Source organism: Protopterus annectens, chromosome 4.part0 (genome assembly GCF_019279795.1).
Source record: "Protopterus annectens isolate FY-2018-M chromosome 4.part0, PAN1.0, whole genome shotgun sequence".
Lineage (NCBI taxonomy): Eukaryota > Metazoa > Chordata > Ceratodontiformes > Protopteridae > Protopterus > Protopterus annectens.
This window is the reverse complement of record NC_056733.1, coordinates 1,275,988,104-1,276,060,192: the sequence shown is the minus strand read 5'-3', so window position 1 is coordinate 1,276,060,192 and position 72,089 is coordinate 1,275,988,104.

Genomic DNA, 72,089 nt, shown 5'->3' with positions numbered 1-72,089 from the left:
CCATGATGTGAAGATGATAGCATTCTATTTTGTACTCATGAATGGCTCTACACATTGTGTAGAGCTGCCAAACAAATGTAAACAGCACATTATGCTAATGGAAGCAAAAGCAGCTGCATTATGTGCTAATCAAGCAATCCAAGATGGCAGAGCCATTCAGGCAGCTATAAAGTAACCATGTGGAGATGGTGTAGCCCTTTCCTGTGAATATCAAAACCTAGTGGAATACAGCCACCATCACACTTAGGGGAAAAAGCAATGTTAGAGGTTGCTGCTTGCATGTGTATAGGTGGGTCTATATTATATAAATGAAGCATTAAAATGTCGACTCACCTTTGATTAACCCCTATTTCTCAAAGCTGCACAACATCGAATGGCCAAATCATCGATTTCTTTCCAAGGGAAAGAAATCGGTTGGCTGTTCTTTTAAATTTGCCCTTTTCCCAACTGTAGTGAAAGCTCGGCATTAGTATATTTAGTTAGGGGGGTTGTGGGGGGCAAAGTCCCCCACTTTAATAGTGTTTGTTGTAATGCAGTGTTGGAAAGAAACCTGTGGTTTGAGAGTTCGATGTTGTGCAGTTTCGAGAAATAAGGGTCAATCAAAGGTGAGTCGACATTTTAATGCTTCATTTATATAATATAGACCTTATATGCAACAGACTCAAATCCATTCATACCATCTTTAAAATATAATGGACTGCATGATATTGAAGTAGAGTGATACAGGGTTGATAGGGAAACACTACAGGAACTTTGCAACTTCTGCCGCCCTCTTCTCAGGCTCAGGGAAATTGAGGAGAACCTATACCAGTAGAACCTAAGGTATGTGTGGCATTAAGGATATTAGCTACTGGTAAATTCCAGATACCCACATGGGGGATATACTAGGAGTATCAAAGGCCTTAGCTTCCAAAATGTTTCACCAATATCTTAACTCTGTGCTACAATATACAAGGGAGTACATCCATTTTCCATGCACAGCATAAGAGGGAGAAAGAACAACACTGAAATTCTATGCTGTACTACACTTCCCTGAAGTCTTGGGGGCCATATAATTCACTTACATAAAATAAAATCCCCACCTGGTGAACAGGGAAAGACATACATCAAAAGGAAGGGGCTCCACTCAGTCTTCTACCAGGTTGTCTGTAATGCTCAAAGAATCATCTTCAGTACCTGTGCAGGCAGATCAGGCAGTTACCATGACTCACAAACATGCACACCTCACAGCTGTAACACAAGGGGTGCTAGGGGTGATGTTCTATAAAGCCATCTCCTGGTGACACAGGATATGCATTGGAGCCAAGGCTCATGACACCCATCAGAAATGCACACATACCCACAAAGGAGGGGTACAAAAATGCCCACCCTCAAACACAACATCAAAAAGCATGTCTTTGGAAAGCTGAAGCCATGGTTCCACTGTCTAGATGCATCTGGGGCAGGGCCCTGCAGTATGACTCAGGCACCTGTGCAGAAATTTTCACAATCTGTGCCATGTAGCACAGTATCATCTTGAAGAAACAGCTGCAACAGGGATAGCAAGGGTCAGGACCATACATTCCAGGGCCACAAGTAGAGCCAGCACCTCCAGCACATACAGATTAAGATTCAGGGGGAGAACCTTCAGCTGCAGAGGTAGCTAGCACAGGCATACACAATATGCCCTTGCCCTGGCAAAGAGGCAAAGGATAGCATGCACACACTCACCACCTAAGGCTCAAAGGTCAGCACACTCACTCAGCAACTAAGAGGCACATGATAGCACACACCCTCACCAGTGAAAGAATACACACAACAATCTAAGTGCATGTAAATGTTAAAAGTGATGTTATCTGATGTCCACAAACATTGCTTACATATGTAGTGTCTGTGTAAAGATAGCATCAGAAAGGACAGTCCCAAAGCATACAACTCCTAACTGCAGTAATGTCAGGGTAAGTGTGGAACCTGTAGTACATGAATAAATGTGTAAAAAGATACTACCTGCATACTGTTCACATATATATGTAACCCAAAGTCAAACCCAACTGAACAGACCCATGGCACAAACATCATCATCATCATTCTCAAATGGGGGGTTCATTAGGCCAAGGGTTATACCAAAGGCATATGGATGCCAGCTCTACCCCATTAGAAATGCCATCACAGACCCTGCCTGATCCAGTGTGTCACTCATCATATTCAGTGAGTCACACACACAGTTGAGGCAGTCAAGCAATAGCAAGTGATAACACAATACTTTAAAGTAACCATACTAACTTGGACAACACAGCAAGAACTGCCATATGTACAGTATACCAGCAGTGAAATTTTAAGATTGCATACATCGCAAAATCCTTTTTTTCCATTGTATATTAAAATTCATTCAAAATATGAACATGCAAGCAATTTGTGTAGAGGTTGTAACAAACACAGATCTAGGAAACATCACAATTCTGCCTTTTCATTAGTATTGCCCTATATTTGGTAATACTGACAATTTATTTTCTGTATATTCCTCATTTAGGAGGGTTTTGAATAAACTCACTGTTGAATCATAGCATTTTGAAGCAATGAACGAGAGCTCACTGCCCAAGGTACAAACTGAGAAATTTGATTTGGTATGCCATAAGTAATGCAATTTAAAGTGGTGAATGTGTGCTTTGCTGCAGAACAATAAACAATAGTAACACAAAAAATTTTACATCACATCTGAGTATCACTGTAGCACATAGGTTAAATGAAATTGTTTTAAAGAAACAGGAATGATGATATATAAGGTTTAAATCCATCTTTAAGCACCATGCTGCCTGGAATATTTGCAGCAGATGTGCGAATGCAGCTTGCATTTTGTTGTGTGGAATATAAATTGTTATGCATGCTTTTTGTGCCTGTGCAATTTCTGCTCTGCTTAGCAGAGTGCAGACAGGGCTCACAAGTTAATGAAAGAGTGAATAATTTAATTTCTATTACCTCCATTAACACAAAGAGTTTTGACATCAAAGCACAGCACTTCTAATGAGTGAGTGATGTACACATGTTGTAGATCTGTTTTTGTAGCAGAAGCTGTAAATGCAGTGACTTTGGCACCTTAACAGAGTTCCTTTGGGTTTCAAATCTAGACAGTGTGAAAGGAATGTGACTTTCATCAGAGCATCATATACTTTTTTCCCTGTTTCTTGCCTTGTACACATGCTCACTGTTGAAAAGTGTGGAATGAATATTACCTGCCTAAGAGAAAAAGTAAAGTATTTTATTTTGGCAGCCTTCTGTAACACAAATACGCATATCAGCAAGGTGTGCACATCAATATTCTGGACAGTACTGAGTGGAGAACATCCACTTGCTATGCAGCGTTCTTTGTGGTACAAGGGACAAGTACATTGACATTAGAGATAGAACACATCTGATCCATGGTTCAAATCCAAATAACACTTATTTTTTCCAAAGGGTATCAGAATGCAATTTCTAACAGCACTTTGACCAGGGAGGTAATGCTACATACAAATGGCTATCATAATTATGATCATTCCAAGAAATGTCTCATTACTGCTTTGATAAATCCATTTTTATAAGTAGCATATCTCATTAATGATTTATGAAACACAGTTGACTGTGCGTGTAATTGTTGAAGCAGATGACAATGAAATAAACATGCACTTGCATCTATCTGTGATGGTTGGACTACTTTAGTGAACATCATCTTCGCCTGTGTGTTTAGGACTGTATGTGTAGTGAAGTATGTATGTATCATACCCAAACCTGTGTTAATCAGCTCATGAAAGTCCATCTATCTGACATACATTCACAAACAGTAATAATGACTATTTCAGGTGAATGCATTTCACAACACCTTCTGAAGTCACACAAATACAGGCCTATCTGATGAAAATCTCCAATCATACTGAATGCATTTTATCTGTAATGAACATTTGTGAAAGGGTGTTCTGCTGCAGTACCGGCAATAATCACTTTGAAATGTGTTCATCCTTCCTTCCTTCCTCAGGTTGATTCCCACAATTGTCAAATAACTTTTTACAGTGAGTAATTTCAGAACGTTAAGTGTAAAGTTATCCTATTTAACATCCAAAACACCAAGGATAACAATCAAAGCTTTTGAGATTGTCAGTGTTGACCATCTGAAAAAGAATGACTGGGTTGAGCATCACACATGGCAAATCTCATTGCCATGTTTCACACCTTCATTCCTGTTTGCTAAAATACCTTCTTCTTTGTTTGCAAATGCCACACTGTGCTTTCCATCACAGAAATGCAGCTGCCATCATTGTGTGTGTTTGTGCATATAGTAGATGTTAAAGGTGATATTGTAATTTGGTGCTAATTTATACTTAAGAAGAGTTGATGTTTGAGTTCTTTAGGAATAACTGGTATGGAAGATGGTGGTGCTAAATATAGAGCACAGAGGTGGGGTGTTGTGAAGTCCAGGGTATTTGTGGCACTCCTCGTAAAGCACTGCAGCAGTAGGCTACTGCAGAGGGACTATACAGGGTCTCAGTATAAGACTGAGGCTTGGAACATATTAGCCAAGGCTGTCTCTAGTGCAACTGTCAACACTATAATGACCCACAATGGTGCAAGAAGGACCTCCTAAGTTGATGGGAGAAAGAGTCAGAACTGCTGACATCCCTCAATTGTGTAAATATACTGTCCCATCTGTATTAAATGATATATAATACAGTACCCAGCCAAGACTGTTATTTAATATGCTTTTATGCCTCTTTTTCTCTGTTTTACAGCTGCTGATGACACTGCAGTGAGAGAGGTTAACTCACTTCAGAGAGGAAAGGTGCACGTATGCATCAGGTCTTACTGTAAGCATAATAACTATTGTAATTGTATCCAACATGGCAATACTGTAATAAATAGCATTTATGATATCATAGCAGTGCAACTGATTAATGGTCCAGCAGAGTAAGACCTTCCCGTCATACCTGAATGTGGCAAAGATGTATAAACTGGATAACCATAACTGTTTCATTTACAAAATTAAATAGTCATGTGATATCCCATGGATGTAAGTCTTTCTCTTTTTTGTCTCACCCTACCCCTTTCTCTCTCTCAATTTATTTTTTTAGGGCCTAAAATACTCTGTTGTCATACATTTCTGCTTATAAAATTGACATGCAGCACAGAGAGGTATACTGACCACTGCAGATGGCCACAACCATCCCTCCTCAAGTTGCAGCACTGACACCCAGCACTTCATGGTCCCAACTGTCAGCGCTGCCTCCACAACCCCTGCCCTACCTGCCTCATCTGCATCAGGTAATTCTGCCCTGGAAGTTGGTACACCGGTACTCTCTGGGAGAAGTATTGGTAGAGATGATGAGTTTGTCACCTGCCAAGAGTTGACAGGGCTGGTGTAGGATATAATGAGGAGGAGTCTTGGTGCCCACATCGGCAGTATCAAAAAGGTGCTTCGTCATGTTGCCAAGATAATGCCACATCAAGCACTGACACAGGAAACTGAGCTAGAAGACTATGATAACCATTCTGAGGGTTAGGACTAGATTCACATTGTTCTCAGGCTTAATGTGGGTGTGCATCTGATGTTCCCTATCTATGCCCAATAGTAGTGTCCCCTAACCATCTTGTCTGTCCCGTCTGCCTTTGCCTGCTTCCTCATCTAACCTTTCAACCTGACCATCTCATTCCTAAGCAGCTTCCCCAACATTCATTTCTATTTGAAAGTAAATAAAGTAAAAAATAGGCACCTTTCCTACAAAAAAAAAAAGTGAGCCATACATAGCTCTCCACTTCACCTATGTGTATTGCTGACACACTTGAGTTGATACAATTCTCTGTACATCATTCTGTTGTTATCACCTACCCCTGGTGTGGTGACATTCCAAATTCATCAAATTCTTCTACATTTATAGTGTGAAGAAGTGGATAGCTATGGTTTTCTCCTGCTACTTTCCTGCAAATTCTGCTATTCTTTCCCCTGTCTCCGCCCCTCTTCTTGCCCCCATATTTCACCATTTTACTGTTAACCCCATTTTCACATGTTTAATCTGGTCAAAAAAACAGAATCACACACAACATATGTAACCAGAAATGGTCCATAAGAAAGCCTTCAGTTTCTGTCTTCAGCCTTTGCACAGTGTTTGGCATCACACAGTAATGCCAGGTTATGGTGAATGGTTGTTCATGTCATATGGCAAAACTTGGTCAGTGGTTGCCATCACCCATGGTAGTCTGGTTATCCTTGTACAAAAGTGTTTAAACAAGCTCTACAATTGAAATACTGAGTAAAGGAAACCAGTTACTGTAACTGTTGTCTGATTATTGGATGTAGCCAAGTGCAAAATCCTCTGTGGAGTGTTGACTTAAATCAGCTATCTGAAGATTCATTTTTGACCATAGCATCAAGGATTCAATTCCAGATGTATGTAAAGTTTTTCTTACTAAGATGTTGTACTGCTATGACATGTTTTATGACACACCATCTTACTTTTCATCCCATTAAGCATTTGCCAACACATCCATGACCATAAGGAAGATTACCCTTACTCTTAAAATGTCTTCATCAGGTTTTGTTTGTCCTACAGCTTCTTGATCCCCAGAGCCATCACTCACTGATACAAAACATGACTGATGAATACTGAGGACACCCCATAAAGATGTGCATTAATGACCTGTAATATCACTCTTTCTTATATGTTTGTATATCTGTGTCTGCACCCCTTATTTCTCACCACTTTGTACTGTTGACTATTCATTAGCCTGATGTATGTAAATGTCATGCTGTGCCATTGTCTGTCTGCCATTGCATTGCTGAAGAATAAAACCTATATATTCCATTGGCAGAATAAGTCAGAACTGTCCCTTCAAAGGTGTCTTTTTAACATATGTGAAGTAGCATTTCCTTGGTGGGGTGGAGAGATAATGGGCATGTCTGTAAACTTAATGTTTCATCTTGACGATTCAAATCCAACATTAAGTGGAACTCTTACTGCCTGTTTTATAAGTGTCTTTCCTGTGAATGTATTGCCTGTGTATCTATATAACCACCCTTCTGTTTTATCAGTTGTAGTCCTCAGCATTTGCTCAAACTCTGTCAATGAGTAACTGTAGTATGTGATTCTAAAAGGGCATTTCAGGTGTGACTGCAAAATGCTGTGAATGTTAACCTTACATCCCTTTGTACACCCAGTTAACTTGTGATTTCCCTTGAAGCATGTCTCACATGTGCTAGATATTTCAGTAGCTATTACATATGAAATCTGCCCAGGCAACATATTTATAATAGTTATTCCTAGGTATTATTAAAGTCATGATAAAATGTTATTATAAGAATCATAATCTGGCTCTCTTTGGAAAATGATCCACATGATGTAGCTGAATTCTGCTTTAATTCTGCTCTTTAATTTAGCTCAATGAGCTTAAACTTTGTGCCACAAAGAAATCTAGGTTTGCAGGTGGATTTTTTTCCATGATGTACTGTCCAGAATGCTGATGGCTGTGCAGCACCAATAATCTTGCCGGCTCTGTAGAAAACACATGAAATTTAAGTTGTACACTATTTCCTTTAACAGTAACCTTGTTTGCTCACAGTGTATAGTTGAGCAAATGGGGAAGCCAAGCACAACACTTCATTTTTGAATTGATCTTTTAAGCGAACATGGAAAGGTACAATACAACATGCAGAGCATATGTATGCAACATGTTATGATAAAACAGTTGCGCATATAATAGGAATTACAATATTTCCTCTATGATTCATATTTGTGCAAAGTTTGGCAGGAAGCTCCTAGCACTTTGCTAACATCTGCACAAATATGTTTCTTTGCATTGAGCTTTAGAAAGACACTTAGAACAGAAATAAATATTGTTAATGGATTATATTACTTCATTGTATGAAAATTGTTTAATGTACTCCTATGAAATGCAATAATCTGTGTGCTTAACTAAAGACTTTGTTATGGACAGTTGGGACTGCACTACAGCACTGACAGTTTCAAATGATATAAAAACACATACAGCTTTGATACATATAAATCATCATTTTTATCTCAATTGCAATGAATCATTAAGTATTGCTTGGTATTGACAGTCCACCATTCCCATGCATGAGCACATACCACTGCTAATAACAATACCATTCCTTAAGGTTTGCATACCATGATCATAACCTGATGATCCTTGAATGATTCATTGTCCATCCTATCTTTTACATTTGTGTGTCTCATCTAAACAAGACAGTCAGTACGTGCCACTCTTAGTTCTGCAATATACATTAATGAGAGCATAGGTGACATAAGTCAGCAGAACATATGCATTCATGATCATAACATTGCACTTACTCTGTCATATCAACAAATATGTAATTGCATAAAAACTTCAAAATCACAATATTTTCTGTGACACAGACTAAGAAGCTAATACCATCTACACTGCAGTGCCACAGTTTAAAACTCAGGCTTCTGTGATGGTGTTTGCATTAAGTACGGTGTCCTCTAGAGTGTGTCAATAGGTAGGGTGTTCTAAGTTCACAACTGTCAACGTGTGTGTGTGTGTGTGTGTGTGTGTGTGTGTGTGTGTGTGTGTGTGTGTGTGTGTGTGTGTGTGTGTGTGTGTGTGTGTGTGTGTGTGTGTAAATGAAGATGCCTAAATTTCTTAACCTTACCTGCAGGGGTCCCTATAAATCAGTAGCCTGGAATTCCTTTACACTGTAGGGTGAGTCCACATCAGTGTCAGACCCTTCAGCCAACATCATCTTCTCTACAACACCACACTGATGTCATCCACTATAAAGTACACTTTTACAGTATTGATGCCAGAGTTTTGTGATGGTACTTGTGTTAAGTATTGTGTTCTCTAGATTGTGTATCTAAATAGGTAGGGGGGGTTCCAATCTCACAAGAATCAACGTGTTTGTGTATATATTTGTATAGAGATGAGTAAATATGACACTAACTACTGCTAGCCTCAATAAAGCAGTAGCCCGGAATAAATTTTACAATGCAGGGTGAGTTCATATCAATGTCAGACCCTTCTCCGATCATCATTTTTTCTACAACACAACACTGATGTCACCCTCTATAAAGTGTGGTCTCACACTACAAAAGTCAGACTTCTGCTGTGGAGCTTGTAATAAGTACTGTGTTCTCTAGATCATGTAACAAGCTAGAAAGGGGGTTCTAAACTCACAACAATCAACTTGTGTGTGTGATGGTGGTTGCATAGCATAAACAGAAGATCAGTTCAACAGGTGTGCTCATTTGACTCCCACTTGTTAGAAACATTTACATGGTTAGATCAGTCCTACATCCCCTTTTCACTCTGTACACAAACACTACTTTCTGTGATATACTAATGAGGGTTATCATTTTAATAATGTGCTCTCATACCACAAAAGCCAGACCTCTGCTGTGGCATGGGTGTATAATACCTATGTGTAGATTGTGTCAATCAGTAGATAGGGAGTTTGAATACAGAACTGAGATTTTCTGTGCTGTGTTTGCATGAATGTAAATGGATTCAGGAGTGCATTACACATTTTATCTCTCAAAACATTTAGAATTCCACATAGCTATAGAAGTCATTTTTGTACACATGTCTCCTCTGCATGAAACAGCTGAAGTCATCCTTTCAAAGATGCTGTGTGCTTTATATGCAATCAGAGTTCTTTAGTGGTGCATGCGTATAATACACTAGTGTGTAGATTCTGTTAGCTGATAGGTAGGGCATTTGAATACAGGAATGACTGTCATCTGCATTTCTTCCTCTTGCTCTGCAGAACTAGCTGCAAATACATATATGAGGCATATCTGTACAGTGTGCTTGTGCTGTGCAACCACGTTTTATTGGAAGCATGAAAGTAATACAGAGTGGTGATGTCATCCATTGAAATGTGTAGTGTCACAGCTGTCAAATAAATCTATGTTTGGACTTGTGTTTAAGCAAACCTTCACAAGCCTGTAATGTTAGCCATGAAGCTCAAATCCCAATGTCACTGCTTACAGTCAGTGGACATGTTGTTAGCAGTGCTGACATCCACATGTGTTATGTTTATGTGTAGATGTTATTTCCTGTTACAAGTGTTTATTGTACATTTTTGTGGAAAGGCTGTATTGAAGATGAATGCTGTCATTTGAATAGATTGTCGATCCATCACAGTTATAGTGTAGCACCTTCTGAGGACTGATGTCATGAGATGTATGTTGTTGCCTAAGTAATGTATGTATTCCAATGCAGGATTATATCCACATTGGGTATGACTGCTGTTCTACCATGACAGTGACGACAATAAAGGACTGCAGGTGTGCTTGGGTATACCTAGCAATGTTGTCTGGCATGCAGCAAGATTCTTTCTGAATGATTACAGGGACACATATTCTTTGATTCATACACATGATGTAATGCTTTCACATAACCACACATATGACAATTGGCAATGCACTTATACCATGGCACATTTATTGATCCAACTATAGTTTTGATTTTTCAATACTTAGGCAAGTGTTCCAAACCAGATTTGAGTGACTGTCAGTATTTGTGTCCTTAAATGTTCTGCAGGAAGGACAACCTCCACAATTACACTTGACACATATAGAGTGGCAGAGGTCTCCCCATCAATTTTAGAAGATAAAAATTATGGGTAAGCACTGTACAGCTAATTGAATGACTTCACATAGGTGGAGTTCAACAGCTGTGACAAAAAGTTCCATGATAGTGAGTGTGATTAATAGCCATATTGTTATTTGGAGGAGCTGTAAAGCTTGATGTTTAGCTGTAGCATAGGGTTTCATTTTGTGTGAATGTACTGATATCACACAATAACTATTACATCATGTCAGTCTTATCCTTTGATATGCTGCATGAACACATGTGAATGTAGCTTTGGATTTCATGGTAGTAAATATTTGTTCTTCCAATGTCATGGTGAGAGTGCTACTTTGGCACATGCATTGAGCCTGTGTTGTGCATGAGTGTGCTCCAGTTCTTGGGTAATAGTTGTACAGACATACAGACAAATCTTCCTTGACCATGACACATTGATATAGGACTGATCACAAATTGTGTGCACATGAGCATACTAATTTAATTGCCATGAGTCTGACATGCTGATATGACATTCATTCTCAGTGATCCTTTTTTAATCCACACATTAATTTCATTTCATTTTCACAAAACCCATTGCTACCTCCTGTGGCAGATGCAGACAATCCACAGCTCTGGGAAATACATTGCATTATAGTGTGGTGTTTGCATCTCTTCTTATCTGCCAGCACAAAAACTTTGTCAGGCAGGAGTGCCTTATGCAAGGATATTACGTATGTCACATTCAGCTCCCCAATTTGTAACACCACACACACTTACATACATATGGGATGCATAACCATTAGAATATTGAGGTGTGTAATTCACTTCAAGGGTGATCCTTGTAGATGTGTTAGGCCTATTTCTGTAGCATACACAGTTAATACACAGGTCAGTGTTGACATTGATGGGATGGGCTTGATACCTGCAAAAGGAGATTGTGGTTTCTGAGACATTTGTATTTTCCAAAATGTTATATTGATGAAATACATGTTGTGCAAAGATCCCATGACATATGCATCACTTCAGCAGGTGAGTGACATTCATATATCATGTAATTCTCCTCTGTTAAAATGTGAATTAGTGTAACTGTTTCATCCTATAATATCATGTCTGTTTTTATTTACTTTGCTCAGGAAGTGTGACCACTATTAATTATTTTATTATTTCAAATTTGCCTTTGTGAAATAGGTACCTTTACATCAATTTTCTTACTAGAATTTTGAACATTTACCCTCACCCCTTACATATTTCTGTTTACATCTCTTTGATTTCTGTATACATGCTCCTCAGAATACTTTTGCTGACTAGTAACTCATGTACTGTATTTGCCCTTGCCTTTTCAAATCCTCTCTTATGTATTAATGTATTCATATGTTACATTCTTGTGCGCAGCACGCTCAGTGCACTTTCCCTGTCTGTGTACAGAATGCATTATTTGTTTTATGTGGCTCTTTGTGCTGTCCGCACTAGCACACTTAACTGGTTTGCTCTTAGACAAACCTATTTGTTTACTCTGTGTAGTTGTGCTGCTCAACACATTTTCTTGATCTCCAACACTGTTGCTAGCCACAAAATATTGCTGCTACTCATGTAGGTATGATAAACAGCATGCATATGCAATTAGCACTGCTGCTCATTGCTCTAACATGTAAACATTGCTTAGGCTTCACGCTGAGTCTTCATGATTACTCATGAATTCCACAGATTGTTTTTTCAGTGGTATCTAGTCAACTTCAAGAAAAATGTTTTCAAAGATAAAATAATTGCTTTTAATAATTATGTGAGTATCCAGTGTCATTCTTGGATGATTCATTATGATTCACTATGGGTCAGTATGTGACAAGATGGTTGACAGATCCTCCTGCTTTGTCGATAGTGGCCTGTACTTTTCCCATGGAGTCTTTCATAAACTGGTCAAAATTTTTGCTGTCCTTATCCCACTCACTAGGCTGGACAAGCAGAAGGTTACTGTTAGCTGCCTGTTGGGAGCCAGAATCCACCACATAACACAAGCACTCAGGTCACTTCAGAACAAGTACAAATATGACTCTGTCATTGTTTATGTTGGTGTGAATGACCTGAGACATACCTCCCTGGACTACATGAAAAGAGACATGGAAGAGCTCTCTGATCATGTAGCCCAGGCTGGTATGACCCTGACCCTGAGTAGCATCCTGCCCTCACCAAGAATGATACCTCAGTATAAAGAAAAAAATTATCAAATTCAACAATTGGCTAAGTTTTTGGTGTCATTCAAAGGGGATCCAGTGTCTTTCAGCTTGGGACGACATGCTTGACAAGCCACGTTGCTTCGCAAGAGACTGCTTGCACCTGTCACCCCTAGGCTTTCAAATAATGGCCAAGGCTCTTGTTGCCCATATAGTGCCTTTTTTTAGGCAAGGCTCAAAAGTCAAACCCACCTCCGTAAACAGCACAATTAACAAAATACCGAGGGTTATGCTACTCAACGCCAGGAGTTTAAATTTCAAAATGCACGCACTCGAAGCACTCCTCAGTATGGAGAAGGTTGACATCTATGCAGTAACTGAAACCTGGTTCAAGGCTCCAGAAAGCACCCCAGCACTACCGGGCTACAACTCATACCATATGTTTCAGCCACAGAACACGGACCGAAACACAAAAGGAGGGAGGTATATCCATATTCATTAAGGATATCTACACCTCCAGGTTAGTGGGGCAGCATGATACCCCTGAGATCATCCATGTGCAACTAACATTGGCCAAATCTGCAATGAAAATTGTGGCCTGCTACAGATCTCCCTTCATGACCCAGGACCACCACTCCACCTTTCTGGAGACACAGGAAAACATGAAGGTCCTACCAAACACCCTGATATTGGGTGATTTCAGTTACCCTACCATTCACTGGGAAAACTACTCCAGTACAAATTCCCAGGCCCAGTGCCTCCAGGAATTCATCAACTCAAATGCCCTGGATCAGCTGGTAAACTCCCCTACCACAGGAGAAAACATATTGGACCTGGTCATCACCAACATGGGTGACAGGTGTTCCACACCGGAGGTCAACCCGTCATTGGTTAGATCAGACCAAAAATTAATCACTCTAGATGTCCACACCCCACCACCACCCCCAACTAAGGAAACCACAGTAAAAAACTTTTCTAAAGCAAACTTCACCTTACTTAAGACAGAGGTGGTAAGTTTCACAGCCCCCACGCTACAGGATAACGCTGCCCAAGATGCAGAAACCTTTACAAATGCACTCTATGAGCACCTACAAGAATGCATGGATTGTGCTGTACCTAGCAAAACCAAGACTCACTCCTCTAAGAGAAAGAAACAAGTTTGGTGGACCCCTGCAATAAACAGGCTATACAATAGAAAGAGGAAACTAGTTCAGAAAAAAAGCAAATCCCAAGAAGGAAAGACATCCCTGATCAGTATCAGTAAGAAACTAAGATCCTTCATAAAATCATCCAAGGCTAACTTTGAAAGAAAAACAGCCAAGGATTTGAAAGATAACCACAAAGCCTTCTTTAGCTATGTCAAGAATCTAAGTGGCAACTCACAGATATGCTCTGAGATAAAATAGCACAAAATATACTGAACCTACTGATATTGCCAACATCCTGGCAGATAGATTCAGTGCAAACTTCACCCCCCTCTCACCTCCAAAAGGGCTCACAACAATACCGTAAAAGTGTAGTGTCCCAAAAATCATGGATGCACAGGTGAAAACAGCCCTTTCAAAAGCCAAAAACACAGCATCAGTGGGACCAGATGGTGTCCCAGGCTGCATCTTGCACGAACTACAGAACGAACTAACCCCCACCTAAATACGCTTTTCAACCTCAGTCTCTCCACAGGCTACATGCCCATAGAATGGCACACAGCAATGGTTATTACTCTCCACAAAGGAGAGGCCACAACAGACCCTGGTAACTATTGCCCCATAAGCCTGACTAGCCTGGTCTGCAAGGCTATGGAGCACATCATCATGGAACTCATTAACAAAGACATCGGGAAGCTCCAAACACTTGACCCAACCCAGTTCAGCTTTGTTAAGGGCAGATCATGCCTACTAAACCTGGTTGACTTCTTCGAGACAGTCACCAAGGCCATAGATGAGGGAAAGGTGGTTCACACAGCCTACCTTGACCTCGCCAAGGCTTTTCACACCATTCCCCACTCAGGTATTACAGAAAAACTCACCAGCCTGAACATATACCCCTACATCACAAGATGGGTTGCCAACCGGCTTACAGACAGAACTCACACGGTAAGAATAGCGGGCTCCAGAGCTGACTCTAAACCAGCCACAAGTGATGTCCCACAAGGCTTGGTCCTGGGACCCCAACTGTTTGGCATATACTTCTCAGAAGTACAGGCAAACACAGGAGGACTATGGCTAACCAAGTTCACCGATGACTGCAAACTGGGAGTCATAATTGACTCTCCGGCTGACATGGACATCCTCCAAAAGGGCCTTACTGAGATAGTCACCTGGTGTCAAAGTCATGGTCTCAAGCTAAATGCCAAAAAATGCATAGTCATCCCGTTTGGGAAAAACAAAACACCCATGAATTACCACATAGGTGGCAGCCCCCTTAATACAGAAGAGGTAATAAGAGATCTGGGGACCCAGGTAGATAGTAATCTCTCCTTTGACAATCATATTGCCAAAGTAGTTAGGAAATCCTTCTATGTGGCCTATCTAATTACTAAATGGTTTGCAGCTAGAAATAAAGAAGTTATAGGGCCCCTCTACACATCACTCATTAGACCCATCATAGAGTATAATGCCCTATTTGGGATGTACCTCACAAGACACTTCCAACAGCTGGAAAGACCACAAAAGTACCTCACCAAGAGGATTACTGGTCTAAAACATATGTCCTATGCAGCCTGACTGAAAAAACTCCGGCTGTACTCAGTGGCATATCGCTTACTCACAGGTGATCTCTGCCTGACTTACAAAGCCATGTCCAACTCAGAATTGATGGACATACTCCACCTAAAGAAATCCAAGTCACTGCGAGCCGCGCCCTCTAGTGAGCTAAACCTTGCCACAACAATAAATAGAACATGCTGGAGGGATAGATTCCTGTCACAGAGACTCCCCATGCTTTGGAACAAAATTCCAGATTACATCAGGCAGAGCCCCTCACTAAAACTCTTCAAGAGAAACCTTGACGAGTGGATGGCTAACAGAGAATACACCCCTGGGATCACTTCATTGGCTCTGCTTGACAGAGGATCAGTTAATTAATCAATGGGGCGGCGAAAGCCAACACACTCTGGCTAGGCTTATAAATGCCCTCGGGCAGATAGCCTAGTACTTGCCTATGAACCTATGAACATATGTAGTGCCTTCTTTAAACACAGTCTGTCTCCTGGACATCCCAGCATAATATATTCCAATTAAGGGCATATGAACATAACTCTACTTAATAAGAAACTCTTAATTAAAAGATGGCCTCATGGAGATCGAGCAGATCTAAACAGGTTCATAAGTATTTACTTAGGCTGTTTGTCTGTCAAGATCTTAAGAAGCCTAGATTTAAATTTCTGTGGTATTTTTAACCTATATATGTGTAATTGCAAAAACTTGTTTTAAGTTTGGAGAAAGATGATGTTCTTTATCTGGGTTTAGCACCTTTTATGAAATCAGATCCACTAGCAACTATGGGCAAGTATCTGTGTTTATCAGATACATCAATATTTCATGATTGATTCCCTAGGATATTTGACAAGTTACACTAAGATAAGGCTAGCTGTAATTGGAGATTGGCATAATGTTTAAGGTGTTTACCTGTGGTACAGTGTTTGATTCTTATCTTTGACAGAAATATGCAAGGCTTAAAATGGCCTACAAGGGCAACTAATCTAACACTTAACTATAAACCTATGAGCCTGTCACTTACTAAAGGTCACTATCCATGTCCCTTGTTGACCATAATAACTACCTTAATTTGTTAGAAGGAATCTGTACCAATCTCAACACTTCTATCCTAGATAGCTTTAACTATCTAACAATAAACCGGAAAACGAATGCCCTCAATAACATATATTTCCAGTGCTTTCTAGACCTAGTTAATAGTAACTGTCTGGAACAAATTGTCAATCTTCCAACCAGAAGCCTTAATATTCATAACCGTGTCCTCATGAACCTTCTAACATCCCATGCATTTTTTCCACAAAGCATTTTTCTCATTGAATAGTGGTGGAAACCCATGCAAAAACTGATGCATAGTGAACCTAAGTCCTCCTACTGACCAAATGTGTCCATGCTGCTTCCTTCATAGGTTCATAGGTTCATAGGTAGGTACTAGGCTATCTGCCCAAAGGCATTTATAAGCCTAGCCGGAATGTGTTGGCTTTCGCCGCCCCCTTAGATTAGTTCCCTGTGCCTCTGTCCAGCAGAGCAATTGAAGTGATCCCCGGGGTAAACTTTCTATTTCCCATCCACTCGATAAGGTTTCTCTTGAAGAGGGTTAGTGAGGGGCTCTGCCTAATGTAGATTGGAATCTTGTTCCAGAGCATGGGAAGTCTCTGGGACAGGAATCTATCCCTCCAGCACATCCTATTTATTGTTGTGGTGAGGTTTAGATCCCTGGAGCATGTGGCTCGAGAGGATATGATTTCTTTAGGTGGAGCATGTCCATCAATTCTGGGTTGGACATGGCCTTGTATGCCAGGCAGAGATCACCTCTGAGTAGGCGGTATGCAACAGAGTACAGCTGGAGTTTCTTCACTCGAGCTGCATAGGGCATCTGCTTGAGGCCAGTGATCATCTTGGTGAGGAACTTCTGTGGTCTTTTCAGTTGTTGCAGGTGACTTGTAAGGTACATCCCAAATGGGGGCACTGTACTCTATGATGGGTCTGAAGAGTGATGCATAGAGGGGCCCAATGACCTCTTTCGATCTGGATGCAAACCCTTTTGTGATTAGGTGGGCCACATAGAAGGATTTTCTAACCACTTTGGCAATGTGATTATACAAGGAGAGGTTACTATCTACTTGGGTCCCGAGATCCCTTATTACATCTTCTGTATTTAGGGGGCTACCACCTATGTGGTAGTTTGTGGGTACTTTGTTTTTTCCAAAGGGGATGACTATGCACTTTTTGGCATTTAGCTTGAGACCATGGTTTTGACACCAGGTATCTGTCTCAGTGAGACCCTTTTGGAGGATGTCTGTGTCAGCTGAAGAATCAATTATAGCCCCTAGTTTGCAGTCGTCTGTGAACTTGGTGAGCCATAGTCCTCCTGTGCTTGCCTATACCTCTGAGAAGTATATGCCAAACAGGAGGGGTCCTAGGACTGAACCCTGGGAAATGCCACTTGTAACCGGTTTAGAGTCAGACCTAGCTCCTGCAACTCTTACCATGTAGGTTCTGTCCGTGAGCCAGTTGCAACCCATCTCGTGACATAGGGGTTTATGTTCAGGCTGGTGAGCTTTTCTATAATACCTGAGTGGGGAATAGTGTCGAAGGCCTTTGCAAGGTCTAGGTAGGCTGTGTAGGCCAGCTTTCCCTTGTCTATAGCTTTGGTAACTGTCTCAAAGAAGTTCACCAAGTTTAGGAGGCATGATCTGCCCTTAACAAAGCCGAACTGGGTTGGGTCCAGTGTTTGGAGATTTTCAATGTCTCTGTTAATGAGATCCATGATGATGCACCCCATAGCTTTGCAGACCAAGCTAGTCAAGCTTATAGGGCGATGGTTCTCAGGGACTGTTGTGGCTCCACCTTTGTGGAGCGGAATAACCGTTGCTGTGCGCCACTCTGTGGCCCACTCTGTGGGCATGTAGCCTGTGGAGTGGCTGAGTTTAAACAGTGTGTTTAGGTGACGGGTTAGTTCATCTTTGAGCTCATATAGGATGCAGACTGGGACACTGTCTGGTCCCATTGATGCTGTGTTTTTGGCTTTGGAGAGGGCTGTTTTAACCTGAGTGTCTGTGATTTCAGGAGCACTACATTCTTCTGGTATAATTATGGGACATTTTGGGAGTGAGAGGGGGGTGAAGTTTGCACTGAACCTGTCTGCCAGGATGTTGGCTATATCGGTCCGTTCAGTGTATTTTGTGCCATTCTGCACTAACTCTGAGCAGATCTGAGAATTGCCACTTAGATTCTTGACATAGCTAAAGAATGCCTTGTGGTTATCTTTGGAGTCCATGGCAATTTTTCTTTTGAAGCTAGCCTTGGATGTTTTTATGAGGGAACGTAGTTTTTTGCTGATACTGATCAGGGTTGTCTTCCCTTCTTGGGATTTTACTCTTTTCTGTACTAATTTCCTCCTTCTATTGTATAGCTTCTTTATGGCAGGGGTCCACCAGACTGATTTCCTTTTCTTGGAGGAGTGAGTCTTGATTTTGTTTGAGATAGCATGATCCATGCATTCTTGTAGGTGCCCGTAGAGTGCATTAGTAAAGGATTTTGCAGCTTGGACAGTGTTATCCTTTAGCATGGGGGCTTTGAAACTTCACACCTCGGTCTTAAGTAATGTGAAGTTTGCTTTTGAAAAGTTTTTCATGGTGGTTTCTTTGACTAGGGGTGGTGGCGGAATGTGGATATCCAGAGTGATTAGCTTATGGTCAGATCTAACCAGAGGGTTTTACCTCCGGTGTGGAACACCGGTCACCCATGTTGGTGATGACCAGGTCCAATATGTTGTCACCTCTGGCCAGTTGATCCGGGGCATTTGAGTTTATAAATTCTAGGAAATGTTGGGCCAGGGAGTTTGTACTTGAGTAGTTCTCCCAGTTAATGTTTGGATAATTGAATTCACCTAATATCAGGGTTTTTGGTAGGACCTTTATGTTTCCCAGTGTTTCCAGAAATGCGGAGTGGGGGTCCTGGGACATGGTGGATGATCTGTAGCAAGCTATAATTTGAATAGCAGTTTTGCCCGTTGTTAGTTGCATGTGGATGATCTCTGAAGCATCGTGCTGTGCCACTAACCTGGAGGTGTGGGTATCCTTGATGAATATGGATACTCCCCCGCCTTTTGTATTTCTGTCCGTGTTTTGTGGCCGAAATGTATGGTATGAGTTGTAGCCTGGTAGTGCTGGGCTGCTCTCTTGAGCCTTAAACCAGGTTTCTGTTACTGCACATATATCGATTTTCTCCATACTGAGGAGTGCCTCGAATGCATGCATTTTGAGGTTTAGACATCTGGCATTGAGCAGCATTACCCTCAGTTTTTTGTTACTTGTGCTATTTACAGAGGTGGGTTTGTCTTTTGAGCCTTGCCTAAAAAAGGCACTATGGGGATGGCAAGAGCCTTGGCCAGTATTTGAAAGCCTAAGGGTGACAGGTGCAAGCCATCTCTAGTAAAGCAGCATGGCTTGTCAAGCATGTCATCCCAGGCTGACAGACACTAGATCCCGTTTGAATCACACAGAAGCTTAGCCAATTGTTGAAATTGATCATTTTTTTCCTATACCGTGGTATCATTCTTGGTGACAGCAGGATGCTACACAGGGTCGGGGTCATACCAGCCTGGGCTATGTGATCAGAGAGCTCCTCCATGTCTTTTTTCATGTAGTCCAGGGAGGTATGGCTCAGGTCATTCACACCAACATGGACAATGACAGAGTCATATTTGTACTTGTTCTGGAGTGACCTGAGTGCTTGTGTTATGTGGCGGATCCTGGCACCTGACAGGCAACTAACAGTAACCTTCTCCTTGTTCAGCTTAGTGAGTGGGACGTCAGTGTGCCTGACTATAGAGTCACCTATTACTAGTGTGTTGGGTATGTTATTTTGCCTTAAGGGTTGTGATTGTGTGGCACACTGGTTTTGTGAAGTATGTGTTTCATGGTTTGTGTTGGGGGATGGAGGTTGCTTGGATGTCTGCTTTGGAGGTCTCTGTTGCTTTTGCAGATTTTTATTTAGAGCCTCAGAGTATGTTTTTGTGTATTTATGTGTGTGTTTTGCCAGTGCTGGTTTCATAGGTCTATGTGAGACTGGTGATGTGATGCAATTAATTCCCTTCTCCTCTTGACTGCCTGGTCCAGTCTTGGGTTGAGAGAGCTTAGCCTCCAGTTTGGCTGTATAATTGCATCTCTCGCATGTATTAGTGTTTGGTGGAAGGAGGAGAGGGTTGTTTGTGTACATGAGGCAATTGTAACATTGCCTCAAAATACCCAGATTCACCAGTTGGACTAGAGAATACACCTGAAACTGCCCTTTGGACATGCCTGGATAGGTACAGTGAACTGTTTTACTGATTGTCTGGTAAGGTCGAATACAGAGCTTTGTCCATCTCTGCAGTATAGGGGAGTTTAGTACTAAGGTTTATTAGTGCTTGCTATGAGTTTTGGGTAAGTGCAGGGATGAGAAGTGAATGATTTCAGTGCTAAAGTTGAAAGTTTGTCTAGTTCCAAGGGAAAAATTGAAGAGCAGACTTTGTGGAGCCAGGAATAGTTATACTCTAGCTAACCGGCGCTGCCCGGCATGCAAAACCACGCAAATGCGGGTTTTATAGCAGGGAAATGAAAGAGATAGAGATTAGCCGAAAATGGCCAATAAACTAATAATTACTGGGCTGAAACCACTCCTCCAGGGACAGATAGGATGCTCAAAGCTCCCTCTCTCACAGTGAACAGAGAAACTTCCTTCTATCCAAGTAAGGTATGGGCAAACACAGAAACTTGTAACACAGCCCTGAATTCAGCACTAACTGGAAAACTGAACTAAACTTGCTTAGAAAGGTGGGAAAAAAGTATTTTTTTTTTGTTTTTTTTCAGAAAGTAAAACAGATACAATATAAAAAATCACTTTAAATGCACAGAAATGGCTATCACACTTGAGTGTGCAGCCTACAACAGTTTAAACAGGTAATTTAAACACTTTGTTAAAGTGCAGGCAGTAAAATATGTACAATATGCAGCTGAAACTAGCTTTTTAAATCACAGAAACTCAAGAAAATTGACGTTTTAGGTGGAATTAGCTAAAGGGAGCAAGAAAATGCAGAAAAATTATATTTAATCACTCCAAAGTCTCTCTTTTGTCTCTCTGCTGCTGTAGAACTCTGCAGGGCACCAGGCAGGAGCTTGCTGAGCTGTATACTAGCACAAAAACCTTGCAAATGTGGGTTTTATAGCAGGGAAATGAAAGAGATAGAAATTAGCCCAAAATGGCCAAAAAACTACTAATGTCTGGGCTGAAACCACTCCATCAGGGACAGATAGGCTGCTCAAAGCTCCCTCTCTCACAGTGAACAGAGAAACTTCCTTCTAGCCAAGTAAAGTATGGACAAACACAGAAACTTGTAACACAGCCCTGAATTCAGCACTAACCTGAAAATGAACTAAACCAGCTTAGAAAGGCAGGAAAACAATTTTTTTTTGGTTTTTTTTTTCAGAAAATAAAGCAGATACAATAAAAAGAAACACTTTGAATGCACAGAAATGGCGATCACACTTGAGTGTGTGGCCTACAACAGTTAAACAGGTAATTTAAACACAAAAATGACTTTGTTAAAGTGCAGGCAGTAAAATACGTACAATATGTAGCTGAAACAAGCTTTTTAAATTACAGAAACTCTAGAAAATCTGCATTTTAGACGGAATTAGCTAAAGGCAGCAAGAAAATGCAGTAAAATGATACTTAATCACTCCAAAGTCTCTCTTTTGTCTCTCTGCTGCTGTAGAACTCTGCAGGGCACCAGGCAGGAGCTTGCTGAGCTGTATACCAGCACAAAAACCTTGCAAATGTGGGTTTTATAGCAGGGAAATGAAAGAGATAGAAATTAGCCCAAAATGGCCAATAAACTACTAATGTCTGGGCTGAAACCACTCCTCCAGGGACAGATAGGCTGCTCAAAGCTCCCTCTCTCACAGTGAACAGAGAAACTTCCTTCTATCCAAGTAAAGTATGGACAAACACAGAAACTTGTAACACAGCCCTGAATTCAGCACTAATCTGAAAACTGGACTAAACCAGCTTAGAAAGGCAGGAAAACAAGTTTTTTTTTTGTTTGTTTGTTTTTTCCCGGAAAATAAAGCAGATACAATAAAAAGAAACACTTTAAATGCACAGAAATGGCTATCACACTTGAGTGTGTGGCCTACAACAGTTAAACAGGTAATTTAAACACAAAAATGACTTTGTTAAAGTGCAGGCAGTAAAATAAGTACAATATGTAGCTGAAACAAGCTTTTTAAATCACAGAAACTCTAGAAAATCTGCGTTTTAGATGGAATTAGCTAAAGGCAGCAAGAAAATGCAGAAAAATGATACTTAATCACTCCAAAGTCTCTCTTTTGTCTCTCTGCTGCTGTAGAACTCTGCAGGGCACCAGGCAGGAGCTTGCTGAGCTGTATACTAGCACAAAAACCTTGCAAATGTGGGTTTTATAGCAGGGAAATGAAAGAGATAGAAATTAGCCCAAAATGGCCAATAAACTACTAATTTCTGGTGCTGGAACCACTCCTCCAAGGACAGATAGGCTGTTCAAAGCTCCCTCTCTCACAGTGAACAGAAAAACTTCATTCAATCCAAGTAAGGTATGGGTAAACAGAGAAACTTGTAACACAGCCCTGAATTCAGCACTAACCTGAAAACTGGACTAAGCTAGCTTAGAAAGGCGGGAAAACAATTTTTTTTTTCCAGAAAATAAAGCAGATACAATCAAAAAAAACACTTTAAATGCACAGAAATTGCTATTTTTGAATTGTAGTAAGAACTAAATGTTTCATTAGCAAGTCAGTCCTTATCAAACCTAAAACAGAGGAAAGTTGAAGAAAAAATCCTTATTTTGCAATGTGTCCATTGATATGTTATATAAGAAAAGGAATCAAATAATCAACCTATATAAGTGCTTCTTCAGCTATGTCTCGAAACTAAGACATGGCACCCAGCAATACTCTGAGCTTGCCTGCAGCAATACTAACCAGTTGGATCACAAGAAAACAGACGATATCCAAACGGCAGGCATAGTGGCAAGTTTATGCATCAAACCCACATGATTGTTCCTTTTCCCCTGCCCTTTCCAAAATGACTATTGATCAAATCTTCTTGACTTCACTAATTCAAGAGCACAAACTCCATGGGGACTGAAAATATACTGGGTTGCCATATTATCAATAACAAGTGCTACCTGCTTGTGCTTGTCCTTCATCTTTAATATTATGTACCTGATGCATGCAGGGCAATCACTATGGTGCCATTACATAAAGGTGGCCTTAAAATGTCACAGATGCTATAGAAATGGATATGGCAATTCTATGATTACTACCTACCTACCTTTACCTGGCTAATGCCTTTGATATAGTTCTTAACACAGGTACTACTGGTACACTTTTTAAACCTTAATATAAACCCTTATGTTGAGCATTGGATCACTGACTGCCTAACTGATAGAACCAATATAACAAATGGTCCTGGAGCTTCTCCTGTGTATAAAAGCATAACTGGTAGAGTCCCATAGAGGTTTATGTTAGCCCTATGCTCTTTGACATTTATTTTGCTGATATCCAATCTGACATCCCATACTAATTAAAGTAATGATTACAAACTGAGTGCCATTTTTGCTCACCTGATGACACTCAGGTATTCTATCAAGCATTTGACCATGATATGGTGAAATGATAACGATACAAAATTAAATGATAAGAAATACAATTTTCTAGCTCCTATAATATAATTGGCTCACCCTATAAACTGATACATTCATTAATCACCGGTGCACTCATGTTGATAACTCACTGGAATTTGATGAACATGTCTCTGCTATAGCTTGGAAATCTGTGTGGCTCAGTGAATCTCCAAACTCATCTAAAAAATGTATACTTTCCTTAAATTAATCTTTTATTGAGCCAGTCATTAAATATAATACCCTCTTTAGCATTTATCTGTCCAAGCATATTACTCATCCTGTGATTCAAAAAAAAACAGGTTAGAGCAATGGCACTTCTCAAGAAACATAACAAAATAAAATACCAATAAGAAAGTTCCACCATAGCCACTCCAATAGCCCCTCAAATTCCAGAATATAATCAAAGAAGCAGATAAAAAACAAACTTTAACATTGAAATACATTGGCTAAGGGAGTTCATTCCTTTTTAATAAGAACTTCATCAGAGCTAAAAAACAATGCCATCACATGATTTAAATAGTTCATTTAAAATAAGTCACAAGTTACAGCTAACAAAGTGTTGCTTCTTAAAGTGGCATCCTTATAATCAAAAAATATTTAACTAATCAGTGTACTGTTTATAACCTGATAAACTAATGTAGACACATAAAAATAAAACTTTATACACACTCTGTCATTTTAAATGACATAATGTCAGTACTTTCATTTAAACCATGTAGCTTATCTGCCTGCAAATAGATGTACCAATTAAGTTTTTTTTTAAGTCAAGAAAATCGTTGATATTACCACCAAAAGGATTGAATGTGATGAAATTAATCACAAAGAATAAACAATTTTCTGAAGTCAGTACAAACAGATGAATATTTGGCCAAAAAAATTGTAAAATCTTTGTTTTTGATGGCAAACAAATGCTCATATATTCTCTTGGATAATCTTCTGTTTGTTTTACTTACATAAAAACATTCACATGATTCTCAAGTGACCAGATAAATTATAAAGGCAGATTTACATGTAAACCTGTTTTTTTGCCCAAATCTGCTTCTTGTTATGTTTTGAAACTACACTGTACTCCTCATGAATAAAATTACAATATTTAAAATTAAGACAGCAAAACATCACATTCCTACTAGAAACACTGCTATCATGGATGTTTTCAAATAACCTTTTCAATCATAATTTTTCTTATAACTAAACCTTGGTTCAACTCCTAACTCTGAACTTCAGTCTGTGTTTCCCAGAATAATGTTTCAGTTTTTACTAACAGTATTGTCTAATACTGTTAGCATCCATACAATGAGAAGAGGAAAAGTCCTTATCATAGATCTGTTATTAGGCTTCTCTGTTTTGTCTCTTTAAACCTGTAAGGAAAATCGGGGGAAAACTTTATTTCACTCAGATTCCTCACTTCCAAATGATATTATCCAAGATGATGTCTTGGTAACCCCTATCAATAAATAACTGTTTGAGATAGTTAACATCTTCATCAAATTTCAAATAATCACTCAGCGGGTGACTAAGCCTAATGAACTGTCCCCTAATAACATTATTCTTCATAAATTTAGGAAGTTGACTGAATTTAAATAATGATTTGTAAAGGTCAATTTCCTAGAAATATTACTATGAAATGTACTATTCTCTACATCCAATTCAATTTCATATCTAAAAAATGGACTATGCTACATGTACCACCTTTGACAAAAGTAAGAAAATTACTACTAGAATTTAGATCCAAAATCAGCTTGTCAAGCTCAGCTGTCTCACCTTTCCATATAAAAAATAAATCATTAATATAGGTCCTATAAAATGCCACTTTGTTAAAACCTATGTGCGAGCTTTAAAATTCATACTCTGACCATTTCATAATGAGGTTGACAAAAGATGGTGCCATCCTCCCACCCATAGCCACACCTTGTTTCTGTTTAATATACTTACCATTAAAACAAAAACATTATTGTCTAGAACTAGCTCAGTAAGCATACAGATTGTGTTAATAAAATCATTATCTTAGTTGGAAAACATGTCCAAATGCTTTCTAAGAAAGTCTATACCAACCTCTTGTAATATACATATGTACAGAGGGTTCCCTATCAGAAGTCTGAAACACTATAAGCTTGAAAATCAAAATCCTGAAACCAAATGCCTGAAAATTCAAAATCCCGAAAACCCAAAATCCTGAAACTCAAAATCCTGAAAACACAAATAATGCTAATATGTCACTATAAAGACACTAATATCTACCAACTGACCCTGACCCTAACCCTAACCCTAAGGTCCGTCAATATCGCACACTCACCTGACCCACGCCCTAACCCTAACTCACTTAAACCGCCCCTAACCCCAATATTTGTCACTATTGCATACATGCCTAACCTGCGCCCTAACCCTAACTCACTTAAACCGCCCCAAACCCTAACATAAAACCAACCGCACACTCACCTGAACCCAACGCATGACCTAACACCACAGGGCTAACAATAGCAAAGCCACAATGATGTCAGTATGTCCATTTTGTGTTTTCAGGATTTTGAGTTTCAGGATTTTGGGTTTTTGGGATTTTGAATTTTCAGGCTTTTGGTTTCGGGATTTTGATTTTCAAGCTTATAGTGTTTCAGGCTTCTGATAGGGAACCGTACAGAGACACTACATCTAAAGTGAAAATCAACTTCTCACAACCTGTAAATTTATGTTGACATAACAGGTCTTGTAATGCTCAAGAATCTTTCAAATAAAACCTAGAACTCTCGACCAAAGGGCTCAGAATAGAATCCAAAAAGACAGAAATGGTTTCAGTTTTACTATGGTCAGCAGTAATAATTGGCCTAAGCAAAGGAAAACTCATCTCACCAATATCCTTATGAGTGTTCGGAATTCAAAAGTATCTTGTCATCTTTGGAAGCCCCACCTTCAAAACCTCAAAAACATTCATATCAATCTGACCCTGATCTAGAAGATCCTGTATAACCCTGTCTACTTTACAGAAATGACAACTGATGGATATCTGTTCATAATAATCTTTATTGCAAGCATACCTGACAAAATAAAATAATAATCATTGACATTCTTAAGAACAGTTCAATTCCCTTTATCTTCCTTCATGATTATAAACCCCATAACTGTTTCCAAGTTCAAACAATGCTTTTTTCTCCTAGATGGTGCCATATTGTAAATGTTTTTTAGAAACAGGAGCACAAATCGTGTCTCAGATATCTCACTCATACATTTCAGAGAACACCTGTAAAGTATGATGTAATAATGGGTTATATGTACTCTTCTTTCTGAAAACATGTATAGACCTATCAGCTAGGTTCTTAATTTCATATAAGATATAATATAATTCAATATGCCTACATATAACTTAAAATCTTTCACAATGTTAATTACATTTGTTCTATTAGAAGGCGCAAAAAAAATCTTTTTTTTTTTAATACAGCTAAATCCTTGGCCTCTAACTTAAAATCATTGTAAACTCCACAATCAAAAACCAAAAAAAAACAAAAGATATATATATATATCGACCACAGGGCACAGGAATGGCTGCTCTAAAATCTAAGCAGTTTATTAATAATAAATCACAGTGTTAAGTAAGTTCTTTCATCTCTGACAATTCAGAGACTTCTTCAGAACAAAGTGTGCAAAAAAAACATCTTTTTAAAACATTTACAGAACACCCCCCCCCCTTATGAAACCCAAACAACAGAACTCTAAGCTAATTAGACAATTATAGCTTAAAGGCAAATAGGTTAAAAATATATTCTAACCATTTTAGCTAAAATTTTATATAAGAAAATTAGCCATTGTAGAAACAAATAAAACTAATATCAAAATGACCAATGTGGAGACAGATATGTAAATTAATTCCTACAAAAATATATGCACATCTTAATAAAATTGGCTCAAATCACATTGTTTAAAAACACATATATATCTCTATCATCACACATATCTAATATGTATGCATGATATATAGATATGTAAATACATAATATATATAAATATATAAACTAAATATATATATATATATATATATATATATATATATATATATATATATATATATATATATGTGTGTGTGTGTGTGTGTGTGTTTATTTATTTATTTGCAGTTTGTTTGCCAGGATAGTCCATTGTGCCCGCAAGGAGCCCGTTTTCAATGGAGTCCTAGGGAGAAAAGTTCCAGAAAAATACAAATACATAGCAGACATTGCACATATACATTACAGATTGTCTCATAGGAAAACAAAGTAAATATGATAAGAACAGGTTAATAATGATAGAATACATCAGTATAGTTCATTAAACAGCAATAAAAAACACTTTTTTTACAAAAGTAGCAGCATAGGGTAACTGTTAAGTAGTTGATCAAATAGTTCAATGGAGTTGTGGAACTATAGGAGGCAGAGATGGCATATTTAGTTCAAGGAGAGTAGGAAGTAGTATTAGAAGGATTAGGTAGGATGGGAACAGGAGCACTTCCATTGTGAAGTTAGGTGTGAGTGCAGCATACACTGTTGGAAACTCCTGTTGTTGTGGCTGAAGTCTGATTCTCAAACAATCTGGAAATATTTTGCTGATTGATAAGTATATTTCTTAGCATTTTAACCTTTCAGAGTTCCCTCTCCTTCTCCTCCTATCTCTAGTATACCACACCTTCCACTTCTTAATTATTCCTATCTCTCTCTCTATTAAAAGACATAAATCTAATTTTGCTTCTCACGTATAATGTAGTAATACTGTAACTAAGTAAAATATCTAATCTTATTCACCTGCTAAGTCTCATATTGTACTCTTGTGTCTATACATTCTGGAAGAAATTTAAAGCAAATGTTTTCTTTTTATTGCATAATTCTGTATATTTTTTAACTTGTTAAGTAGTAGTTAGCGGAGCTTTTCTCCTCGAGCCTCCACTGAAAATGGACATGTATCCAGTTGGACTAGCCAGGTTAACAAATGTAAAATAAAATAAATAAATAAAATAAATTAATTTTCCCTGACTAAATTATTTTTTTTGCCTGACTGAATTATTTTATATATTTTCTGGCATTGTTTTCTGTTTCTCATCTGTCCTGAAACTGTTTTTTCCCTTCCATACCACCCAATCCGTGTGGTGTTGTTATAGTTGGTGGCTTTGCAGTTGCCTGCCCCTACTGTAAATTTGATCTGGGACACTCCTCGCAGTCTAGTGTTCACTCTAATTAATACAGAGTGAACATTTGTAAAGGCCAACCCACTTAAGTTCTTAACCTAGAATTTTTCTTTTGCTCCTCCTTCCACTCTCCTTGCACTTTACTAACAAAAAATGCACTTTATTTTGCCTTTGCCTCCTCTTAAAAGTACTCAATTGTATTTATTCTGCTGCATTTATTACTGCTCGGTAGTAGCCTCATTAAATTGTAACTGTTATTCTAAGCCTTTTGGTTTAGGCACTTGGGCTTCAGACCAGTTGCTTTACATTAAGAAGGTTTGTGGTCTGCACTGTTGTGGCAGGACAGGTAGCTTACATCCTTCTAAGTTGGGAATTGCTGATTGAAAGCTCAGTGTCTGTTATTCTAAAAGTGTATTAGTTCTGGTTTAAGCACTTGGGCTTCAGGCCAGTTATTTTACACTAAGAAGGTTTGTGGTCTGCACACATGGGAGGAGAGTCTAGATTCTGTCCTTCTGAGCTGGGAATTTCTGGTTAAAGGCTTATTGTGCCTGCTTATTTGAACTGTTTCTTTATAAAATTGGTGCACCTTGTTTGGTGTAGCATAGACTTGATTCAGGCCTGCTGAATCTATCTTTGTTTGTGTAACTTGAGCACTAATCCAGGCCAACTTTTCTGGACAAGGTTCCCCTGCACACTAGTGGCAAGAGTGTATAGTTAGAAAGTGCCTGATTGAAGACTGCTGGAACAGGGCTCAGTTTTTAGCTTTTTTTACTGGTTAATTGGGTAATTTGTTTAAATCAGTTTGCTCATTTTCTATTGTTATATAAAAAAATGCACTTTATTAATCTGCTTTTACTGTATTTGCGTTTCTTCCTACTTTATTACATTATTTTGCTTTTGTTGCCTGTTGTTAAAAGTACTTAATTGCATTTATTCTGCTGCATTTATTACTGCTTGTTAGTAGCCTAATTAAATTTCAACTGTAATTCTAAGCCTTTGGTTTAAGTACTTGGGCTTCAGACCAATTGTTTTACATTAAGAAGGTTTGTGGTCTGCACTGTTGTGGCAGGACAGGTAGTTTACATCCTTCTAAGTTGGGAGTGGCTGATTGAAGGCTTAGTGTCTGTTATTCTAAACGTGTATTAGTTCTGTTTAAACACTTGGGCTTCGGGCCAGTTATTTTGCATTAAGAGGGTATGGTCTGCACTCTTGTGGGAGGAGAGGGTAGACTCTGCCCTTCTGAGCTGGAAGTTTCTGGTTAAAGGCTTATTGTGCCTGCTTATTTGAACTGTTTCTTTCTGAAATTGGTATGCCTTGTTTGCTGCAGCATAGACTAAATTCAGGCCTGCTGAATCTAGCTTCATTTGTATAACATGAGCACTAATCCAGGCCATCTTTTTTTGGAGAAGGTTCCCCTGCACCCTAGTTGATTGTGCATTTAGAACTTGTCTAATCGAAGACTGCTTGAACGAGGCTCAGTTAGCATTTTATTGGTTAATTGGTTAATTTATTTCAATCAGTTTGCTCATTTGCTACTGTTTTATTAAAAAAGATACACTTTATGCATCGCTGCTTAGCTAGGATTAAACTATTCCTGGTGCCATAAAGTCTGCTCTTCAAATTTTCCCCTTAGAACTAGCCAGTTTTTTTAGTTTTAGCACTCATATATTTTTCTTTGAGCTCAGCACTTGTTCAAAACTTGTAAGCACTAAATAAGCTACAAATTACTACAGGAATCAACTTCCCTCACTTGTCTAGAGGAAAGCAGTTTTAGTACTTAATAAATAAGCACCTATCCAGGCATGTCTAAGGGTCAGCTCCTGGTGTTTACTCCTGTATACCTGATGAATCTGGGCATCTTGGGGCAATGCAACAATTGCCTCATGTACACAGACAACCCTCTCCTCCTACCACCCAACACTACAACCTGTGAGAGATGCACTTATATAGTCAAACTGGAAGCAAAGCTCTTTTTACCAAAGACTGGACTAGATAGTCAAGAGGAGAAGGTAAACACTTGCACCACACCACACTCATCACATAGTCCCTCAAAACCTACACCATCAAAACATACACATAGAAACACAAAACACTCACCTACATTCGTGGATGCTCTCAATAAAAATCTGCCCAAGCAACAGAGACCTCCAAAGCAGAAACGCAAGCAAACGCCAACCCCCCAACACAGCCTAAATGACACATATCCCACACATTCAGTGTGCCACTCAACCACAGCCAATAAGGCATGCCAACATACCCAACACTGTGGTCATAGGTGACTCTATAGTCAGGCACACTGATGTTCCACTCACCATGCTAAACAAGGAGAAAGTTACTGTTAGCTGCATGTCGGGTGCCAGGATCCACCACTTAATGCACACACTCAGGTCACTCTAAAACAAGTACAAATATGACTCTGTCATTGCCCATGTTGGTGTCAATGACCTGAGACATACCTCCCAGGACTACATGAAAAGAGACACGGAGGAACTCTTCAATCTTGTAGCCCAGGCAAGTATGACCCAAACCCTGAGTAGCATCCTGCCATCACCCAGAATGATACCACAGTACAAGGACAAAATGATTGACTTCAACAATTGGCCAAGCTTCTGGTGTCATTTTGAGGGCATCCTGTATCTGTCTGCCTGGGATGACATGATCAACAGACCATGATGCTTTGCTAGAGATGGCCAGCACCTGTCACCCTTGGGATACTGGATACTAGCTGAGGCTCTTGCCACCCCTATAGTGCCTTTTTTAGGCAAGGTTCAAATGACAAATTCACCACCATAACAGGTACAAGCAAGCAAAATCTGAGGGTAATGCTACTCAGTGCTAGAAGTGTATACCTCAAAATGCACTCACTGAAGGTACTCCTTAAAATGGAGAACATAGACATCTGTGCAGTGACAGAGACCTGGTTCAAGGCTCCAGAGAGTACCCCTACATTACCAGGCTATAATTCATACCACACCTTTTGGCCACCTAACCTGGACTGAAACACTAAAGGCAGAGGTGTGTCCATATTCATTAAGGATATCCACACCTCCAGGCTAGTTGCTCAGCATAATGCATCCAAGATTATCCAAGTGCAACTAACTCCGGGCAAGACCGCAATCCAAATTGTAACTTGCTACAGATCCCCCACCATGCCCCAGGATTCCCACTCCTTATTTCTTGATACACTGTAAAATATTAGGGTACAACCCAACACCCTAATAATGGGTGATTTCAACTACCCCACCATTAACTGGGAAAACTACTCATGTACCAACTCTTTTGCTCAACGTTTTCAGGAATTCATAAATTCCAATGCCTTGGATCAACTTATCCACACCCTCATCAGGGGCAGCAATATCCTAGACCTGGTCATCACCAACATGGGCGACTGGTGTTCCACACTAAAGGTCAATTCCTCGTTGGTCAGATCCGACCACAGGCTACTCACCCTAGACATCCACATCCTGCCCCCACCCCACATTAGGGAAATCACTGTAAAAAAGTTCTCCAAAGCCAACTTTACTCTTCTTAAGATAGAAGTGGCAAACTTCACAACACCCATGCAGACAGACAATAGAGGTATGACTGCTGAATCCTACACAAATGCTCTTTATAAGCACTTACACGAGTGCATGGATCATGCTATCCCTAACAGAACCAATATGCTATCCTCCAAAAAAAGGAAGGCAATCTGGTGGTCCCCTGCCATAAACAAACTCTACAACAGAAGAAAGAAACTGTTGCAAAAAAGAGTAAAATCCCATGATTGGAGGAACTCCCTGGTCACCCTCAGTAAGAAGCTGAGATCCCTCATAAAATCCTCCAAAGCTTTTTACAAAAACAAAATTGCCACTGATTCTAAAGACAACCACAAAGCATTCTATAGCTATGTCAAGAATATCAATGGCAACACTCAGATCTGCTCTGAGTTACAGCACAATGGCACTAAATATACAGAACCAACTGATATTGCCAACATCCTGGCAGATAGGTTCAGTGCTAACTTTACCCCCCTCTCACCCCCTAAAAGGCCTAACTCTATACCAGAAGAATGCAAAGTTCCTGTAATCATGGCTGCACAGGTAAAAAAACACACTCTCCAAAGCCAAGAACACAGCATCCATGGGACCTGACAACATCCTAGGCTGCATTCTCATGAACTACAGAATGAATTGGCACCACACCTAAGCATCATGTTCAATCATAGCCTCTCCTCAGGGTTTGTGCCCACTGAATGACACACAGTGACAGTTATCCCCGTCCACAAAGGGGGAGCCAACATGGACCCCAGGAACTACCGTCCCATTAGCCTGATGAGCCTGGTCTGCAAGGCCATGGAACATATCATCAATGAACTTATAAACAAAGGCATTGGTAATCTCCATACTCTGAACCCTATCCAGTTCGGGTTTGTAAAAGGCAGATAATGTCTCCTAAATTTGACAGACTTCTTTGAAGCAGTCACCAAAGCTGTAGACGAGGGTAAGGTGGTTCACACAGCCTATCTAGATCTCACCAAGGCTTTTAACACCATCCCCCACTCTGTAATTATAGATAAACTCACTAAACTAGGTATAAATCCCTTTGTTACAAGATGGGTTGCCAGCTGGCTCACTGAAAGAACCCACACTGTGAAAGTAGCAGACTCCAAATCCGACTTCAGACCAGTGACAAGTGGAGTACCACAGGGCTCAGTCCTGGGTCCTCTCCTGTTTGCTATCTACTTCTCTGAAGTACAGGCTAACACAGAAGGTCTTTGGCTAATGAAGTTTGCAGATGACTGCAAACTAGGAGCCATAATCAAAACTCCTAATGATGTGGACATCCTACAAAAGGGCCTCACTGAGACAGATGCCTGGTGTCAAAGCCATGGCCTCAAGCTCAATGCCAAAAAGGGCATTTTCATCCCATTTTGTAAAAACTCTGTACCCATGAACTACCACATAGGTGGTAGTCTACTTAACACCAAAAGTGTGATAAGAGACCTTGGGGCACAGGTGGAAAGTAGTCTCTTCTTTGATAATCACATCAACACAGTAGTCAGGAAATCCTTCTATGTGGCACACCTCATCACAAAAGGTTTCTCATCCAGGAAAAAAGAGGTCATTGTTCCCCTCTGCTCATCACTCATTAGACTCATTATAGAGTACAATGCCCCTTTTGGTATGTACCTCACAAGACATCTACAACAATTGGAAAGGCAACAGAAATACTTCACAAAGAGGATTACTGGCCTCAAATAGATGCCCTACGCAGACCGTTTAAAAATACTCCAACTTTACTCCATCACATACCGCCTACTCAGAGGTGATTTCTGCCTAACATACAAAGCTATGTCAAACCCAGAGCTGTTGGACATGCTCCACTTAAAGAAATCCCATTCCCTCCAATCTACATACTCTAGGGACCTAAACCTTGTCACCACAATAAACAGAACATGCTGGAGGGATAGATTCCTGTCCCAGACACTTCCCATACTCTGTAGCAAACTACCTATCTATCTAAACAAAGCTCCTCATTAGCACTCTTCAAGAAAAATCTTGATGACTGGATCAGAAATAGGAACTTCACCCTGGGGATCACCTCTGTGGCTCTGTTCGACAGGGGCACTGGAAAATAATTTTCTTGGGTGGCGAAAGCCAGGGTACCTTTCTGGCTAGGCTTATGTAGGCCTTAGGGCCAATAGCCTAGTACCTACCTATGAACCTTTGAACCTAAGGTTTTAAATGAGGACTGCTGGTGATGCAGATAGGAGATGGTAGTGAATTCCAGAGGCATGCAAGAGAGAAGGATATTAGGTGATTCCTAGCTGGACATGTGTGTTTGTGCAATTTAATTAGTTTTTGGGAATTAGATTTTAGAAGTCATTCTGGTTCATGCATTTCAAAGGTAGTGGCTAGGGAGGGACAAAGAGAGGGGTTGTAAATGAGTTTGTGTGCTTGGATGAGTTAAGTATAAGCAAGGAGGATAGGTAGCTCAAGCCAGTTTAGTTGGTGAAGAGAGTTACAATGGTGAGAAATAGCTGTGTGACCTGCCGCAAATTTTGATATCTTGTTATAGCAAGAGGAGAGTTTTGTTTTGAAGGAGGATTGCAGGTTGGTGAGGATAGATTCACCATATAGGAGGGATGAGATGAGATATGTATTGGCTAGTATAAGCTTGGTTGAAGGAGAGATATAACGATTATGGCAGTATAGCATACCAAGTTTTTTGTGGGTTTTTTTGATATTTACTTATAAATGTTTGTCGAATTTTAGTTGATCTATGAGTACTATTAGTAGTTTAGTGGCAGAGACTATTTCTAGGGGGAGTATTGTTTTTGCTTGTGATTATGAATGAGTGTTTATCTATGGAAGAGGTTTTAGAGGCGGTGAATAACATAAGTTTAGTTTTGGTTGCATTAAGAGCCAGATGGTTGTCTAGCATCCACTCTTCTGTAAAGGAGAAGGTGTTTTGGGTAAGCTTATTTAGAGTGGGGATAGAAGGGGAGTAGCAGATAATGGTAGAATCCTTGGCATATTGGATGAGGCTGGAGTTTTGATGGCTTGGTAGAAGTCATTAATGAACACATTGAATAGTAGGGGGCATAAAATGGAACCTTGGGGGACACCTGTGGGAGTATTAAGGAAGGGTGAAGTGACTTTATTCCATTTGACTGCTTGTTGTCTGGTTGTGAGGTAGCTGGAGAACCACTTAGTACAGGAAGGGAATAAGTTTAATTTGGAGAGTTTATTAAGAAGCAGGTTATGGGAAATAGTGTCAAATGCCTTGGAGAGGTCGAGGAGAAGGGTGGACGCAAAATGGCTGGAATCTTTGGCTTTGTTAATTGTTTCAAGGAAGGAGAGGAGGGCAGTGGAGGTGCTATGACCGGGTCTAAATCCATGCTGTGTGGGAGTAAGAAGCTGGTTGTTGAGATAAGGTAAGAGATGTTGGTGGATACATTTTTCAAGAAGCTTAGAAATAGGGGATAAGATAGCAATAGGGCGGAGTTTTGGAATGTCATTATTGTTGCCTCCTTTGTGTAGAGGAATAATAAAGGCTTTCTTCCAGAGCTGGTGGACCTGACTTTCTGAGATAGACCGATTAATTAGTATGCTGATAGGGAGAGCAATGGCTTCTGCGGCTTTTAGGAAGTAGGAGGGAATTTCATCAGTGGCATTGGAACCAGATTTGAATTTTAGGAGAAGTTTTTTATGTTGGATATAGAGATGTGATTGATAGATAAGGATGGAGGTTGGAGGCAAGGGATGCTAGGGGAGGAAGGGATGGGTGCAGGCTGAGGAGGGGTCACAGAGGTGTTGGTGAAAGACAATGTCAGCTTGCTTATGGACTCTAGGCAGTGAGTGGAAATAGAGGTGTGAGTTAGTTGCATGGAAGAGGGGAGACGGCGGGCAAAATTGGGGAAGTGGTTACCTAGTGGGTCTGGGAGAATACCACTATCAGAGATATAGTGAGAATGGAATACTAGAATCCAGTCTGTTGCACTTCCAGTAATGGAGTTCTTGGAAGGCCTGGTAGTGGAATTGATTGGTTGTATAAAGTTATATAAGTTAATATTGAGTGAATTAGTGGGAGATTGGATTGTGGCCTGGTTTATGTTATGGTTTCATGAGTAATGTTGGTGGAGACCCAGGAGAAAATATATTCAAAGGATGAGATATTGCCTCCTGGGAGATTATAGAGGGAAAGAACAAATATGAGTTTATGCTTATTTAGGTGGAGTAGGGCTGGTATCATTTCTGCCTTGCCGAATTTGGGAAAGGGTTTGGTATAGGAGTGACTAAGAGGGATGCTGAGTAAAGGACTGCTACACCACCCACCTATGTTTTTGTGTTCTGTCATTCCTTAATATACAGTAGTTACGAGGAGTTAGTTCAGAATCTTTTATGTGGGGCTTAAGCCAGGTTTCTGAGCTGGAGAGAATATCATGCTGGTTATGTAGAAGCCAGGCATGAAGGTTTGGAATTTTGTTACATAGGCTCTGAGTATTTAGAGCTGAGAAGTGGAGGGGTTTGCCTGTTGCTTGAGGGGAGGGGGTGGGGGGCTGGAGTTAGTGTGGTAGAGGGGCCTGGGTTTGGGAGGATAGAGATAAGATGATGGATGAGGTATTTGGTTTGTTTGGGTTGTAGTATACAGGTAGAGAGTTTTATGGACATTAGACTAGTGTAGTTGGTAACAGTGATTTTAGAGTTAGGTAGGAGTCTATAGGGGAAGAGTATGCTAGTGTTGAGGGGATAGGGACTGGGAGATATAAGGGTAACAATAAATGTGTACTTTGTAGAGTATGGGGTAGTTGTGTAAAATGGAGGGGTGGTTTGCTTTAGTAGGTTGGGTGATATAGTTTAGGTAAATTAAGGTAATTAGAAGTATTATTTGAGTTAGTAGAGATAGAGGCTTGAGGGTCATGATGTTGGTTTTAGGATGGTAGTAAGGGGTGAGTTATTTGGGAAGTTAATTTATTTGATTAAGAGATTATGGTTTAGATTTATTGTTTGGTAGTTTATCAGGATAAGTAGTGTTTGGCAGTAAATTCTGAAGGGTGGGCTTACTTTAATGGGAGAACTGTGGGAGGGGATTTTGGGGGTATGGTGGGTGGTTTGGGTTAGATAATGGAAGTGGTTGGAGTGGCTAGCAAAAGATAAGTGTAGATGTACTGGGGGTGGGTAGAATTTTGGGGTAGAGTAGGAGAGCAGAGTGAGCCTGTAGGGCGAACGGAGCCGGTAGAGCCAAGGGAAGGAAAAATCAAGGTAAAAAAGAAAACAATCAGTAGAGTGGAAGGTAAGTTCAGAGGAAAGTATGCATCCTACCAGTGGTATAGGGAAAGGATTCGAGTGGTTCAGAGAGGTAAACATGGCACTACAGGAAGGAAGGGAAAGTTAATAGTCTGGGGGAGGGGTTGGAAAGAAAAGAAAATGAAAGAAACTGGGGGAAGAGTTGGAGAGAGAAAGAGTGGAGATGGATGTCACAGTAGCCTAGCTGGTTGGAACCAATACTGACAGAGCCAGGTCAGCAGTGTGAAACAGTACTGAAAATAATCAGAAAGGAAGCAACTGTGAAAATCAGTGCTGAAGAGGTAAGAAGAGAACAAGCCAGAGATGTAAATGTTGCAGATATAAATTTAAAAACAGGAGACAAAGGGTACAGAAGACGTACTAGGGGTTAAATAATACTCTAAAATGTGGTTGGCAACATTAAACCTACATATACCGGAACTAGTGAGAGTTAAAATAACATTAAACTAAAAGCAATTGGTACTATTGTTAGTTAAAACAAGGAATATGGTAGACTGCTGGCATTGTGCTGCCTCCTGGTGGACAAAGTAAGTTATTACAGCCAGAGAAACTAAACTACGTGAATGATCACCTGCCCTGTAGTAATACTTTAAATGAAAAGGAGCAGTTCACTTTTTAAAAAGCAGATAGTCTTAAAAACACATTCAAAGTGTGGATAAATTACAGTAGAAGGAACATCTACAGTTGAGCTAGAAAGCTGTGGTTTTTAGTTTGTTTTTGGAGCTGCTTCAGGCAGGTAACTTAAGCAGATTTATAACACTATCATAAGGTATTTTGCTGGGCAAATCTGTTGGGCAGAGGATGACCACAGAGTGTTTAACCCATCGGGAGAAGCTGCAAGAGATAAGGGGGAACACATTATTGCATTGTACATTATCTGCACTTAAAGTTACATTTGGTCGAAAGTTTGTTGTTAAATTTAACTGTTGAGGCTACCCACTAAAGTGAGCTAGCCTGTGTAAGTGATTTATTACTGTTTTTCCTGCATTTCTGTGTACTTTTTAACCTAAAAAACAAAAAAAAACAAAAAAATATCCTTGTTTTCCCACCTTTCTTGACTAGTTTAGACCAGTATACAGGCTTTGCTGTATTCTGGACTGTGGTGTAGTTCCTGTGTTGTCCATTGCCTTACTTGGATAGAAGGAAGTTTCTTTGCTCACCAGTGGGAGTGGGGAGCCATGAGCAGCCTATCTGTCCCTGAAGGAGTGACCTCAGCACAAGAGCTTATAGTAATTGGTCATTTTGTACCATTTCCAGCTTTTTTGAAGTTCCCTGTTTAAAATCCTCCCCTGAGCGTTTTTTTTCTGGCTATACTACTCAGAAACAGCTCCTCGTTGTCCTGCAGAGTGGTGCTAGCAGCAGAGAACTGAGAAAAGTGACTACTTTCCTGATCTAAGTATTTTTTTGCTGTTTTTACCTGAGAGACCTTCCTTTTCTTACTTTGAACAAGTTTAAACTGCTTTATTACCTGTTTTTTGCATTGTACATTATCTGCACTTAAAGTTACATTTGGTCGAAAGTTTGTTGTTAAATTTAACTGTTGAGGCTACCCACTAAAGTGAGCTAGCCTGTGTAAGTGATAAACAAAAAAATCAAAAAATATCCTTGTTTTCCCGCCTTTCTCGACTACTTTAGACCAGTATACAGGCTTTGCTGTATTCTGGACTGTGGTGTAGTTCCTGTGTTGTCCATTGCCTTACTTGGATAGAAGGAAGTTTCTTTGCTCACCAGTGGGAGTGGGGAGCCTTGAGCAGCCTATCTGTCCCTGAAGGAGTGACCTCAGCACAAGAGCTTGTAGTAATTGGTCATTTTGGACCATTTCCAGCTCTTTTGAAGTTCCCTGTTTAAAATCTGCCCCTGAGCGTTTTTTTCTGGCTAGACTACTCAGAAACAGCTCCTCGTGGTCCTGCAGAGTGGTGCTAGCAGCAGAGAACTGAGAAAAGTGACTACTTTCCTGATCTAAGTATTTTTTTGCTGTTTTTACCTGAGAGACCTTCCTTTTCTTACTTTGAACAAATTTAAACTGCTTTATTACCTGTTTTTTGCATTGTACATTATCTGCACTTAAAGTTACATTTGGTCGAAAGTTTGTTGTTAAATTTAACTGTTGAGGCTCCCCACTAAAGTGAGCTAGCCTGTGTAAGTGATTTATTACTGTTTTTCCTGCATTTCTGTGTACTTTTTAACCTAAAAAAAAAAAAAAAAAAAAATCCTTGTTTTTCCACCTTTCTCGACTAGTTTAGACCAGTATACAGGCTTTGCTGTATTCTGGACTGTGGTGTAGTTCCTGTGTTGTCCATTGCCTTACTTGGATAGAAGGAAGTTTCTTTGCTCACCAGTGGGAGTGGGGAGCCTTGAGCAGCCTATCTGTCCCTGAAGGAGTGACCTCAGCACAAGAGCTTGTAGTAATTGGTCATTTTGGACCATTTCCAGCTCTTTTGAAGTTCCCTGTTTAAAATCCGCATTTGAGTGGCTTTGCGCGATTGTGTGCATAACGCAGTGCTGGTTAAACAGGCTTAAACTATTCCTGGCTCCGCCAAGTCTGCACTTCAATTTTTCCCTTAAGAAAGCTCTACTTTCAACAAAATCAGTCTATTCGCTTTATCATAAGCTTGGCACTTGCTCCTAAAACCTTTCTTTTAAGTGAAGCATCCTTAAACTAACGTAAGCACTACATCCACCTACAACCCATGCTAATACCCACTTCCCTTCAAAGTCCTCTCTCTGACCCAGTTACACATCACCCCCTTATACAATTCTGGCATGTCGAGTGGTATATTACTGACGTCCTCTCCAGTTCAGCTGGTTAATCTGGGAATCCTGAGACAATGTTACAATTGTCTCATGTACGCAGACAACCCTCTCATCCTCCCAACAAACACAAACACATGTGAGAGATGCAACTATATAGCCAAACTGGAGGCTGAACTCTCTCAACACAGGACTAGCAAGACCAGACAGGAGGAGAAGGTAACCACACACACAACAAACCCAGTCTCACATAAACCAACCACAACTGCAAACCAAACACATAATAACACAAAGACATACTCGGAGGCTCTAATAAAAAACTTACTGAAACAACAGAGGCTCCCAAAACAGACATCCAAGAAAACACCACCTCAAAACTCTGCACATGCAACACATAGTACACAAAGTCAGTGTGCCAAGCAATCACAGCCCTTAAGGCAAAACACCATGCCTGATACACTAGTAATAGGTGACTCTATAGTCAGACACACTGACATCCCGCTTACCAGGATGAACAAAGAGAGGGTAACGGTGAGCTGCCTGTCGGGAGCTAGGATCCGCCACATAACACAAGCACTCAGGTCACGCCAAAGCAAGTACAAATATGACTCCGTCATTGTCCATGCTGGCGGGAATGACCTGAGACGTATCTCCTTGGACTACATGAAAAGAGACATAGAGGAGCTCTCTGATTATGTAGCCCAGGCCGGTATGACCCTGACTCTGAGCAGCATCTTGTCCTCACCAAGAATGATGCCACAATAGAAAGACAAGATGATCAGCTTTAATAATTGGCTCAATTACTGGTGTCATCTAGGGGGATCCAATGTCTGTCTGCTTGGGATGACATGCTGGACAAGCCACGCTGCTTCGCAAGGGACGGCTTGCACCTGTCACCACTGGGCTTCCGGATATTGGCTAAGGCTCTTGCCACCCTCATAGTGCCTTTTTTAGGCAAGGCTCAAAAGACAAACCCACCACCTTAGAAAACAATAAAGGAAAAAAACTAAGGGTAATGCTGCTCAACGCCATAAGTCTAAATCTCAAGATGCAGGCTCTCGAAGCACTCCTCAGTATGGAGAGTATCGATGTCTGTGCAGTAACTGAAACCTGGTTCAAGGCTCCTGAGAGCACCCCAGCCCTACCAGGTCATACCTTGTATCATGCATTTCGGCCCCAAAACCTGGGCCGAACCACAAAAGGAGGGGGAGTGTCCATATTCATTAAAGATACCCACACCTCCAGGTTAGTGGCAACGCACGAAGCATCGGAGACCATCCATGTGCAACTAACCATAGGCAAAACTGCTATACAACTTGTAGCATGCTACAGACCACCCTTGCAATCTCAGGAACTCCATTCAGCTTTCCTGAAGACACTGGAGGATATGAATGTCTCACCAAATACCATCATATTGGGAGACTTCAACTACCCAAACATAGACTGGGTGCATTACTCAAGCCCCAACACCCTAGCCCAAAGGTTCCTGGAATTCATCAACTCAAATGCGATGGAACAACTAGTCACCTCCCCCACAAGGGGAAATAATATACTTGACCTGATCATCACAAACATGGGGACAAAATGCTCAACACCGGAAGTATACCCCTCACTAGTGAGATCAGACCATAAACTAATAACCCTAGATATTCAAATCCCACCTCCACCCTCAGCACAAAAGACCACAGTGAGAAACTTCTCAAAAGCCGACTTTACACTCCTTAGGACTGAAATGGAATCCTTCAAGCCCCCTGGGCCAGTGGAAACCACATCCCACACTGTTGAATCCTTCACAAATGCTTTCTACGGGCATCTCCAAGAATGCATGGATCATGCAATCCCAAATAAAACCAAGACCCTTTCCACCAAAGGCAGGAATCCTATCTGGTGGACCCCTGTCATAAACAAACTTAATAACAAGAGAAGGAAGCTACTGCAAGACAGAGCAAAATCCCATAAAGGGAAGGCATCCCTGATCAGCACAAGCAAAAAACTACGTTCGCTAATAAAATCATCAAAGGCCAACTTCGAGAGAAAAAATTGCTAAGGACACTAAAGATAATCACAAGGCCTTCTTCAGTTATGTTAGAAACCTGGGCGGAAACCCACAGATATGCGCAGAGTTAGTTCACAATGGCAAAAAATACACTGAACCCACAGATATTGCCAACATACTGGCAGACAGGTTCAGTGCATATTTCTCCCCTCCCTCTCCCCCAAAAGACAAAATAAATATCTCAGCTGAATGCAACCTCCCTGAAATCTCAGATGTCCAGGTGAGAGCTGCCCTCAGCAAAGCTAAAACTACAGCATCCATGAGACCTGACGGTGTCCCGGGTTGCGTCCTACGTGAACTCCTAGAGGAGCTAAACCCGCACATAAGAACGTTGCTTAATCTTAGCCTTGCTACAGGATACGTCCCTGAACACTTGCGTACAGCTACAGTGGTCCCATTCCACAAAGGTGGCACCTCTACAGACCCTGGAAACTACTGCCCCATAAGCTTGACCAGCCTGGTCTGCAAAGCTATGGAAAGGATCATTATGGAACTCATAAACAAAGACATCGGGGACCTACAGACAATTGACCCTACCCAGTTCGGCTTTGTAAAAGGCAGATCCTGTCTTTTAAACCTGGTGGACTTTTTTGAAACAGTCACTAGAGCCATCAATGAAGGCAAAGCAGTTCATACAGCCTACCTGGATCTGAAAAAAGCCTTCGACACAATACCCCACTCAGGCATCATAGACAAGCTCAACAGCTTAAATGTAAACCCGTTTGTCACAAGATGGGTTGCAAACTGGCTAAAGGACAGAACCCACAAAGTCAGAATAGCTGGAGCTATGTCAGACTCTAAGCCAGTCACAAGTGGAGTCCCACAGGGCTCTGTCTTGGGACCCCTCTTGTTCGGCATTTATTTCTCAGATGTGCAGGCAAACATAGGGGGGTTGTGGCTGACAAAGTTCGCAGACGACTGCAAACTAGGCACCATAGTCGACACACCAGCTGACACATGCATCCTCCAGAAGGGCCTCACAGAAACAGACGACTGGTGCCAGAGTCATTGCCTTAAACTAAATGCCAAAAAATGTATAGTCATCCCCTTTGGAAAAAACAAAGTACCCACAAATTACCACATAGGTGGTAATCCATTAAGTATGGAAAAAGTAATCAGAGACCTGGGGACCCAAGTTGGCAGTGACCTCTCATTTGACACCCACGTCGCCAAAGTGGTTAGAAAGACCTTCTACCTTGCCCACCTTATCATGAAGGGATTCACATCCAGATCAAAGGATGTCATTGTACCCTTATATTCCTCCCTTATCAGGCCTATGTTTGAGTACAATGCCCCATTTGGTATGTACCTCACCCGGCACCTGCAGCAGCTGGAGAGACCCCAAAAGTACCTTACCAAGAGGATCAAGGGTCTCCAGCATATGTCATATGCTGCCAGACTGAAAAAGCTCCAGCTCTATTCAGTAGCATACCGCCTGTTCAGAGGTGATCTGTGCCTTACGTACAAGGCCATGTCCAATTCAGAATTAATGGACATGCTCCACCTCAAAAAATCCAAATCCATCAGAGCCATGAGAGCTAAAGATCTAAACCTCAGCACAAATATGAATAGGACATGCTGGAGGGACAGATTCATAACCCAGAGGCTTCCTGCACTCTGGAACAGGATACCTGTCCATGTTAGGCAGAGCCCCTCACTGACTCTCTTCAAGAGAAATCTGGACGAATGGATGGGTGATCGTAGGTTTACCCCGGGGGTCATCTCTGTGTCATTGCTAGATAGAGGCACAGTAAACTAAATTTAATTTAAATTGTACTCTTTTGTATCATTACATGGGGTGGCGAAAGCCACATACACTTTGGCTAGGCTTATAAATGCCCTAGGGCAGATAGCCCAGTACTATACTATGAAACTATGAAAAGGTTACACCAAGAAAGTAAGAAAAGACATATGAAAGACCAGACCTAGAAAAACCCTAGTGAATCAGAAGGATAACTGAGGTATAATGCAGACAAAAAAATAACCAGTGTAGCAATAACAGTATTCCCAGTTGACTAAGCCCTGAAAGCAGAGCAGATACTACTTTTTAAACAACTAATGTAGCACTAAAAGTAAATGCAGTAGTTTGTACCGAAATAACGAATATTAGCAAACACACTTAACTAAGCCCTGTAAGCAGAGCAGAAAACATTTTTAAAAAACTGTAGTGAAGCACTAGGAGAAAATGCAGTAGTTTATACATATAAAGCAACTTTTAGCAAATACAGTTAACTAAGCCCTGTAAGCAGGGCAGAAAATTCATAAAAACTGTAATGTAGTAATAGGAGTAAATGCAGTAACTTGTACAGATAAAGCAACTTTTAGCAAACACAGTTAACTCTGCACTGACAGCCAGTGTGTAGCAGCAGTGTAAACACAGCAATAAATAAAACTGTATGTCTTGCACAATACCTTCTAAAGCCAGAGAGCACACAGGTGGGGGGAGTAGAAGCTTCCATGTGGACTGCACAGAAGCTAGAAAGGATTTTAAAGATGGCACCACAGGAAGGAAGGGAAAGTTAAAGAGTCTGAGGGACGGGATGGAAAGAAAAGAAAGTGAAAGAAACTGGGGAGAGGATGGAGAGAGAGTGGAGATGGATGTCACAGCGGCCTAGCTGGTTGGAACCAGTAGGGCCAGGTCAGCAGTGTGAAGCAGCACTGAAAATAATCAGAAAGGAAGCAACTGTGAAAATCAGAGCAGATGAAGTAAGAAGATAGCAAGCCAGAGATGGAAATGTTGCAGATATAAATTTAAAAACAGGATACAAAGGGCACATAAGACATATTAGGGGTTAAATAACACTCTAGAATGTGGCTGGCAACATTAAACCTACATATACTGGAACTAGTGAGAGTTAAAATGACATTAAACTAAAAGTTATTGGTACTATTGTTATAGGTTCATAGGTTCACAGGTAGGTACTAGGCTATCGGCCCAAGGGCCTATGTAAGCCTAGCCAGCAAGGTTTCATAGCTTATGCCACCAAAGAAAGTTATTTTCCTTTGCCACTGTCCAGCAGAGACACAGAAGTGATCCCCGGGGTGTATTTCCTATTTCCCATCCACTCATCAAGATTTTTCTTGAAGAGTACTAATGAAGAACTTAGCTTGACATAGATGGGTAGCTTGTTCCAGAGAATGGGAAGTCTCTGGGACAGGAATCTATCACTCCAGTGTGTCCTGTTTATTGTGGTGACAAGGTTTAGGTCCCTAGAGCATGTAGCTTGGAGGGATTGGGATTTCTTTAGGTGTAGCATGTCCAACAGCTCTGGGTTGGACATAGCTTTATATGTTAGGCAGAGATCACCTCGGAGTAGGCGATATGTTACGGAGTAAAGCTGGAGTTTTTTGAGGCGGTCAGTGTAGGGCATTTGTTTGAGGCCAGTAATCCTCTTTGTGAGGTACTTCTGTGGCCTTTCCAGCTGCTGCAGATGTCTTGTGAGGTACATTCCAAAAGGGGCGTTGTACTCTATAATGGGTCTAATGAGTGATGAGTAGAGGGGAGTAGAGTTAAAACAACAAGGAATATGGGAGACTGCTGGCTTTGTGCTGCCTCCAGGTGGCCAAAGTAAGTTACTACAGCCAGAGAAACTAACCTACGTGAATGATCACCTGCCCTGTAGTAATGCTTTAAATGATAAGGAGCAGTTCACTTTTAAAAAAGCAGATAGTCTTAAAAACACATTCAGTGTGGATAAATTACAATAGAAGAAACACCCACAGTTGAGCTAGAAAACTGTGGTTTTTAGTTTGTTTTTGAAGCTGCTTCAGGCAGGTAACTTAAGCAGATTTATAACATTTTCACAAGCTGTTTTGCTGGGCAAGTCTGTTGGGCAGGGGATGACCACAGAATGTTTAACCCGTTGGGAGAAGAGTTGAGCTAAAAAAGCTGTAGTTTTTAGTTTTTGTGTTTACACACTCACACACACACACACACACACATACACACACAGACACACAGACACAGACATACACACACACACACACACACACACACACACACACACACACACACACACACACACACACACACACACACGCACACACACACTCTCGACAACCTGCTAACTAATAAATATAAACCTGCCGTCTTTTTTCCAATGAGAAATTCAATTATTGAATAATTACCTCACCAAGGCTTCTAGCTTTAAGAAACAAGAGATAGATAGGGAATCATTAATACCAGGCCATTGTGTGGAATTAACTCTAAGCTGCCATAATGCTTCCTGCCTTTCCAGATATAAAGTCCATGCAGTGGTGGCTGGTGAATTCAAATCAAAGGGAGACTGCAGGAGACAGCTGAATGGGTGGGGTCAATGGAGGGGTGTGGACAACTAGAAAGGGGAGGAGCTATGCTCCAAACCACAAAAACTGTACATACAATTAAATACGCTGCCCTGGGTGCCAAAAACATCATTATGAGAGTCCAATCAAGACAAAATTAAGTGCAGAAGAAAAACATATTTGAATGCATTGGCTGCATGACAGCTTACTTAATATCTAGATGGAAACAAAAAGGTTGTGAGGCATGAAAAAATAAATTACTTTTTAAATACATTACTCGAATGCCAGTCAAAATCAAGTATAAGAAAAACAAGCAGCACTCAACTCAAACCACATCTCCTTGCACTGCAGTTCTAATTATAATTTATATTCAGCTTTATTAAAGTACCAAGTATCATGCTGAATGTAGCAATCTCTGTGATACCCCCACTTGTAAAAATGTTTCTTATCCAAAAAAGACCTGCTGCCTGACAACAACTATCTACTTGTTTCATGGGGAAAACATGATCAAAGTAAAAAATGAATAGCAAACAAGAAACAAGCTCAAGCTACATTGCTCAAAGGATTAATGTACAGGTAATGGACCACACATGATAGATTAGCATTCTGTTTGGTTTACAGGTAAAGCCTGCATAAAGATGACTGCAAGTCTTCAACAAATGTAATGAGCTTCTTAAAATAATGTAATCCTGTCCTTTATTACAAATACTGTCATATGCATTTCAATATCCAAGGCTTATACATTATCTAGTTATGTAAGTATTCTCTGCATGGCAACAATAGAAAGGCTTTCAATGTTGGCAATTCTTTAACAGCATGCTTATTAAAGTTTACTTGCATCTTACAATCTCAAACAAGCTTACCTGATGGTCATTAAAGCATTGCTACTTAAACACAGAGCAACAGACACTTTCTGAGTAATAATAAGCATAACTCAACAGCATAAAAATATGACAGAAACTAGAACATTATCCAAAATCAAGGACAGAATAAAGGCAGCACTTGTGTCTACCTTGGATGGGGGGGGGGGTACTCTGCACATTTACACTGCATAACTGTTCCTTGCCTTGCTTGGGCACATCCAGAGTCACTACATGGGGGAGTGGGGTTCAACAAGTATGTCACAATTTGAAATGTCTCTGGCTGACTGTGATGGCCCTGACACATTTGTCTTACCTCTCAACCTCAGAGCAAGAAATCTGGACAAAGCCATAATAGAAGTGGGACAAAGGCCCGAAAATAAGGACAATTTTTAAATATTGCTCTTATAAACTTAGAAAGATAATAGAATAGTAGGTCTTGCATTAGTATGAATTTTCTGAAGGGTATGAAATCTGAAACTCAAATGTCTGTCATTATTTTCTAACTTCAGTCTTTAATGATTTGCCACTAATTTGCCAAAAAAAAAAACAAAATTTTATGAAAAATGGATCAAAAATGTGATGCAAAAATATAAAATAGCCACACTGGGAACCTGTCAAAGAAGGGACACTTTTTTAATGTTAGTACTGCTAACTTGAGCAGCTGACAAAATAAAAGAATCTACATGCATTTCTGAAATAAAAATAATCTATAACTCTGATTATTACAGTTATTTTTTAATTGTAAACCCTCCACGTTTTCTTCCAAAACTGCAATTTTGTGGAGCGATTATTAGGGGTAGGGAACATTTTGAGCCAAAATTGGGGGCAGTTGAGAGGTTTGGATATGCCTAATTCTATAAAGAAATTTATTTGTACGTACTTCTCAACCTGTTAATGCAGGAAATCTGGACAAGGCCAATAAACTGGGGGGAACATATAAACAGTACTAAAAATTGTTGTATAAACTGAGACAGTTGATAGAATAACAGGTCTTGCTTTAGCATGCATTTTTCTGAAGGTTATGAAGTCTGAAACTCAATGTCTGCCATTATTTAGTGACTTAATTCTTAAATTATTTGCCAGAAGACCACACATTCTATGAGGAACAAACCAAAAATATGAAGCAAAAATCTATTCATTCTGTGAAAATCTGGACAGTTGAAAGGTATAGTTTAGCCGGGGCTGTCTTTGAGTTTGCCGCCCTTCCCCCTCACAAAATCATGGTCGAATGGAGCCTCCCCACTGCAGCCATTCCAATGAACCATTACTTGGCTATTTCACCCCATTTACCATAAACACTAAAGTGCATACTGCTTTACTTCTGCGATGAATTGGACTTCATTTGAAAGTTTTATTTTGCATTTTACATCACAAATACTAAGACATCTGCTAAACAAAGCAATGCAATCTCACAATGAAAACAGACTTAGCATTAAAACTTCTCTGCCCTTGAAACTCACATTCATTGAAACAGCATTGAAACCCACATTCAAAGAAAATACATTTTGCCAGTGGCAGAAAAGATTAACTTTGGGCTGTTTTCAAATCATAGGCCCCTTGCACATGAAACATGCATGTGGTCTTTGATACACCTTCCTGATTGTATTAAATTATATTCCTTGTACAATATAGTACAGTTGTTAGAGGGCATTTTAAATTTGTTTTGAACATTTTTCCAGTAATCCATGAAACAAAATGCATGAAACAATAATGACAAAACTGCCCAGTTCAGAACATTTCTATCATAAAAGTCTACTCAAACTTCTACAGTCCACCAGTATCAGTAAATATGCACAATCTCTGAAGAAGTAAAAGTCATCTAAATAATTCCACATTAAAGAAATCTGCAACTAATGAAGAGGTTGCTGCTAGCAAACAACTTTATATTTCATTGTTTCATCTACAAATAAAGTGATTGCTGCCCTTGAGGAATAAATTGCCTATGTTGCATTAAACAAATGATAAGCTAGTAATATTGCAATAGGGAATGGATGGCAAACTGATAACAGGTTCATAGTTACTAGGTATCTTCACCAAAAAGGACTGCAGCATCCACCCCTTTACAATATAGTACAGTATCAGCAATGCATCTACTTACTGTGGAAGTAGAACCCATAGCCTTCAGCATCAAAAGCAAGTACACTAGCTGATTGATTGTATTAAATTATATTCCTTGTACAATATAGTACAGTTGTTAGAGGGTGTTTTAAATTTGTTTTGAACATTTTTCCAGTAATCCATGAAACAAAATGCATGCACCAATAATGACAAAACTGCCCAATTCAGAACATTTTTCCAGTAACCAATGAAACAAAATGCATGCACCAATAATGACAAAACTGCCCAGTTCAGAACATTTCTATCATAAGGTCTACTCAAACTTCTACAGTCCACCAGTATCAGTAAATATGCACAATCTCTGAAGAAGTAAAAGTCATCTAAATAATTCCACATTAAAGAAATCTGTAACTAATGAAGAGGTTGCTGCTAGCAAACAACTTTATATTTCATTGTGTTTCATCTACAAATAAAGTGATTGCTGCCCTTGAGGAATAAATTGCCTATGTTGCATTAAACAAATGATAAGCTAGTAATATTGCAATAGGGAATGGATGGCAAACTGATAACAGGTTCATAGTTACTAGGTATCTTCACCAAAAAGGACTGCAGCATCCACCCCTTTACAATATAGTACAGTATCAGCAATGCATCTACTTACTGTGGCAGTAGAACCCATAGCCTTCTGCATCAAAAGCAAGTACACTAGCTGTTGTGCTATTAACAATACAAGCTGACTCACCATAAGCAGTACTAAACTTTTGTTCCCCTGCAGCTCTCAGCTTGTTGTAAAATCTACTTGACACTCAGCTGTATCTCTGAACTTTGCAGCACAAGAAATCTGGAAAAAGCCAAAATTTAGGGGTGGGGGCAAAAGACCAGAAAACAGGGACACATTTTAAACATTGCTTGTATAATGTTGGAAAGTTGCTAGAATAAAATGTGGTGTCACCACCATACATTTCACTGCCAAGGATTGAACCCAGGACCCTGTGCAAAACAGTCAGAGCAATATACCACTATGCCAAATCATCTGCTTTATTAAAACAAGGAAGACTGAAACTTAAATGGCTAACATTTAGGGAATTCAGTTCTCACCATAGCTGTCAACAACTTAGCACAAACCACCTGAACAAAGCCAATAATGTGGGAATACAGCCCCCAAACATATTCAGTGAATTCAGTTCTCACCATAGCTCTCAACCTCTTAGCAAAAACACATAAACAAAGCCAGTAATGGGGGAATACAGCCCCCCAAACATATTCAGTGAGTTCAGTTATCACCATAGCTCTCAACCTTGGCACAAAAACACCTGGACAAAGCCAATAATGGGGGAATACAGTCCCAAAAATACGGATAAAATTTCAAATATCCATCTTATAAACTTATAAACTTGTTATATTAATAGGTTTTGTGTTACCATGTACTTTCTGAAGAATATGAAGTCTGAAATTCAAATGCTTGTCATTTTTATTTATTTAACATTTGTTAACCAAGAAAGTCTGACTTGGAGCAAAAGCCAATTTTTGGTAGAGGAAGAAACACTCCAGACACATGTCTTTGTAAGATGGGAGGACACCAGAGCAAACCCACAGAAACACAGGAAGAACATGCAGACTCCACACAGAAGGCACCCCAGCCAAGAATCAAGTCAGACAACCTGTAGCTGTCAGGCAACGATGCTACCACTACACTACTGGCTGTGTTAAGAAAAAAAAATACAGAAACCATAGATTTTATGAGGAACAGAACAGAACAAATATGAGGCAAAAATCTGCAATTTTTTTACAAATGGTGGTCAGTAGGGATTTCAGGCTCTTGCTACTTGGGCCCAAAGTACAGGGTTCAAGCCTTATTCACTACCCACCACTATGTAGCAACTGGGGCATCACACACACACATAGTATATGGGAGCATCTATTTTGATTGATAAAACAAATTGTTGATATAACTAGAGCCGGTGCAGCTCAGCAAATATAAGTTGTTTGAAAATCAGTGACTCTTTATGTTACAAATCACACTACAGTGGGGATCACAGAATATGCCTTTTCCCCACATTAGTGTAATCTTGGAGTTGGAATATATAATTAGCAGGGGTTGCAGGGAGGCTTGACCCTCTTCAAAAATATATGTTTTATTTATTTGTTGACCATTTTTGGATCAATGTTAAGTGTATTCGATGACATTCCATAGATGGTCATGGGCTTTATAATGTGTGCTGTTAATCAAGATATATGCTCCATTGTATATATACACATATGACCTCGGGACAGTCCTAGTGGCAGCTCATCTGAACTACTATACTACCTTTCTCTCCTATACTTGAGTTCTCTACAGTTCAAAACTTTCTCACTCTGACCTTTTGCAATAGCAATGGTTAAAGGACATAATGTTATTAAATACACATCTCTCCTCTCATCCTTCATGCCCTTTTCCCTGTACTCCATCACTCTGACATTTCACCCGTGCTGCTTAATTATTTTATGTCACTAAAAGTATTACACTAATTATTGCATTGCGCTGACCTCACCTTGCACAATTATTTCAACTTCTTGTCTCCTACTGACCCCTCTACTGCGCCTTTATTTGGTAGACACACTCAATAGATATACAAAATGACACATCCCTACAACAGCATACCTTTGACAACTTTGACATAAACTCTCCACCCTTCCTAAAAGGCTATTCCCTCAAATTAACCCACATTTCTAGAAAACTGTTTGTAATCCAACTACAGCTTCCACAAAACTACCCTAGTCTACATACTCTACTTAAGAAATTCCTTTCCAAGAATAATTATCGATTTATCAAAATGCTTTTGGATGGTGGTATATAACTGAACCCCATCTCCCGTAACCATGTGCTAAATTGTGCATTTGCCTCAACCCCTCAAAACCAGGGACTTCAAATTAGCATTTTTAACCAAATCCTATCTTAATCACAAATAAAGACCTAAGAATAGACAGTCTGAAGACTGGAAGTGTCAATAACAAATTGATCGCAGTTGAATCCTGGCTACATATGGAAAAAAATGTGTGCACAAACACACACACACACACACACACACACAGAGACACACACACACACACACACACACACACACACACACACACACACACACACACACACACACACACACACACACACACACACACACACACACACCCTACCTGAGCCGACTGCCAAGCAAAGTCCATAGCATCAAAATCCATCCATGTAACAAAGTCTCCGCACTGACTTAGCCCTTCCCACAAGAGCACCTTGAAGCTTGTCCTATCCTTCCCGTGAGAGCACCAGCCTGCCTGCGGACATTGCAGTCCGATCCTTGTCCAGTCTATGCAGTTGCAACTGCATAGACTGCTGGGAAAATTTGGACTTGAATGTTGTTGTCGTAATCCGAACTGCTGGTGGAGATAGTCTGGATTCTGTGTGCATGCTCCAGACTGGTTCACCAGCAGTCCAAATATTGGGAAATGCGGCGAGTGAGCATGCGCTATGTTCCGGGACTCGCGGTTGCATTTATTTTGTTATTTTATTTTATTTTTGTTATTTTATTTTCTCTTTTGTTTATTTTTTGTTTTTTTACAGCTGGGGGGTCTGCAGTCCTGCAGTCCAATAGCACGAGCCGCCCCTGAGTCCATGGTCCACCCCTAACATCCACATCTAAAACTTCTATGACATTGTATTTAAAGAAATGTCCATTAAACTCATTACAATGCTTGGCTAAAGCATTGGTGTCCTTATTTAGCCTGATGTCCCTCAAATGTTCATAGATCTGACTTTTTAATTTCCTCTCAGTCTTGCCTATGTAAAAACAAGGACACACCATACAGAAAGCACAATAAACGACCCTTTCTGTTTGACAAGTACATTTCTTATTTAATTTCACTACCACATCATTTATTCTAAAAGTGGAACCTTCTAAAATGTGAGAACAGTAGTTACAAGAACCACATTTTTTCATGCAACCTGATAGGGGCCCTTTGTAATTATTCTCTAAAATATTCTTAAAACACTTACCCCTGCGATACACAGTGTTGGGTTTTTCACCAACACATTGCCTAATGTCTTTGCTGTTAGAAACAATCACCCAATTTGCAAATAACCCATTAGCAATCTGCTTACTAGACTTGTTGAATGATGTAACAAAAGCACACTGAAAATTATCTTTTCTCAACACAATGTCATCTTTCAAAACTATACTAGTATTTGAACTGATATCATTATCTGAGGGTTGTCCTACATTCACCGTATCAGACTGTGTGCTAGAAATCTAAGGTCTAAACTGGCCCCTTTCTCTTTTATTGATCACCTCAACCATAACCTCATTTATCAAATTGAAAGAATTCTCTCTTTTCAAAAATATACTCTTAAGAAGATCACATTCAACCAAAAAGGTTTCAGATAAGGTCACCATGTGGGCAGCTCTTACAAATTGGCCCTTAACAACAGCTTTTTCTGTTTACAATGATGTGAACTATCAAAATGTAAAAAGATATTTGAATATGTTTCCTTTCTAAAATTTTCTGATGTGAATGCCTTTAAAGAAGCATTCTTAGCTAACTTCACATCCAGATAGGAAATCTCAACTTGACCTATATTTCGTGTAAACTTCAAAAATGGGGTAGAACCATTTACATACTTTAAAAATTCACTGATAGCATCCACAGGCCTATCCCAAAAAATAAAAATATCATCCAAAAAACGGATGTACATCCTATAGTGGGCATAAAAAAGACAATTAAACAGATATTTTTTCTCCCAATGCAGCATAACTATATTAGCGTATAATCCTCCACAAGGAGAGCCCATAGCGACACCTTCAGTTTGGAGAAAATAATCATTGTCAAATAATATATAATTATTCTTTATAACCAATTCTAACAAGATCAAACAGGAGTCCCCATGGACTATGATGTTTGCAGATGATGTTGTGATCTGTAGTGAGAGTAGGGAACAGGTGAAGGAGACCCTGGAGAGGTGGAGATATGCTCTAGACAGAAGAGGAATAAAGGTCAGCAGGACTAAGACAGAATATATGTGTGTGAATGAGAGGGAGGATAGAGGAATGGTGAGGATGCAGGGAGTAGAGGTGGCGAAGGCAGATGAGTTTAAATACTTGGGATTAACAGTTCAGAGTAATGGTGAGTGTGAAAGAAAGGTGAAGAAGAGAGTACAGGCAGGATGGAGTAGGTGGAGAAGAGTGCCAGGAGTGATTTGTGACAGACGAGTGCCAGTAAGAGTGAAAGAGAAGGTCTACAAGAGGATAGTGAGACCAGCTATGTTATATGGGTTGGAGACAGTGGTACTGACAAAAAGGCAGGAGTCAGAGCTGGACATGGCAGAGTTAAAGATGTTATGATTTGCACTGGGTGTGATGAGGGGGACAGGATTAGGAATAAGTATATTAGAGGTTCAGCCCAGGTTGGAGGGTTTGAAGACAAAGCCAGAGAGGCAATATTATGTTGGTTTGAACATGTGCTGAGGAGGGAGGCAGAGTATATTGGGAAAAAGATGCTAAGGATGAAGCTGCCAGGTAACAGGAAAAGAGGAAGGCCTAAGATAAGGTTTATGGATGTGGTGAGAGAGGACATGCAGGTGGTTGGTGAGACAGAGCAAGATACAGAGGACATGAAGAAATGGAAATGGATTATCTGCTGTGGCGACTCCTAATGGGAGCAGCCAAAAGAAGAAGAAGTTCATACACATTAATTGTCACTTGTGGTGCCCCTTTCTCAACTAGAAACTCACAAAACTACTCAAGGCCTACATTGTGAGGTATCACAGTATACAGGTCTTTCACATCAACTGTAATGAAGATTCCAGAGGCAGAATACTCAAGTCTATTAATCCTGTTAAGGAAATTCCATGAATCTTTACACACATTTACTTTACCAGATAATAAAGATTTCAATTTAATATCTAGGAATTTTGTAAAAGAATGTGTTATTGAGGCCCTGGCATCAACTATGGGTTGCATGGGTGGATTTGAAAGATCTTTATGAATTTTGGGGAGACCAAAAATTGTTTGTATCTTATGGTGAGGCACATTCAAGTAATTAAATTCATCAATAGGAATGCTCCCATGAATAAACAAATCATTTAAATCATTCTTTATTCTCCTGTAGGCTCCATTTAACTCATTTAGTGAGACTTTCCTATACAAATTACTAAACAAAACTTTTTTTCATCCCTTCCTTGTAACAAGTGGTATTCATGATAACAATACCACCCCCTTTATCTGGTTTGATAATTCTAACATTGCTATTCGATCTTAGCTTGAATAACCTGACATATTCATCCTTAGTAAGGTTAGAAGCCAAATTATTATGACCTAAACCTCTAATGTCAATTTCACATAATCTTTCACAAACAATTGAAGAGAAGGATGGAAATGGGGTTTAAATGTGCTTGATACATGCAATGAGTTACTGACATATTCAACATTCTGAAAAAGGACATTAAGATTCAATTTCCTTACAAAATACTTTAAATCAACCAAAGTTGTAGCAATGTCACAACCTTTCTCAGGCACAAAAGTCAAACTTTTCACAAGTAAACCACAATCAGTTACATCAATATGGAAAGAGGAGAAATTGAAAACTTTAAAGTCCCCTTTAGTGTTTTAATGTGCAGTAAATGAGTCAGACACAGCAGTACTTGAAGTCATCTCTGGCCTCAAAAGCCCCCCCCTCCGGTTCCCTCTCTGGAAGGGTACATAACCCCCTCAACCCCTGTTCCTAGGATAACCTCTTTACATTTTTTTCACACGTTGTTTATTCTGAAGAAGTCTCTGAATTGTCATAGATGAAAGCACTTAACACTGTGATTTATTATGAATTAACTGCTTTGATTTTAATGCGACCGCTCCTGTACCCTGTGGTCGATACATATCTTTTAAAATCATTGTGATTAATAACAGGACAGGCATTAAACAAAGAAATTGTTTTGACTGAATTCTTCTCCCTTTGGTCTTTCCTCTCTCTTTTCATTTCTTTTTCATGCAATCTTGATTCCTTACAGTGTTTCTTTCTTGAAAAGGGAGGATAGCAGAGGAACAGTCACTACTTTACCAAAATTCATCACGTGTCCAGAACTGCTAGCACGTTGCTCTACATTATTTTCATTTAGTAACAGAAAAGACTCATTTTGCTGTACATTCAAAACCAAGACTTGATTTGTCAAGGTCTCATTTGATCCATTTGACAAATTATCAAGAGTCTCCCTATTGTTACCAACTACAGAGTTTATTTCATCCTGAATAATTTGCTTCTTTAATGAATAAGCTTTACCACTAGTGTACATTGCTATATCTCCAGCTAATTCCTTTTGTTTTCTAGTCACATTAGTAGCCAGATGTCTAACCCTTTCTGGGTACCTGTCAAATCTTTGAACACTCAAAATTTCGAACGTTACATGGTCGAGACCAAACGTTCGAAATTTTGAGTGCTCGAAGACAGACTTTCAATGGCATTGTACGGTGCAGCTAGGGAGAATTTCCCTTTTCTGCACTGAAGTGCGGTCTTGGAGTTGGTATATTTAAGTAGAGGGGTATAGGGGGGTGCAAGGGTGCTTGCCCCCCTGCCTACACTATTAAAGTGTTTTTTTCTGTGTTTTCTTTTTTTTTTTTTTTTTTTTTTTTTTATGTTCGAGGGTTTTTAAATTTCAAATGTCTCGACCATGTAATGTTCGACATTTTGGATGTTTGAACATTTAACATAGACCCCAATTTCTGCTCCACACTGTTGTAAACAGTCACATAGTTGTTAAAATGTCCATGTTTTTTAATGTCCATGTTAATTTTTTAAATAAAGTCCTTCAAAATACTTAGCTTGTCTTTGTAATTACACACCAAAAGTCTCATAACCTCAATATCAGTATTATTAAATGATTGAACCATTCTGTTATAAAGTGTATCGTTCTGTTTGGTCCTATTTGGAAATTTAAAAACCCTCAACCCAAGTGGCACTTGTTGAACTCCAATACAAAGTTCCATGTAGAAAATTTCAAGTTCGATCATTTTTAGTTTAATTAACTGTTTCTCCAACTCATACACAAGCTGCATGGAATTTTTAACCGATGGTCTAACAACATCAAAAGCAGAATTCACTTGCCCAGCTTTGATTAACCCAAAAGGGTTAATGTTGGGCTGTAACACACTGTCTAAATTAAAACAAGAGATGTTACCTCTAATGTTTACAGTTGGTGTAAAGTCACAAACTCTCAATTCAAGTCCTTAAGTGCCACAAACAGAATCATTGTCTCTAATTTTGCTGTTTAGCAATGAAAATATAGGGCTACATTGTTTAAAACTCATCAGCACTCCTTGCACCTGAGCCAACAGACCTGTTAATGTTTGGGTAAGATCAGAGATATCAGAGGGAACTGGTGTGTAGTCAAATCCAAATTTGAATCACTTACGTCATTTTAGACACCAACAGAATTGCTACCGTTACTATCTTCCACGCTGCCAAACATCAAAACTCAGTAAAAACAGCAAATGGCAAAGGAACTTTACAAGAAACTTATAACAAAACAAAGTGCCAGCAAGAAAACTCCACCACAGCAACTCTAACAGCCCCTCAAATTCCAGAATATAATCAAAGAAGCAGATAAAAAATATACTTTAACACCAAAATACTTTGGCTAAGTACTTTCTTTCCTTTTTAATAAGAATTTCAAATAAGAACTTTATCTGAGCTAAAAATAAAATCCCATCACATGATTTAAATATTGCGTTTAAAATTAGCCACATGACATAACTAACCAAGTGTTGCTTCTTAAAGTGACATTGTTGTAATAGAAAAATATTTAATCAGTGTACTGTTTATAACTTGATAAACTATTGTACACACACAAAAAACAAAATTTTATATGCGCTGTGATTACCCAAAAATTCCTATCTAAAGAGATTATGGACCTCAACCACACACTTACTAATATAGACTACCAACCCTGTCTCTTACTAATTACTCCATGGAGACTATTCAGCATCTTTTACCTTCATTGAAGCAATGGTAATTCAAACACCTGCAACAATAACCTTAATATACATCAACAAATAACTAACGTCATTGGCAGAATTTATTCCTAACCCAATGTATTTCCTACCTTTGAAAAAATATTTTCCTTAAATTTCAAATAAAGCAGTACTCTAACCACATTCAAATTAGGTTTTGATAATTGGATGGTTAGTCAATTTTTCTACAAGGGTTACCCTAAATTGACCTCCTGGTCTAAGGAAGAGACCAGTATTAAATTATTTTCCTCAAAGGTTCACTTGGATAAGCTCTTAATGGTCTTAGTTACTATTATTCATATATGAACCCTTGAACTGTTTAAACTGGTGTGTTATGTTGCATCCCCCCCCCCATGCACCTGCTGGCTCATACAGATTTACTTTGGTTCTCTAATTCTTTTTAGCATGGTTCAACATATGTTTACTTAGCTGTTTTAGGCTCTGGACACCATCATTTCTGACATAATACTACATATGTTATTTACTTTTGCAGGAACAAAAGTGTCCAACAAGATTATTTTTTACATATTTTGCCTTAGTTAAGATTTTATTACTGTGGTATTTTGATATTGATTTTCAGGGATATCCTGAGTTAAAATTATAGCATCAGCTAAAACGCTTGCTGGTGACCTTATTGCATGTTCTGTACCCTTTTCTCTCCCATTCACCTGCTGCTGAATTTAATCTTATTTAGGTCCCTCTAATTGTTGTTAGTTCACTTTGTCGCTCCAAACTCTGGTATAAAAGTATAGCTTTTATTACTTTTCTCTTAGTATACAGGACTATGCTTTAACTCTACATTTATACATAAGTTTTCTCTTTGGAATATTCATACATGTCAAAACAGAACCATGTACTTTGCTCTCTCTATGTGTTCTTGTTCACACACACACCCCCAAGCTGCTCAGGCTTTTTCTTCAGGTCACTCTGCTTACTGCTTGTACATTTCTACTGCACTTCATTTTACAACTATGGAATTTTGATATTAGAGTATCTGGTATAAGGCTGCCACTTTTTTTTTTCCTTTTATTATACAATAGCATGGTGAAAGTCTGCTCTTATAAATACGTCTTCAGTGTAACAATACATTTTAAATGACATTAAAGTCTATGTTTTTTGCATAAGTTAAGTTTCCATCACCATAGTGTTTTATTTACTTTGTAGGAATTATTTTTTTTTAAGTTACAAATTCAACTACAGAGACTACCTTGTTTTACTTCCTATTGTATTTGCTAATAAAAGTTGTTAGAACTTTAATTTTCTTGGTATATATTTCTTCCCCCTCAGTCTAAAGCAGGTTTATATGTTATGTCTGTGCATTTATACTTTCCACAAATTTCAGTATCCCATTTTAGTTGATCCCCACTATTTGATCTTAAAGATAAAATGCATCATTTCTATCTCTGTACACGAGATGACTAAAATAGTCTTTTCTTAGCTAGATCTTTCTCTTTATAGTCCAATCATCCTGTCTGATTTTTATTTATATTGTGTTTTAAAATATCAGTGAATGTCATATGTTTTAATTGTACAGGACTACAGCAGGTAGGACATTTCAGATTGTTGCTTTCTGTGGAAAGCCACTGATCCTCAACAGTTTTAAATCTGTGTCCATAGTTAACTTTATTAGATTATTCGCATTAATCACAATACTCTATTGTAATACAGATGTTTTCATTTTCCTTCAAGTAATTTTAAAACATAGAAGATATGTGTTAGGACAGGTTGGGTCCACAGTAGGTTCAATATTGTTGCTGTGAGCTTGAGTTTCTTATTTGGGGTAGCCTAATATCACACAGCTTTATTTGTTCATATGTTATCATAGGATCATAGGCTCATAGGTTCATAGGAGATTACTATGCTATCGGCCCGAAAGTCATTTTAAGCCTAGCCATTTCATCCCAGTATAATACCATGAAAATGTTAGTTAATACCCATGATTGTGTTTAGTGATGACTGCTCATGTCCAGGAGGGTTGTAGGGACTATCCCAGGTAAGAATTTTGGGTGCCCCATCCACTCGTCCAGGTTCCATGTGAACAGTGTCATAGAGGTTCTCTGTTTCACATTAATTGGGAGCCTGTTCCAAAGACATGGCAGTACTTGGGAGATAAATCTGTCCTTTCAGCATGTTCTGTTTAAGTCACAGGCCATATTTAGGTCCCTGGAATGGATAGCCTTTGTCCCGTTTGATTTACTGATATGCAGCAAGTTTATTAGGTTTGGGTCTTGGGTTGCTCTGTAGGCCAGGCATAATTCTCCCCTTAGAAGTCTATATGATACAGAGTATAGTGACAGGGACTTTAGTTGGTCTGTGCATGGCACATGCTAGAGCCTCTTGATTTTCTTTGTTAGAAAACACTGAGGACTCTCCAATTGCTGCAGGTGCTTTGTATGGTACATGCCAAACAGGGCATTATACTCAATTATGGGCTTGATTAGTACCAAGTATAGAGGAGTTATAACCTCTGTAAGTCTTGAGGCGATGCCTTTACTAATCAAGCCTATGGTTAGGCTGTTATTGAAAAGGGTATTTAAAGGTGATGTTAATTCATGTTTTAGCCTGTTTAGAAGACAGCCTGGGATGTCATCTGGTCCCATAGAGGCTGTGTTTTTTGCACTGGACAAGGTCTTGAGGACCTGCTCTTCATATATGTAAGGGGGGTTGGGGGAAGGTTTGTGATAAGTTAGGAGGGGATAAGGGAGTGAAATTTTCACCACACCTGTCCACTAGCAGGTTTTATATCATTGTGGGGTCAGTGTATATGATACCATGGGTCACTTGCTCTGCACGTGGTTGGGTCCTACCTTTTAGACTACGTCCATAGCTGTCAAAGGCCTTATGGTTATCTTTGGCTCTACTTGTTAAGTTTCTCTCATAGGAGCCCCTAAAGGGTTTGACAAGTTGTCTTATTTGCCTGTTGAGGCTGAGGAGGGTGCTTTTCCATTGCTGGGGCCTTGGCTTTGTTTTCGTGGACAGTAACATTTTGCATTTATTGCAAAGTATGTTGATGTTGGATGCCCACCATGGCAGCTTGTTTTTACTTGGGGCTCTAACTTTGATTCTTTCTGGTACAGCCGAGTTTATACACCTATGCAAGTAATTGTACATGGCTTTAGTGTAAGCTTCAGCATAGTTACCACTTCCAGCTTGGGGTAGGCTTGGAATGCATTTATACCTTTGCCTAGGAGGGTATACTTTGTCTTGGTGAAGTTTTTAATCTGATTTCACCCTTTGTGAGTTCCGGTGTTAGTGCCAGCTCGAAGGTGACTGATTTGTGGTCACTTTTAACTAACGAGGGCCCAGCAGTTGAGGCAGTACATCTGTTTGATATGTTAGTGACCAGATTTAGAATGTTTGCTCCTCTTGGCGGGGTATGAACAATTTGTTCCAAGGCATTTGAATTAAGAAAGTCAAGGAACTTTTGTGCTAACAATTTGGGGTTAGCGTAGGTTTCCCAGTTGATGGTGGGATAATTGAAATGCCCCATAAACAGAGTATTTGGTAAAATTTAGATTGTCTCCAGTTTGGTTATGTAGGCTTCATGGGTGTCATGATCCATGGAGAGGGATCTGTAGCTGGCTCTAACTTGAATGGGAGTCTTATCCACCATAACCTGGACATGGAGTATCTCCACGGAGTTGTCCAGTCTAACTAAACAGGAGGTGAATTTATCACTAATATAGAAAGAAACACCACCTCCTTTGGTTTGATCACATTGATTTTGCAGTCTAAAGGTGTGAAAGGCATTGTAGCCTTGCAAGGCCAGAATTCTCTCTAAGGACCTGAATCAGGTTTCTGTGACTGCACAGATATCTACATCTTCTAGCAACAGAAGTACTTCCAGGGAATGCAGTTTTTGGTTTAAGCTCCTAGTATTTAGCAGCATGACCCTTATTTTGTTCTGATTGGCTAATTTCATATCAGTAATGTTGTTTCGAGACCTTGCTTAAAAAAAGCACTATGGGGGAGGCAAGAGCCTTTGCCAGCAGCTGAAAGCCTAGAAGTGCCAGGTGCAAATCATCTCTGACAAAGCAGCAAGGTTTTTAACCATGGCTTCCCAGGCTGACAGGAACTGGTTTCTGTTTGAATGACATCAAAAACTAAACCAGTTATTGAAATCAATATTTTTTGTTTATACTGTGGCATCATGTTAGATGAGGGTAGAATGCTGCATAAGGCTAAGGACATACTTGCCTGGGGCACATACTCAGAGAGCTCAACCATATCTGTTTTCATATAGTCTAGTGATGTACATCTCAGGTCGTTCACACCAACATGAACTATCACAGAGTCATAATGCCATTTGTTGCTCAGAGACCTGACTGCATGCATGATCTGACCAATCCTGGCACCAGAAAGGCAGCTGAATGTGACTTTCTCCTTGTCCATCCTGGGGAGTTGACAACTTCTTCCATGTTACTGTTTTGAGTGCAAGAGAGCATGGATTCAAGATTCTTGGTGTAGGTACATCTCTTACACTCTGTACTAGACTGAGTTATTAGTAGTGGGCTGTCGGTGTACATGAGGCAATTGCTGCACTGCCTTAAGAGACCCAAGTCAAAAAGGTTGGCAGGAGAAACAAGGGTAGTCCAGCTGTCCATAATGCTAAGTTGAAGAGTGCTGTCATTAGGAGTGGCTTTTCAGAATCATTCACATAAGAGTTCAGTGGTTGGATATTTCTACCTGGGGGTTATTTTAATGTATTATTATTAATATTATTTTTTTTTCTGGTGATTAATAGGTTACAGCTCACTAGCAGTATTTCTCTGACTGGGAAAGCACTAAGGATGAGGGATACAGTAGTGTGCTATAGTAGTACCTAAGGGAAAATTTGTTAGATTTAACTGTCTTGCTTTGGCCTACAGTTGCACTGCAGTGCTCGGTGCTGAACAATGCACAAACAAGCAGAAACCTTATCAAATGCAGGGCCTAAATACCAGAAGCTAAAAACTTGAAAAAAAAAAGTTAAAAAGATGAGGATGGTTATTCTAAGCCCTAGACTGACCTCCCTTTACCAGACAGGGTCCCATCAACACAATCCTCTCACTAAAATGCAGATAGGCCCCTTCCAATCCAAGATGGCCTGAAAAATGTGCTCAGAGCAAACAACCATTACAACCAATCTCAGATGCAGCAAGACTTGCACAGGTGTTATATGTTTTACTTTCCTGCTGCAACTCAATTTAACCAAGTGCATTGTAGTCTTGTATTTCTCGGAACATGCCCATCTTTTTGTCTTAGAACCTTAGAGGTATCATGTTCCTGATAAGAAAGACAGCATTTGTATTTTTCTACAATTCTGAAGCTAACATTTTTATCAGCACATAAATACCAAAAAATAATGCCTGAAGTGCAGAAGAGGAAAAAATATTAACTTTAAGTGTTTGTTGCTCCCTGCACCTCACCAATATAGAGCAAGCTCCACACCCCCTAAAGTTACATATAATTACAGTCGAACTAAAAAGAGGAAGGTAGAAATCTCCCAAAAGATGAAATCAGTGATGGTGCACACTTAAAATACCCCCAAACAAGGATAATTTCTTATGAGCCACTCTTGTGGAATAAAGAGAAAAAGCCCTGACTATGGCCCAGTTGACTCAGGTTTGATTAGTGGATCAGGTAACTGATGGAGTGGCAAGGAGGGATGGGTGTGCCCATCCTGGGTGGGAGGACATTCGCTGATGATGCTCCCTTATGGAGGCATGGTTCATAGAGGTGAGTTGCCCTTGCTTGTAGTCAACAACAAACATGGGAGGTGGGGAGAGGAAATGGGTAAGGCATATAAATAAAAAAAAAGAAAAATTCCTCCCCAGGACTGAAGCAGAGATAGCTGAGCCCCCCCGGGTGCCCTTATAGGTTCATAGGTTCATAGGTAGGTACTAGGCTATCGGCCCTAGGGCCTATATATGCCTAGCCAAAAAGGTACCCTGGCTTTTGCCACCCAAGAAAATTATTTTCCTGTGCCCCTGTCAAGCAGAGCCACAGAGGTGATCCCTGGGGTGAATTTCCTATTCCTCATCCAATCATCAAGATTTTTCTTGAAGAGTGCTAATGAGGAGCTTTGTTTGATGTAGATAGGTAGTTTGTTCCAGAGTATGGGAAGTCTCTGTGGCAGGAATCTATCCCTCTATCATGTTCTGTTTATTGTGGTGACAAGATTTAGGTCCCTAGAGTGTATAACTCAGAGGGATTGGGATTTCTTTAAGTGGAGCATGTCCAACAGCTCTGGGTTTGACATAGCTTTGTATGTTAGGCAGAGATCGCAATATGTGACGGAGTAAAGCTAGAGTTTTTTGAGACGGTTTGTGTAGGGCATCTGTTTGAGGCTGGTAATCCTCTTTGTGAGGTATTTCTGTGGTCATTCCAGTTGTTGTAGATGTCTTGTGATGTACATACCTAAAGGGGCATTGTACTCTATAATGGGTCTAATGAGTGACGGGTAGAGGGGAACAATGACCTCTTTTTTTCCTGAATGAGAAACCTTTTGTGATGAGGTGTGCCAACATAGAAGGATTTCCTGACTACTGTGGCGATGTGATTATCAAAGGAGAAACTACTGTCCACCTGTGTCCCAAGGCCTCTTATCACACTTTCAATGTTAAGTAAATTACCACCTATGTGGTAGCTCATGGGTACAGAGTTTTTACCAAAGGGGATGACAGTGCACTTTTTGGCATTGAGCTTGAGACCATAGCTTTGACACCAGGCATCTGTCTCATTTAGGCCCTTTTGTAGGATGTCCACATATTTAAGAGTTTCAGTTATGGCTCCTAGTTTGCAGTCATCTGCGAACTTCATTAGCCAAAGACCTTCTGTGTTAGCCTGTACTTTAGAAAAGTAGATACCAAACAGGAGAGGACCCAGGACTGAACCCTGTGGTACTCCTCTGTTCACTGGTCTGAATTCCAATTTGGAGTCTGCTACTTTTACAGTGTGGGTCCTGTCAGTGAGCCAGTTGGCAGCCCATCTTGTGACATAGGGATTTATACCTAGCTCAGTGAGTTTATCTATAATTCCAGAGTGGGGGATGGTGTCAAAAGCCTTGGGAAGATCTAAATAGGCTATGTGAACCACCTTTTCTTTCGTCTACAGCTTTGGTGACTGTTTCAAAGAAGTCTATTAGGTTTAGGGGACATGATCTGCCTTTTACAAATCCGAACTGGGTGGGGTCCAGAGTTTGGAGATTACCAATGTCTTTGTTTATAAGTTCCATGATGATACCTTCCATGGCCTTGCAGGCCAGGCTCGTTAGGCTAATGGGGCAGTAGTTCCCGAGGTCCATGTTGGCTCCCCCTTTGTGGAGTGGGATAACCGTCACTGTGCACCATTCAGAAGGCACAAAACCTGAGGTGAGGCTATGATTCAACATGGTGTTTAGGTGGGGTGCCAGTTCATTCTGTAGTTCGTGTAGAATGCAGCGTGGGATGTTGTCAGGTCCTATGGATGCTGTGTTCTTGGCTTTGGAGAGTGTGGACCTGTGCAGCCATGATTACAGGAACTTTGCATTCCTCAAGTATAGAGATATGCCCTTTAGAGGGTGAGAGGGGGGGTAAAGTTAGCACTGAACCTATCTGCCAGGATGTTGGCAGTATCAGTTGGTTCTGTATATTTAGCCCCATTGTGCTGTAACTCAGAGCAGATCTGAGTGTTGCCATTGAGATTCTTGACATAGCTATAGAATGCTTTATGGTTGTCTTTAGAATTAGTGGTGATTTGTTTTCGTAACTAGCTTTGCAGGATTTTATGAGGGGTCTCAGCTTCTTACTGAGGCTGACCAGGGAGTTCCCCCAATCATGGGATTTTACTCTTTTTTGCAACAGCTTCTTTCTTCTGTTGTAGAGTTTGTTTATGGCAGGGGACCACCAGGTTGGCTTCCTTTTTATGGAGGATAACATCTTGCTTCTATTAGGGATAGCAAGATCCATGCACTCGTGTAAGTGCTTATAAAGTGCATTTGTACAGGATTCAGCAGTCGTACCTCTATTGGCTGTCTGCATGGGTGTTGTGAAGTTTGCCACTTCTGTCTTAAGAAGCATGAAGTTGTCTTTGGTGAAATTTTTTATTGTGGTTTCCCTAATGGGGGTGTGTGAGCGGGATGTGGATGTCTAGTGTGATTAGCTTGTGGTCAGATCTGACAAACAAGAAATTAACCTCTGGTGTGGAACACCGGTCTCCCATGTTGGCAATGAACAGGTCTAGGATATTGCTGCCCTTGGTGGGGGTGTGGAAAAGTTGATCCAAGGCATTGGAATTTATGAATTCCAGAAAATGTTGAGCAAAAGGGTTGGTACATGAGTAGTTTTCTCAGTTAATGGTGGGGTAGTTGAAATTGCCCCAGTATTAGGGTGTTAGGTTGTACTCTAATATTTTCCACTGTATCAAGAAATGAGGAGTGGGAATCCTGGGGCATGGTGGGGGATCTGTAGCAAGCTACAATTTGGCTTGCAGTCTTGTCCAGAGTTAGTTGCACTTGGATAATCTTGGATGCATTATGCTGAGCAACTATCCTGGAGGTGTGGATATCCTTAATGAATATGGACACGCCTCAACCTTTAGTGTTTCGGTCCAGGTTAGGTGGCCGGAAGGTGTGGTATGAATTATAGCCTGGTAATGCAGGGGTGCTCTCTGGAGCCTTGCACCAGGTCTCTGTCACTGCACAGATGTCAATGTTCTCCATTTTAAGGAGTGCCTCGAGTGAATGCTTTTTGAGGTTTAGACTTCTATTATTGAGTAGCATTACCCTCACATTTTGCTTGCTTGTATCTGTTACGGTGGCGAATTTGTCATTTGAACCTTACCTAAAAAGACACTATAGGGGTGGCAAGAGCCTTAGCTAGTATCCGGAATCCCAAGCGGGACAAGTGCTGGCCATCTCTGGCAAAGCATTGTGGTCTGTTGATCATGTCATCCCAGGCAGACATATACTGGATCCTCTTAGAATGACACCAGAAGCATAGCCAATTGTTTAAGTCAATCATTTTGTCCTTGTACTGTGGTATCATTCTAGGTGAGCATTGAATATCTTAAAACATGTTGACATGTACAGCAGAAGTTAGTGAATGAACTTAATGATGCCACAGATGTATGCTTTAATTTACTCTCTGTGATATTCCACCAAGTCTAAGCCACAGTGGTGTAAATTCTTTATAAAAAAAACAGTTAATATAGTAGACTTCTCTATTCTGTTTTTGTTGTCAGTATCCATTACAGTTCAATCTGCTACCATACAAAGTTTTCTGAATATGGAAAACATTTTATCTACTGGCACAGTTTCTGACATATGGCTTAGAGAAAAGTGTTATTCTTTGTAATGTCTTAGCCCATTTGAAGTTCAGCAAATCCAGGCAACCAGAGATCAAATGTGAAGCAAAGTAAATACTCTGCAGCTTATAATGTTACGTGTGTGTGTGTGTGTGTGTGTGTGTGTGTGTGTGTGTGTGTGTGTGTGTGTGTGTGTGTGTGTGTGTGTGTGTGTGTGTGTGTGTGTGTGTGTGTGTGTGTGTGTATATATATATATATATCTATATATATATATATATATATATATATATATATATATATATATATATATGAATCTATGTTATAAGATCGAAAGTGCAAAACACTGAAATCCAATGTATCTAAAAATCAAAATATCAAAACCATTTTAACCCCCTGAGCCCCCTGTGTGGGGGCTATGTTCCCCACTATCCTGCTAATTATATATACCAACTCTGAGATCGTACAACAGTGGAAAAGGGACAAATTGCCATATTTTAGGTATCTTGGTTCTCAGTCTTTTGACTTTTCAATCATATGACCAATAGAAAAAAAAAAATATATATATATATATATATATATATATATATATATATATATTATGGGTCTACCTTATATTGCCAAAATCTCAAAACATTGAATCTGAGTTCGTCGATTCTCACAATATCGAATCTGCACTTCATCAAATCACCCGAACTACGAAGACTTTATCACGGTAAATAACTGGTTGCACGAGATGTTCAATTTTGCCCATTTCCCAACTGTTCTATGATCTTGGAGTTGGTATATTTAGTTAGGGAGGGTGTGGGAGGCATAGCCCCCCACCTGAGTGGTTTAGGGATGGTGCGGTTTAGGTTTTGTTATTTTTTGGGTAAGTGGTTACATCCTGTAGGATAAATCCATAGATAGATAGATAGATTTTAATGGGAAAGTAGATATGCAGTGGAACAAATAGCCATTTTTACATTTGAGGATGGGGGTTATGTAATGCCCATAGCACATTAGTTAACAAGTAAAAACTTTAACTTTTAATATTGTAGGCACATACAAGTCATGTTGTTTGATTTCCATGTGTGTTTTTCTTCAGACTACAGATAAAATATGAATTTGCCACAGACAACATCCTCTTAATATTCTGGGCACATCCTCTAACTTGAAATTATCACAGTTTCCTTAAGGAAATAAATGCCTTCACTGCAGTCATAGGCTTTTTTTTTTTTTACTCTTTTCTGTAAATACAGTATCACCATGAGTGCAAGTCTGGATGGTACACTTGAGGTCCCTGTAGTTTGCTTTCATTCTTCTCACAGCAAACACAGCTTTCTTTTTTTTCCTAAGCATCTCTGGAGGCTCTGAGAGAGCTCCGAATCTGAGATTATGAAAAGTATTTCTTGAAAAAAAAATGTAAACTGTGTCACACATTACTGCAAATCAGGAAATATGTGGCCACTGTGAAGCCACACAGTATTATAACAGCTAAGGAAATTATCTCATTTCCATGAAATTCTGTTTTGTACATGAAGTATATGACAGTAGTACAAATAATGGACAAATACAGAAAAAGCCAAGGAGAAAGAGATAAGTATCCATGTCACAGATACAAGTATGTCTGTGTCAGACACACTGCATCAGTTACTAAGGAATTCATCCTAAACAACAGGAAATCCACAAAAACATGGCATGCCCTCATTCCTGTAACTGTTATTGTTGTCAGTCTTCAGCTTTGTATATTGCTAGATTTCTGATTGCAATTCTGTTTCAGTTTTCAGACTTACAATATTTCTGAAACCAAAACACTGATATTATATAGTGTTACCTAACACTACATCTTATCCATGAGGGTCAGCAAAATATTATGTATTTTTGATCAAGACTCTCTTCAGAGCAACCAGAAAAATAATCTCCTAAACATTTCAATTTCGTACACAAACAGCTCCATATTACAAGGTGCAGTGTGACAGTCATCTTGAATGTGGGAATCTCCCAATATATAGATGCAAGCATCACACAAGGAAACTAAGGTAAACTTTCATTTCTTCGACAAAGTTAAATTGGAGAAACTTAAAGTCTATGTCAACAGATAGGAAAGACAAACTTCTATTCTAGACTGAACGTCTAAACCAGTTTCGGTCAGTAGAAACAGTTAAAATAAACTAAGTTAAGATGTTGTCAACACCAAAAATGACAAATATTCTCAAAAGGAAGAAGGAGAGTTTCAGTTTAGTTATCCCAAGAGAGAAATAAACAGATGACTTTCTGTCATAATCTCACACAACAGCATGGACACCAGCCTCATCACCATCTTTTAAATAAGCTGTATCCTTGTATGCAGTGTACAAGATTCCTAACACAAACTTTACACACTCCATATCCTTCAGGTATTATCAAGGATGTCGTCTAGTATTCCATCCATGTGTATTCTGCTCCTGCAATATATGTCCCATATTCATCTTTGTGTGTCAGTTTGGATCACCATCACCTTATCTGGTCTTACTGTTTTGCTTGCCTTTCCTAGTGCCTGGTGGCCTACTTCGTAAGCTTCACCACCGCAAATTAATACAGTCTTCTGCAGTTAAACTACTGCTGTTCATCCACTCATTCATTTTCTCTGATCATTTTCTTTAGTTCATGATTATGAAAAAACATGAAGGAGTGAAAGCCCTTCACAGAGAGGCAAACATGCAGACAGACATGCAGACAGACATACGAATGTTCTTGCTTTACAATAGCTTAACTGATAAATACAACTGCAGGAGTCTCTTCCTTTTTTAGCTCTTGACTATGAAAGCTTTTACAATGTTAACTTGCAAAATAAATGCAACCACTACTCCAGTTTTCATCAGGCATTAGTTGGACAAGTGCTCCACTCACTGATTTCAAAATGCTGGTCTTCAACCAAGTAATCAGCATGTCCCACAGAAAAATTACTGCTGGTGCAATAGCTTTTGGGGCACTGGGAGTAAATTGTGCAATGCACTTTCTTGTCTTTGATGTACAATTATTTGGCCAAAGAACTGGTATATATAAGTAATGGTGGCGTTTGGGATGACATCTTCCACTTGGGGGTGGAGGGGTGGTATGTGCATGTACTGACATTCTAAGTGAGAAAAACAAGTATATGTGCTAATAATTGTGTCTCTGTGTGTGTGTGTGTGTGTGTGTGTGTGTGTGTGTGTGTGTGTGTGTGTGTGTGTGTGTGTGTGTATGTAAGTGTATGTGATGTATGTTATATATGTATATGTATTTATAAGAATAAGTACTAAGTTTTAAATATTTTAAATATGTTTTTTTTAAATGTTGAAAGCAATTATGAATTAAGTAATTTAAATATTTAATTGTTAGTTAATAATGTTAGGATAGGCTGGCTGAATCATGTGATTTTATTGATGTCCCTATTTAAATGTTGATGAGATTCATTAATTTTGTGTACTGATGAAGGGTGGTTAACCGGAAAGCTTTACACTATTAAATCTTTTGGCGTTTAAAGTGTTTTTCATTCTGAGTAGCCAGGTATACTCCACTCCCTCATGCCCTAGCTCTTCATTTGAAGAGCAAAGTAGCCAGATACATAACCTCTCCCTGTCCCTCTTTCCCCAGCTCTTCATTGGAAGGGCAAAGGGACCAGATGCATGCCTGCTCCCTCCTGTCCACCTCTTCATTACAAGAAAAAAAATACTCTGCAAACTCCATTATACTGCCATTCTAAATACAAACCCCTTTCCTG